Source organism: Vitis vinifera, chromosome 16, assembly GCF_030704535.1.
Source record: "Vitis vinifera cultivar Pinot Noir 40024 chromosome 16, ASM3070453v1".
In the NCBI taxonomy this organism is placed as follows: domain Eukaryota; kingdom Viridiplantae; phylum Streptophyta; class Magnoliopsida; order Vitales; family Vitaceae; genus Vitis; species Vitis vinifera.
The window spans coordinates 17,770,428-17,842,516 of NC_081820.1; the positions used below are offsets into that span (position 1 = coordinate 17,770,428).

The following is a 72,089-nucleotide window of genomic DNA, read 5'->3' on the forward strand; positions in this document are numbered from 1 at the left end:
AAGAATCCAACGCTTCAAACCGTGTACGATTTGGAGTTGAAATGAGGAAGATATGGCCTTCAGAAGCCAACTGCTCCAGGTTATGCGAAAATTTCGCATAACACCTTCAAAATTCGCATAACCCATGCGTGTTGCGAATTTTGCTCTGTTTTTGCCGACTCCAATTTAGATATTTTCCTTTGTATTTTGTGATGTAATTTCCTTTCTTATCCTTGTAACTAACCAATCACAAGCTTTTGCTTTTTTAAAGACTATATAAGGGGTGGAAATCACCTCTTGAAGAATATAGAATATAGAAGATATATTACGTTTTACATTGAGAATATATACAGAGCTCTCTCGTTTCTCTTTTCTCTTTACTATTTTATTTTCTTGGAAGCCAAACAGCCTCTGAGGGCTTTTCCTCAGAGGATGATTGGCTAAAACTTTTAGTTTCTCAAAGTATGGATGTTATGTGATGGCTTGGATGCAATCCCATGGAAATTTCTTGCACCCGGAAGGTAAGGTAGATGTTTTTCATTAAAGGTTCATTAATGCAAAGTTTGGTTTTTATTTCCTTTGGACAACTTCCAACGGCCAATACTTGATAAGCTTTTGGATTTCTATCCATTAGTTATCTCCTACGAGCTATTGGAAGGTGAGGTTTTCAATTCCAAGTTTTGTATTAATCCATTAGAACCAATTTCAATGGTCATTGAAAGGTGAGTTTATCACCTAGAATGACTTTGAGTTGCCAATATTTGGTAAGCTTTTGGCTTTAGACCATTAGTTATCTCTTACCAGCCATTCAAAGGAAGTCTAAGGTGAATAACCATTGATGAAATTCACTACCATCTGTTTTGCCATTTTAAAGGATTAAAACTTGATTTGCTAAATCCATACCGGTTCGGGAAGCAAGCATCACCATAGTTGCAACCCCAACGCGAGGAGCCTATCCTAAGATTTCCAATTTGCATAAGAGCCAGAGCATAGCTATCCTATCTTTGAGAAACTTGTTTTTACACCCTTTCATTTTAGTCTTTAATGTTACCTTAGATTAGTTTAATTCTTTCTAAAACATTTACATCTTCTTTTAAAGCCAACATCCATAAGAAAATCACCTATTTTCCTAATTTTAATATCACTAGTGGTTGCGAAAACCCTTCCCAGTGAACGATCCTAGAACCACTATGCTATAGTAGCTTAGCTACTTTAGTAATAGTATTTAAGGTATAAATTTTGTTGATACGCCTTTAAAGCTAAGCTACCATGAGTCGAATCAGTAAGGTAGGTGAAACTGAGAGGGTTAGAAAGACAATGTTTATTGCTGTTAGGGGCCTCCTTTAGGCTAAAATCGAGCCTGTTATGCGCCCCTTAATAGGCAAACCCTCCATAAGTGATCTCCTACCCCACAACCATAACATACTTTAGTAGTAGCCGCCATTTAAGCACCTTACTCACCTTCTGCATAGAATGAAAAATGCCCCTCAAATTGCTAACCTCTTTATCTCTGTTGTTGGCTTTGAGATCTCTTCTAAGAACTTTTTCCCCACTTTTTGTTTCATTTTTCTATTCCCCCCTTTGTTCTCGAATTTGATTGGCATCCTCTATGTCTTGTTTCACCAATAAAGTTGTCTTAACCGACTCAGAATAGTCTCTTATAGCCAATGAGACCAATCTATCCTAGTCTCCTAGCCCCTACTGTAATCTCCTAGCCTTCTCTCATTCCTCACTAATCATCCCCATGGCAAATCTAGACAAATCTAAAAAACGAGATTCATATTCCAATACTAACATAGTTCCTTGGATGAGGTGCTTAAATTCCATTCTCTTGGCATGCTTAGTCACCTCTCCAAAATATTTGCCTAGGAAGATTCTTTCAAATTCCTCCCAAGTTATCACCTCAGTGTTGTATACCCTCTTCATGGTCTCCCATCGAATATCTGCCTTATCTACTAGCACGTACGTCGACAAACTTACCCTCCTTTTCTCAAGTATGTCCAATCCCACTAGAATTCTCTTCATTCTTCTCAACCAATGATCTATTGCTTCAACATTAGGCTCATCATTAAAAAATGGAGGTTGCATTACCATAAACCTCTTCATTACCTCCATCTGGCTCATTACTGGCCTAACAGAGTGGCTCATCCTCTAGGAGTGGTTTGAATCCTCCTAGCTTGGGTACTCCTAACCTCTTGGAACCCTGGCCTCTCATTAATTAAGTGGTCTCTCGTAAGTTCCTTATAACTTCCCGAAGCTATTTCCTTATTAACTCTAGCTCCTCATCTCTTTCAGTTCTTCCTCTTTTTGGCCTTCCCGCCATTTCAATCCCAACAAGCCCTAATCCAACCACACTTCCAAGATGAGCAAAATGAATTCACATATAACAATTTAGCAACTTCAATAACTATTAAAAACTTTCACTTTCATACAATCATAATACATAATTCAACATAATTAATACCATAACACTTCTTACTATTATCAACAAGCATCATAACAAGATTTTTGAAACATCAAGAATAAGAAATTATATAAATTAATTAATAATAAGCTCATTAACTAATTACATACAACAAATCATAAACATAACAATACACACGAACACACACAAACACTAACCCCGAGGTATTATTGCAACCTTGGCTCTGATACCACATTGTCACGACCCAAATTTTGGGCAACCCAAAATCTGACCCATGACCCTAGGTCAAAGGTTTGACCCTAAAGGTTCCTCTTAATCCAAACTGGTGGTAAACTAAAATGCCCTGAATTTTTTTTTTCTAAACATCAATTAATGCAAAACTTCCTCCAACTAACATTCCAACTTATCAAAATATAATAACTACTCAAGAGCAATAAGATCTCTAACTAGAGTCTAACAAGGGTGTCCACAATATAGCAAATTTAATTCAAAATACAGTCTATAAATGATTACATAATTTAAAAAAAAAAAACTATTAGAACATGTTCCAATAACCCAACACAACCAATACTAACAAAATCCTCTAAGCTACTCCAATATCTCTTAGGGCATCCTCAAGCCCTCTCTGTCCCATCTACTGACCATCAGGAGCTACATCTGTATCTAAAAAGATTTAAAAAATAAGTGAGCATTCCATATTGCTCAATAAGGTGTCTTACACCCAAAGGGTTAATTGGGATTACTAAGGTTCAAGTGAACGCAAAATAAACATTCCACCATAATTGATCAACCCAAACATTTTAATTTCTATAATTATAACTATTCAACAATTTTCAACAATTAAATAAAATGCACGTGGATATGTGACACACAGTCATACAATTCATTATCGTTCTCGGGTTTTCACTGAATGATACGTGTCTGTACCCAAATACACATCCCATTCAGAGTCTTCCCGGGGTAGATTTTTGGGTCTTTCACCCTAGAGATCTCACTCCCTTCTTAATTCACCTTTCACGGGCCTTTACCTTTTCTTACTATTTTTTTTTTCTTTTTCCATTTCATGCACCTTTCATAGTTTTTATTTTTCCTTCACATAACCATGATGCATATGAAATGCAATGCGATTAATTATCCTCATTCACAAATATCAAATAAAATTCCCACTAATGCAAATATAAATAAAATTACAATATATACCATGATTTCATTGTTTCTCAATAATCCAAATGAATTCCAATAATAAAATAAAAATTATTTCTCCATAATTAAATTACCAAAAACAACCAAATAAATTATTAATAATTCAAATAACAATTAAACATAATTTCTACCAAAATTCCATTATTTATCAACAATCCCAATAATTCCAACAATCAAACACAATTATTTCTCCACAATTAAATTACCAAAAACAATCAAATAAATTCTCAATAATTCAAATATCAATTAAACATAATTTCCACCAACATTCCATTATTTCTCAACAATCCCAATAGTTCCAACAACTAAACACAATTATTTTCCATAATTAAACACTTCCATTATCACACAAAAATCCCAAGGAAAATTCCTAAATCACCCAATAAACTTTCTCGTATCATAAATATTACCTATTTAACTTCCAACAATGAGATTTATAATTTTTTTTAAAGAAAAATGCATTAAATAAAAGTTTTAGGGTTAAGTCTCCCTACTATAGATCTAACAATCCAACATTTGAAAACGAAATCCGCCACTGTATGAATGTTCCTGGCATCAAGTAGAACTTTCTCAAAATTTCACGTGAAATGGAGCATGTTTGGCCATTGGAACGACCAACCAAAGGCGGACTGCAGCACCTTGCCCACAGTCAACCAAGAGCCCCATGTTTCCTTTTTTTTCCTTTTCTCTTTCTTTATTTTTTTTATTTTCTTTTTAAATGAGCCATTAAAGGTGATAACAACCCAACCCAACAACAACAATATATATATATATATATATATTAATTTAGTTTTTTTTTTCAATTCAATTCATTTTTTTCTTAATTCATTTTTTTTACAACACACAAAATAAATTATCAAACACCATTCCAAAAATTTTAATTTTCTCAAATTTATTATTAAGAAATTTAATTTATTTATTTTTACTTAATTAGTTCTAAGAAATTTTAATTATTTCATTTTTCATTTTTCAGTTTTCGCTTTTGTATTTTTTTTCACTTTTTGTTTTAAAAAAATTCAATTTCTACGATTCTAAGAAATTTTCTACCATAAAGCTGACGTGGCACAAAAAATTCAACTCGTTTAATTGACCAATAAAATATTTCGAATCTTGCCAATCCAAATTTGACACTTGTTCTCCAATTATTTTTATTTTTTATTTTTTTTCACTTTTCAACCACCGTCCAATAGAAGACTTTTCAAACTTGAAATTCTAACGAGGCCTAAAATACCCAGCCATTACAATACTACTAGTTTTTTCAGGCTTCAGATCTTTTCTTCGCACAAAACCAAAAATGTCTAAAACTAGGTTAATCAAGATGAACCTGAAACAATAATCAAGAAATAAAAAAACTCAGAAAAAAGTTCAAAACTAGATATGTATAAAGATTCATTCAAGAAACGGACGGGAAAAAACAGATAGTACACCAATTGACCCATTAAGAATGACATTACCATAATTTAAGCTAACTTTAACCTCATTTTCAAATTAGACAACTTTTATTCAGATGCTATTTTATCATTATTTTTATATTATATTTATTTCATGGTTGTACCAATTAAGAATGACAATCCTATAATTTTAGTCACTTCAACCATCTTTCCTATTTTGATACTTTTTTGTTGTTATTTTATTTTATCTTATTTTTATATTATATTTACCAAATTGTCATTCCTTTTGTTTACCATTAAGAATGACATTCGTATAATTTCAGCAAGCTCCAAACCCTTTTTCCTATTTAGAAACTACCACTTATGCCTAGTGTCATATCACTTGCACCCCTTTTGCACGTAGTAAAATGATTTAAAAAAAATGAAAATCCTTATTTTTATATAATATTTACCAAATTGTCATTCCTTTTGTTCAGTATTAAGAATGACATTCGTGTAATTTCAACAAACTCCAAACCCACTTTTCCTACTTAGAAACTACCACCTATGCCTAGTGCCCCATCATTTGCACCCCTTTTGCATGCAGTAAAATGATTAAAAAAAATGAAACAAATTTTATATGAAGGGATATTTGGTCACCTTTGGAAGTGGAAAAAAAACAAGGAAAAAAAACACGATCTCTTGGAAAGTCCTCCACAACACACATTGAGGGGTTGCCCTAATTGATTCATACATACACGATGTCATTGAAGGAAAAAAAGATAATACACATTTGAAAGAGATTACACTCCTTAAGGGGTTGATCATAGGAGATTTTTCCTTCTTTCCAAGAAGAAAAGTAAGTTTCTTCTACTTTATTTTGATTTTTATGATCATGGATTTTATTTTTCATTCTCTTTTCATTCATTCTTGTTTTTTATTTATTTATTATTATTTGAAAGAAATTCTGAACATTTTCAATATGACAATAATTGAAGGATTTTTAGTTAACATTTGATAAGTAATGAGAGCATGATTGAGATCTTTTTTAAAGGGAGATTTTTCTTGTTTGGTTCTTCATTGATGATAGTTGCATGATTGTGATCTTGAAAAAGAGAACTTTAGGTTTATTCTTAATTGATAATAATTGCATTCTTGTGATTTCTTGAAAGAGAAGTTCTTTAGTTTTTCTTTCTTTCATTATGGTTGTTTGATATCTTCCTTTTTCATGATTTATTATGAAATTTTGATATTTTTTAATATTTTAGTGGAGGAAAGATATTTGGTTAATTCTTGATGTTAGGATAGAGCCCTTAAAAATATGACATGATGTAATAAATTCAAATTCATTATTTATTTAATGATAGTCCACTTTTACTTTTATCTATCTTTTTAAAAGTTTTATACTTTATAAGCATTTTTGTTTGCATTCTTTCCATTATACATGACTTGGGTGCATTAGGAGTTACATGGAAGGTTCAAGTTGAGGTTTCCTTGCAATTAGATGACTTACTCACAATTGGTTCATGGGTCTAGACAACCCATTAGAGATTGTAGTGTACCACCTCCTAATTGGAGGGAGGGTATTTATTAAAGTTTGTTGGGTTATTTGCTTACAAGGGTCATTAAAAACCCAATTTTGATAAATATAACCCTTTATCATTTTTTTTATCACATTTTGACTAAAATACCCTCATTTTTTTATTGCAATATATATATATAACCTATATCTAAATACTTGAAATAATTAAGGACATTTATGTCAAAAGTTGATTGTTTTTTCAAGAAAATACATAAAAAAAGGTTAAAATCACAAATATAATTTCATCATTTTTAACCTATTATAACCTATTAATCAAGTTGTTTAGTTATCAATATAAATACATCAAAGCACCCACACATCTTTGTCAATCCTCCACTTCGATTACCTTTTCCACTCTTTATGGCTGAAATACAACACAACAACAATGTGATGCAACTGGAACAGCCTCCTCTAGTGCAGGGTGAGGAGGTTACATGACTTGAGAGCATTGGGAGTTACATAAAATATTCAAATCATGGGTTCCTTACAAGGTGATAAGTTGTTAATGTCTATTTCATGGTCTTTTGAAATCCTTAATCATCATTATTTATCAAGCTCCACATATTAGTTTTATCATGAATTTTTTTTTATTTACTTTTAATTCATTTGTCAATCATTTATGCTACAAATTTTCATCACTTTGAATCAATATGTTGAATCTTAGATGACTAATCCTTGCGAAAACGGTCAAACACTATACTATAGGCATTCATTCACAATCAAATGAATAAATATACTTTCAAAAACTATTGCAAAAACTATTTATTATCAATCAAATTGCCAAAAATCATTGCACAAGGAACAATAATTAAAAAAACAATCTAGATACAATTAAATTAACATACCCATATACATTTTTTCTACAACCATCTCATTTACGCACTCTTTATAGTGAAAGTGTTAGACTCAAAAGGAGCCAAGCCAATATAGATGATGAAGACATGCAAGCAAACACATGCTTTTTCTTGATCATCATCTTTTATCAAGGTCCGCATATTAATTTTATCATGAATTTTTTTATCTACTTTTAATTCATTTGTCAATCATTTATACTACAAATTTCATCACTTTGAATCAATATTTTGAATCTTAGATGACTAATCCTTGTGAAAATGCTCAAACACTATACTATAGATATTCATTCTCAATCAAATCAATAAAAATACTTTCAAAAACTATTGCTATAATCGTTTATTATCAATTAAATTACTAGAAGTCATTGCACAAGCAACCATAATTAAAATAACAGGATGGAAACAATTAAATTAATTAACATAGCTATTTTTGTAGAAATCACATTTACCCACTCGTTTTAGTTAAAGTGTTAGACTCAAAAAGAGCTAAACCAATATAGATGATGAAGAAATGCAAGCAAACACATCCTTCATCTTAATCATCATTATTTATCAAGCTCCATGTATTAATTTTATCATGATTTTTTTTATCTACTTTTAATTCATTTGTCAATCATTTATGCTAAAAAATTTCATCACTTTGAATCAATATTTTCAATCTTAGATGACTAACTCTTGCGAAAACGGTCAAACACTATACTATGGGCATTCATTCTCAATCAAATGGATAAAGATACTTTCAAAATCTATTGCCAAAACTATTTATTATCAATCAAATTGCCAAAATTCATTGCACAAGGAACAATAATTAAAAAAAAAAATCTAGATACAATTAAATTAACATACCCATATACATTTTTTCTACAACCATCTCATTTACCCACTCGTTTTAGTTAGAGTGTTAGACTCAAAAGAAGCCAAGCCAATATAGATGATGAAGACATGCAAGCAAACACATGCTTCTTCTTGATCATCATCTTTTATCAAGGTCCACGTATTAATTTTATCATGAATTTTTTTATCTACTTTTAATTCATTTGATAATCATTTATGCTACAAATTTTTATCACTTTTAATCAATATTTTGAATCTTAGATGACTAATTCTTGCGAAAACGGTCGAACACTATACAATAGATATTCATTCTCAATCAAATGGATAAAGATACTTTCAAAAACTATTGCTATAATCATTTATTATCAATTAAATTACCAAAAGTCATTGCACAAGCAACCATAATTAAAATAACAATCTAGAAACAATTAAATCAATTAACATAACTATACACTTTTTTTTTTCTTTTTGCAAATATCTCATTTACCCACTCATTTTAGTTAAAGTGTTAGACTCAAAAAGAGTTAAATCAATATAGATAATGAAGAAATGTAAGCAAACACATGCTTCATCTTAATCACCATCATTTATCAAGCTTCATGTATTTATTTTATTATGAATGATTTTATCTACTTTTAATTCATTTGTCAATCATTTATACTACAAATTTTTATCACTTTGAGCCAATACTTTAATGTTAGATGACTAATCCTTGTGAAGATGGTCAAACACTATATTGTAGGTGTTCATTCACAATCAAATGGATAAAGATACTTGCAAAAACTATAGGTATAAATGTTTATTATCAATCAAATTGCCCAGTCATTGCACAAGTAACGATAATTAAAACAACAATCTAGATACAATTAAATCAACATAACTATATATACATTTTTCTTGCAATCATCTCATTTTAGTTAAAGTTTTAGACTCAAAAGTAGCTAAGCCAATATAGATGATGAAAACGTGCAAGAAAATGCATGCTTCATCTTAATTATCATTGTTTATCAAGCTCCATGTATTAATTTTATCATGATTTTTTTTATCTACTTTTAATTCATTTGTCAATCATTTATGCTACAAATTTTCATCACTTTGAATCAATATTTTGAATCTTAGATGACTAATCCTTGCGAAAATGGTCAAACATTTTATCACTTTTAATCAATATTTTGAATCTTAGATGACTAATTCTTGCGAAAACGGTCGAACACTATACAATAGATATTCATTCTCAATCAAATGGATAAAGATACTTTCAAAAACTATTGCTATAATCATTTATTATCAATTAAATTACCAAAAGTCATTGCACAAGCAACCATAATTAAAATAACAATCTAGAAACAATTAAATCAATTAACATAACTATACACTTTTTTTTTTCTTTTTGCAAATATCTCATTTACCCACTCATTTTAGTTAAAGTGTTAGACTCAAAAAGAGTTAAATCAATATAGATAATGAAGAAATGTAAGCAAACACATGCTTCATCTTAATCACCATCATTTATCAAGCTTCATGTATTTATTTTATTATGAATGATTTTATCTACTTTTAATTCATTTGTCAATCATTTATACTACAAATTTTTATCACTTTGAGCCAATACTTTAATGTTAGATGACTAATCCTTGTGAAGATGGTCAAACACTATATTGTAGGTGTTCATTCACAATCAAATGGATAAAGATACTTGCAAAAACTATAGGTATAAATGTTTATTATCAATCAAATTGCCCAGTCATTGCACAAGTAACGATAATTAAAACAACAATCTAGATACAATTAAATCAACATAACTATATATACATTTTTCTTGCAATCATCTCATTTTAGTTAAAGTTTTAGACTCAAAAGTAGCTAAGCCAATATAGATGATGAAAACGTGCAAGAAAATGCATGCTTCATCTTAATTATCATTGTTTATCAAGCTCCATGTATTAATTTTATCATGATTTTTTTTATCTACTTTTAATTCATTTGTCAATCATTTATGCTACAAATTTTCATCACTTTGAATCAATATTTTGAATCTTAGATGACTAATCCTTGCGAAAATGGTCAAACATTTTATCACTTTTAATCAATATTTTGAATCTTAGATGACTAATTCTTGCGAAAACGGTCGAACACTATACAATAGATATTCATTCTCAATCAAATGGATAAAGATACTTTCAAAAACTATTGCTATAATCATTTATTATCAATTAAATTACCAAAAGTCATTGCACAAGCAACCATAATTAAAATAACAATCTAGAAACAATTAAATCAATTAACATAACTATACACTTTTTTTTTTCTTTTTGCAAATATCTCATTTACCCACTCATTTTAGTTAAAGTGTTAGACTCAAAAAGAGTTAAATCAATATAGATAATGAAGAAATGTAAGCAAACACATGCTTCATCTTAATCACCATCATTTATCAAGCTTCATGTATTTATTTTATTATGAATGATTTTATCTACTTTTAATTCATTTGTCAATCATTTATACTACAAATTTTTATCACTTTGAGCCAATACTTTAATGTTAGATGACTAATCCTTGTGAAGATGGTCAAACACTATATTGTAGGTGTTCATTCACAATCAAATGGATAAAGATACTTGCAAAAACTATAGGTATAAATGTTTATTATCAATCAAATTGCCCAGTCATTGCACAAGTAACGATAATTAAAACAACAATCTAGATACAATTAAATCAACATAACTATATATACATTTTTCTTGCAATCATCTCATTTTAGTTAAAGTTTTAGACTCAAAAGTAGCTAAGCCAATATAGATGATGAAAACGTGCAAGAAAATGCATGCTTCATCTTAATTATCATTGTTTATCAAGCTCCATGTATTAATTTTATCATGATTTTTTTTATCTACTTTTAATTCATTTGTCAATCATTTATGCTACAAATTTTCATCACTTTGAATCAATATTTTGAATCTTAGATGACTAATCCTTGCGAAAATGGTCAAACATTTTATCACTTTTAATCAATATTTTGAATCTTAGATGACTAATTCTTGCGAAAACGGTCGAACACTATACAATAGATATTCATTCTCAATCAAATGGATAAAGATACTTTCAAAAACTATTGCTATAATCATTTATTATCAATTAAATTACCAAAAGTCATTGCACAAGCAACCATAATTAAAATAACAATCTAGAAACAATTAAATCAATTAACATAACTATACACTTTTTTTTTTCTTTTTGCAAATATCTCATTTACCCACTCATTTTAGTTAAAGTGTTAGACTCAAAAAGAGTTAAATCAATATAGATAATGAAGAAATGTAAGCAAACACATGCTTCATCTTAATCACCATCATTTATCAAGCTTCATGTATTTATTTTATTATGAATGATTTTATCTACTTTTAATTCATTTGTCAATCATTTATACTACAAATTTTTATCACTTTGAGCCAATACTTTAATGTTAGATGACTAATCCTTGTGAAGATGGTCAAACACTATATTGTAGGTGTTCATTCACAATCAAATGGATAAAGATACTTGCAAAAACTATAGGTATAAATGTTTATTATCAATCAAATTGCCCAGTCATTGCACAAGTAACGATAATTAAAACAACAATCTAGATACAATTAAATCAACATAACTATATATACATTTTTCTTGCAATCATCTCATTTTAGTTAAAGTTTTAGACTCAAAAGTAGCTAAGCCAATATAGATGATGAAAACGTGCAAGAAAATGCATGCTTCATCTTAATTATCATTGTTTATCAAGCTCCATGTATTAATTTTATCATGATTTTTTTTATCTACTTTTAATTCATTTGTCAATCATTTATGCTACAAATTTTCATCACTTTGAATCAATATTTTGAATCTTAGATGACTAATCCTTGCGAAAATGGTCAAACATTTTATCACTTTTAATCAATATTTTGAATCTTAGATGACTAATTCTTGCGAAAACGGTCGAACACTATACAATAGATATTCATTCTCAATCAAATGGATAAAGATACTTTCAAAAACTATTGCTATAATCATTTATTATCAATTAAATTACCAAAAGTCATTGCACAAGCAACCATAATTAAAATAACAATCTAGAAACAATTAAATCAATTAACATAACTATACACTTTTTTTTTTCTTTTTGCAAATATCTCATTTACCCACTCATTTTAGTTAAAGTGTTAGACTCAAAAAGAGTTAAATCAATATAGATAATGAAGAAATGTAAGCAAACACATGCTTCATCTTAATCACCATCATTTATCAAGCTTCATGTATTTATTTTATTATGAATGATTTTATCTACTTTTAATTCATTTGTCAATCATTTATACTACAAATTTTTATCACTTTGAGCCAATACTTTAATGTTAGATGACTAATCCTTGTGAAGATGGTCAAACACTATATTGTAGGTGTTCATTCACAATCAAATGGATAAAGATACTTGCAAAAACTATAGGTATAAATGTTTATTATCAATCAAATTGCCCAGTCATTGCACAAGTAACGATAATTAAAACAACAATCTAGATACAATTAAATCAACATAACTATATATACATTTTTCTTGCAATCATCTCATTTTAGTTAAAGTTTTAGACTCAAAAGTAGCTAAGCCAATATAGATGATGAAAACGTGCAAGAAAATGCATGCTTCATCTTAATTATCATTGTTTATCAAGCTCCATGTATTAATTTTATCATGATTTTTTTTATCTACTTTTAATTCATTTGTCAATCATTTATGCTACAAATTTTCATCACTTTGAATCAATATTTTGAATCTTAGATGACTAATCCTTGCGAAAATGGTCAAACACATGCTTCATCTTAATCATTATCATTTATCAAGCTCCACGTATAAATTTTATCATGAATTTTTTTTTTATTTACTTTTAATCCATTTGTCAATCATTTATGCTACAAATTTCATCACTTTGAATAAATATTTTGAATCTTAGATGACTAATCCTTGCAAAAAGGGTCAAACATAATACTATAGGTATTCATTCTCAATCAAATGGATAAAGATATTTGCAAAAACAATGTCTATAACTGTTTATTATCAATCAAATTGCCAAAAGTCATTGCACAGGCAACGATAATTAAAACAACAATCTAAATACAATTACATCAACATACCTTTATACAGTTTTCCTACAACCATCTCAAATACCCACTCATTCTAGTTAAAGTGTTAGACTCAAAAGCAACTAAGCCAATAAAGATGATGAAGACATGCAAGCAAACACATGCTTCATCTTAATAATCATCATTTATCAAGCTTCATGTATTAATTTTATCATGATTTTTTTATCTATTTTTTATTCATTTGTCAATCATTTATGCTACAAATTTTCATCGCTTTGAGTTAGTATTTTGAATCTTAAATGACTAATCCTTGTGAAAATGGTCAAACTCTACTCTATAGGTATTCATTCTAAATCAAATGGCTAAAGATACTTGCAAAAACTATTTATTATCAATCAAATTGCCAAAAGTCATTGCATAAGGAATAATAATAAAATAACAATTAAATTAACATACCTATATATATTTTTTCTACAACCATCTCATTTACCCACTAGTTTTAATTAAAGTGTTAGGACTCAAAAGGAGCCAAGCCAATACGACGAAGACATGCAAGCAAACACATGCTTTTTCTTAATCATCATCATTTATCAAGCTCCACGTTTTCATTTTATCATGAATGATTTTATCTACTTTTAATTCATTTGTCAATCATTTATGCTACAAAATTTCATCAATTTGAATCGATATTTTGAATGTTAGATGACTAATCCATGTGAAGATGGTCGAACACTATACTATGTGTTCATTTTCAATCAAATAAATAAAGAGACTTTAAAAAACTATTGCTATAATTGTTTGTTATCATTCATATTGCCAAAAGTCATTGCACAAATAATAGTAATTAAAACACTAATCTAGATACAACTAAATTAGCATACCAATATACATTTTTTCTGTAGCCATCTCAACTACCCACCTCAAAAGGTACCAAGCCAATATAGAGGATGTGGACATGCAAGCAAACACAACTACATGCATTGATAATATTCAATGTGTTAGTTTAGCATGATTGCTCAATTAATTTTGTTAGGAGTGAGGCTTTCTCTAATATGTGTCATACCACATTTGTTTCATAAACAACGTATGTGGCAGTATGTAGCACAACATCAATGGATAGTGGCCAGTAGACCAACCTTAACATCATAATCTAGCCATCAAGGGTAGATTGATCAATGCCATAGAGGCTAATCCTTAGAGTTGTTGTGTAGTTGTATCAATGGGTGAATGTAGTTATAGTGCTAGAAAATAGTATCCAACACATTGCCTTTGAGTGACTTCCCTTTCCGTGAAGCGTAATGGTATGGTTTGATTAATGTTATGTTGTGGGCTCCGCTAGTGCCCACCATATATTCTATAAATTCTTTTCCCTTGATTTGAACCTTCCTCCAGTACCTCTATTTCCTTTCGTTTTACAGCTTAGTTTCATAAGCAGTACTGATCCATGGCCTCAGTGGAGGAAATTAGAAGACATGCCCAGCGGCCCGCGGCCCGCGGCCCGGCCACCATTCTAGCCATTGGCACAGCACTCCCGGATAACTGCTTTCCCCAGGCTGAGTTTCCTGATTTTTTCTTTCGGGCCACCAAGAGCGAGCACTTGACTCAATTGAAAGAAAAGTTCAAGCTGATTTGTAACTCTCTAATATTATAGTAATATGATGCTCACTGAATGCATATGTGTGCAATGAGACAAAATGAGGCAATTTATATATACGAAGCAATTGAGAGTCTTGAAGACTTTTTTTATTTATTTATTTTTTCATTTTTTTATTATGTATGAAATGATAAAATAAAATCAGCATTTTAAGCATTAGAAAGTATGAAGAAAATAGCAAGGATAAATCAATAATTGTTTTTTTTTTTTCAAGTTAAATTAATTTATAAGTTGTTTAATTTTAGTTTTGATATGAGCATCATTTCAGGTGTTTAAGAATAGTTCTGCAATTGGAAGCTATTAAGTTTAGACCATTGCTAGATTTCTTTACCAAGTTAGTGGAAGTGTTGCTCTATTGAAACATAATGCCCATTAAACACTATTTTCAGGTGAGAGAACAATGATTAAGAAACGTTACATGCATCTGAATGAAAAAATGATTAAAGAGAATCCAAATATAGGCGCCTCCTTGGATGCTCGTCAAGATATTGCCAACGTTGAGGTACCAAAACTGGGTAAAATTGCAGCAGTAAACGCCATCGGAGAGTGGGGACAGCCCAAATCTAGGATCACACATCTTGTATTCTGTACAACCACGAGCTTACAGATGCCTGGTGCCGACTATCAACTTGCTAAGATCCTAGGTCTCGAACCAAAGGTTAAACGGGTGATGTTGTACCTTCAAGGTTGCTTTGGTGGTGGGACTGCCCTCAGATTGGCTAAAGATCTAGCAGAGAACAACGTAGGTGCCCGTGTTCTTGTAGTATGTTCTGAAATCATAACATCGACTTTCCGTAAGCCTTCTGAGATCGAAGTAGAAAATTTAGTAGGCCAAGCTCTTTTTGGTGATGGAGCCGCAGCTCTAATTGTGGGATCAGATCCAGATACCTTAATTGAACGACCATTATTCCAGCTCATCTCCGCAGATCAAATGTTTATCCCTGATTCAGAGAATGCAGTTGAAGGGCATGTTTGTGAAATGGGCCTTGTTATTAATTTGGCAAAAAATGTGCCAAACCTAATTTTTGAGTACATAGACAAATGCATGGTTGAAGCTTTCGGTCCCCTTGGTATTACTGATTGGAACTCATTATTTTTCATCGTTCACCCAGGTGGTCGGGCAATTCTTGATCAAATTGAAGCAAAACTCAGCTTAAAAAAGGAAAAACTTGAAGTTAGTAGGCATGTGCTAAGGGAGTATGGAAATATTGTGAGTCCATGCGTGTTCTTTGTCATGGATGAGATGAGAAAAAAGTCTTTCAATGAAGAAAAGGCTACTACAGGGGAGGGATTGGAGTGGGGTGTTTTGTTGGGGTTTGGACCAGGCTTGACAGTGGAGACGGTTGTGCTACGCAGTCAGTGACCATCAATCATGACTGATTTACCAATGAATAAGGGTAGAACCAAATAAGAACAACAGAGATTGTTATGAATTGTAATATGATTAAGGTTCGAGAGTGCCATAAATTATCTTCTTCCATGTTATCTTCAAATAAATGAACAAATATGTTTTCGAGTTTGGTCAAGTTAGATAGGTTAAAAGGGTTAGGTAGGTCAAAGTAATTGAATTTTTATCTATTAAATAAACAATTAATTCTAAAATTAAAATCCAATTTTATCAACTTAATATTCACTTAATCTAAATGTTACACTAATATGCACTAAAAATGCATCAAAACCAGTCTACAAAACTAGTATTAATAATTATAAATTTACCGACCTATAATGAAGGGGTAAAATAAGGTTATCCACTCATTGATTATAGAGATATGTCAATAACAAGATTTTTCTGAAATATAGAATTTAGTCATGTGTGAACTATATCCTCAAATAAATGAACTTACCCACTCATTGATTAGTGCATGTCAATAACATGGTACTTAAGTGAAATATTAAATTTTGTAATGGGTAAACTATCCTTCAAATAAAGTAAGGACTTGTATCATTGAGGCCCATAAAAAGAAGATTTTTCTTTCATATCAAATATAAATAAATCAATCAACTTTAATAATTTAAAATATAATTATTAATTAATTAATTTTGGATAATTATCATAATACCAATAATTATTCCTACAAAAATTAAGGGGTTAATATTGAATGAAATATCCTAATCATATAAATGAGCGAGTGTCCTTACTTTTAAAGCACATTTGCACACTTCCAGACTGCCACACTTTAGAAGGCTACAAAATGCACACCCTAAAACTTAAAAGAAGCTCTTTAAGAAGGTTTGATGATTTGAAAAATGAGTTTGAAGATTCAAAAATTTTGAAGAACAACTTTTAAGCCTCTTCAAAGTCAAGTCGCAAGCTTCTTCAAATCGAAGACTAAGCATTCATGACCACAATTGGTAATGTTGTTCAACTCAATCCAAATCCCAGGTCAAACATTCATGTCATCTATTAATGTTGTTCAAGTCACAAAGGTGCAAGTCTGTCAATTCAACATTAGGCTTCTTCACGCCCTTAATTAGCAATTTTGAAGAAATAAATCATAAAATAGCATAGAGATTGTACTCCTATTTTTTAAAATTAATAAAGATTTTAATTCGCTTAAATTTATAGCTTTCGGAAAATTGAATGCTTACAAATTTCTTAAACATATGGTAGGGCAATCCTTCCCTCTCTTATTTTCCTTCCCAGCATAAACAATCTACACTGCATAGAATCTCAAAAAACCTCATCCAATAAAAGAGTTAAATTTGTTTGGTCCACTCTTATTAAAGTACCACCTCTAAGGTAAGTCTAGTCTCATGATTTCAAGTAAAGTGAAGACTACTTCTCAACCTCAAATACAAGCTAGCTCTTTTTAGATTCAATTGTCAAATTTGAAGCAACTCCACCTAAGAACCATTTTATTTACTTCAACTCCTTAGGGGTAAAGAAGAATGATAAACTCTCACCACTCCTTTCCATCTCTCAAGAAACATCTTCAAAACACAAGTCCTCACTAAAGTAAAAAATGAAACAACTCTACATGACAATGAATCTATGCTTGCATTTGCATGTGGATCTCCACAAGAGGCTCTTGCAACACCAAATAGTGTTATCATGTTAATCATGGTTGTTGAAGCATATTCTACTAAAGAGCAAGTTCAGGAAGGGTTACAATTATCTTATAAAAAACAATCAAAAGAAAAATTTTGAAATTAATATACTCTTCCACAAGCTTAAACTCATAGCAAGAAAGACAAGTAATGGCACACATCTAAATCAAAATGCATCTTAAGACAACCTTAAAACCTGTTATAAATGAAAATATTCCACAAAAGGCATCAAGTGTCTTCATATTGGTTTATTTCAATAAATCAACTTAAAGGCCTAATCACACAAACAGTAACCAAAGTATTTAATAATGGATCTTATGCTCTTTTGGCATATGCAAGACCACATATATAAAGAATTGGGTTACTACAAATGTTAGTAAGCTTCTGATCACTAAAATTTCAATATTTTGATAGGAAAGAAAAACCTAATGTAGCAGATTACTCACTTTGTGAGAAATTCTAGAATAAAAGGAACCTTTAGTTAAGAAATTTGTTTGCTAGCTTATTAAAATCATGTTATGCTTTCAATTGGTATGGTTGACTCTATAGATAGTAATTAAAAGCAAACTTTCTAGAGCACCATGCATAATAATTGTTGGATAGAAAAGATAGAAAAATTGGTTAGTCCGGTTCAATCATTAGGCTGGAGTCGTGTTGAGCCGGTCGATACAGTCCATTGGTTCAATGGATGGCAATTAAGCCCAACCCCACTTTCCCTTTTACTCTAAAACCTGATTGGGGATTTGAAACAGGCAAAATGCTTTATGGGTATTTGAACCTGAGTTCATGTATGCAACAATCAATAAAAATATCGAAAATCATCGATATATCGGTACTTCGATTTTACGAATATATCGAATATATCGAAGATATATCGACAGATATTTTGGAAAAAAAATTTGTAGCCTAAAATAGATTAAAAAAAATTATGAAAATATTGAGAAAAACTCTAAAAATAATATAATAAATAATAATAGATATTTTAAATTTTTTTATAATATATATATATATATATATATATATATATATATATATATATATATATATATATATAATTAATCATATTTGATAATAATATCGTATGCGTCCATAAAAAAATATAAATTTATTAAATTACATCAAATGTTATTCAACAATAATATTGTGATATTTGATTATAATATATCTTATTTTAAAATTATAATTCATTTAATTTTAATTGTATTAAATGATATATATATATATATATATATATATATATAAATTTTTGAACATTTACACTTTTTATATTTAATTAATATATAAATGATATAAAAAAATTGTTAATAAAATTATAAGGATAGGTTTTATATTTTTAGTGATTAATTAAATGAAATTTAAAAATAAAATAATTAGAATTAATTTGTTTATTAAAATTATTTTTTAATATTTTGTTTTGTTATAATTTTACTATACATTTATTTGGTGCCTAATATTTAACAAATTGGCAAGTCAGTCTACTGGTTGACCAAGATAAGGACATGTTTGTTTTGGGTTTGGGTGGGTTCGAGTTTGTACGCACAATTTCATACTTTTGAGGCTTTGATCGCACATAGATTGCATAGAAATTGCCAATAGATCGATAAAAATATGATTTTTCGATGAAAACTTGCCAAAATTTTCCAAACAATCACCTCGCCGAAATTTCACCTACCTATTTCATATCGCCAATCATTGATACACAAAAATTTCACAAGTAAAACACAAAAATAGAGAGAATGGAAAAATTTTTTAAAATGGAACAAGTAAAACACAAAAATAGATAAAAATGAAAAAAAAATTGAAAAGAAAGAGCTTACCTGTTTAAATTCTAGTACGATCATTATGATCTCGAAGGAGATGCAAACGATATTTGGTCTTATCTGGGAATGCTCGTCTACACTTGTCATGATGGCAAAACAAGAATGTTCTATGATAGTTTCTATTATGAGCCAATCGGGCTTTCTTAGTTCTTTTCATGGTCATATCGCAATTGGGGGCCTTATCTAGGAATGCTCATCCACACTTTCCATGATGGAAAAACAAGAATGTTCTGTGATAGTTTCTATTATGAGCCAATCGGGTTTCTCAGTTCTTTGAATGGTCATATCGCAATTGGGACAATCCTCCTCTTCCGCTTCTGCTGGAGGTGGAGGATGGGGTAGTGGATTCTATTGCATCATTGGTGGAAGGACAACAACAGTAAGAAGAAAGAGAGAGAGCTGAAAATTGCAAGAATAAGAAAGCAAATGGAAGAGGATGATGTGGGTAAAGATCTTTATAGGGTATAAAGCGACCTTGGGTTTGTTAAAACTTTTGAAACCGATGGTCCGGTTCAATCATTAGGTTGGAGTCATGTTGAGCCGGTTGAGACAATCCATTGGTTCAACGGCTGGCAATTAGGCGACAACCCATTTTCTCTTTTACTCCAAAACCTAACTGGGGATTTGAAACAGGCAAAATGCTTCATGGGTATTATAACCTGGGTTCCTATATGCAACCATCGATAAAAATATCGGTATTCACGGATATATCGGTACTTTGATTTTATGAATATATCGGATATATCGAAGATATATCGACAGATATTTTGGAAAAAAAATTGGTAGCTTAAAATAGATAAAAAAAAATTATGAAAATATTGAGAAAAACTCTAAAAATAATATAATAAACAATAATAGAGATTTTAAAATTTTTTTATAATGTATATATAATTAATCATATTTGATAATAATATCATATGCGTCCATAACAAAAATATAAATTTATTAAATTACATAAAATGTTATTCGAGAATAAAATTGTGATATTTGATTATAATATATCTTATTTTAAAATTATAATTCATTTAATTTTAACTGTATTAAATGATATAGAATAAATGATGATATATATACAAATTTTTTAATATTTCCATTTTTTATATTTAATTAATATATAAATGATATAAAAAACTGTTAAGAAAATTATAATGATAGGTTTTATATTTTTAGTGATTAATTAAATGAAAATTTTAAAATAAAATAATTAGAATTAATTTGTTTATTAAAATTATTTTTTAATATTTTTTTTGTGATAATTTTACTATAGATTTATTCAGTGCCTAATATTTAACAAATTGGCAAGTCAGTCTAGTGGTTGACCAAGATAAGCATATGTCTGTTTTGGGTTTGGGTGGGGTTTGAGTCCGCACGCACAATTTCATATTTTTGAGGCTTTGATCGCACGTATATTGTACAAAAATTGCCAATAAATCGGTAAAAATCAGATTTTTGGATGAAAACTTGCCAAAATTTTCCAAAAAATCACCTCGCCAAAATTTCACCTGCCTATTTCATATCTCCAATCGTCAATACACAAAATTTTCACAAGTAAAACACAAAAATAGATAAAAATGAAAATAAAAAAAAATTGAAAAGAAAGAGTTTACCTATTTAAATTCTAGTACGATCATTATGATCTCGAAGGAGATGCAAACGATATTTGGTCTTATCTAGGAACGCTCGTCTACACTTGCCATGATGGCAAAACAAGAATGTTCTATGATAGTTTCTATTATGAGCCAATCGGGCTTTCTTAGTTCTTTTCATGGTCATATCGCAATTGGGGGCCTTATTTAGGAATGCTCGTCCACACTTGCCATGATGGAAAAACAAGAATGTTTTGTGATAGTTTCTATTATGAGCCAATCGGGCTTTCTCAGTTCTTTGAATGGTCATATCGCAATTGGGACAATCCTCCTTTTCTGCTTCTGCAGGAGGTGGAGGATGGGGTGGTGGATTCTATTGCATCATTAGTGGAAGGACAACAACAGTAAGAAGAAAGAGAGAGATCTGAAAATTGCAAGAAGAAAGAAAATGGAGGATGATGTGGGTGAGGATCTTTATAGGGTATAAAGCGACTTTGGGTTTGTTAAAACTTTTGAAATCGTCAGTCCGGTTCAATCATTAGGCTGGAGTCATGTTGAGCCGGTCGAGACAGTCCATTGGTTCAATGGATGGCAATTAAGCCCAACCCCACTTTCCCTTTTACTCTAAAACCTGATTGGGGATTTGAAACAGGCAAAATGCTTTATGGGTATTTGAACCTGAGTTCATGTATGCAACAATCAATAAAAATATCAAAAATCATCGATATATCGGTACTTCGATTTTACAAATATATCGAATATATCGAAGATATATCGACAGATATTTTGGAAAAAAAATTGGTAGCCTAAAATAGATTAAAAAAATTATGAAAATATTGAGAAAAACTCTAAAAATAATATAATAAATAATAATAGATATTTTAAATTTTTTTATAATATATATATATATATATATATATATATAATTAATCATATTTGATAATAATATCATATGCGTCCATAAAAAAATATAAATTTATTAAATTACATCAAATGTTATTCAACAATAATATTGTGATATTTGATTATAATATATCTTATTTTAAAATTATAATTCATTTAATTTTAATTGTATTAAATGATATAAAATAAATGATATATATATATATATATATAAATTTTTGAACATTTACACTTTTTATATTTAATTAATATATAAATGATATAAAAAAATTGTTAATAAAATTATAAGGATAGGTTTTATATTTTTAGTGATTAATTAAATGAAATTTAAAAATAAAATAATTAGAATTAATTTGTTTATTAAAATTATTTTTTAATATTTTGTTTTGTTATAATTTTACTATACATTTATTTGGTGCCTAATATTTAACAAATTGGCAAGTCAGTCTAGTGGTTGACCAAGATAAGGACATGTTTGTTTTGGGTCTGGGTGGGTTCGAGTCTGTACGCACAATTTCATACTTTTGAGGCTTTGATCGCACATAGATTGCATAGAAATTGCCAATAGATCGATAAAAATATGATTTTTCGATGAAAACTTGCCAAAATTTTCCAAACAATCACCTCGCCGAAATTTCACCTACCTGTTTCATATCGCCAATCATTGATACACAAAATTTTCACAAGTAAAACACAAAAATAGAGAGAATGGAAATTTTTTTTAAAATGGAACAAGTAAAACACAAAAATAGATAAAAATGAAAAAAAAAATTGAAAAGAAAGAGCTTACCTGTTTAAATTCTAGTACGATCATTATGATCTCGAAGGAGATGCAAACGATATTTGGTCTTATCTAGAAACGCTCGTCTACACTTGTCATGATGGCAAAACAAGAATGTTCTATGATAGTTTCTATTATGAGCCAATCGGGCTTTCTTAGTTCTTTTCATGGTCATATCGCAATTGGGGGCCTTATCTAGGAATGCTCATCCACACTTTCCATGATGGAAAAACAAGAATGTTCTGTGGTAGTTTCTATTATGAGCCAATCGGGTTTCTCAGTTCTTTGAATGGTCATATCGCAATTGGGACAATCCTCCTCTTCCGCTTCTGCTGGAGGTGGAGGATGGGGTAGTGGATTCTATTGCATCATTGGTGGAAGGACAACAACAGTAAGAAGAAAGAGAGAGAGCTGAAATTACAAGAATAAGAAAGCAAATGGAAGAGGATGATGTGGGGAAGGATCTTTATAGGTTATAAAGCGACCTTGGGTTTGTTAAAACTTTTGAAACCGATGGTCCGGTTCAATCATTAGGTTGGAGTCATGTTGAGCCGGTTGAGGCAGTCCATTGGTTCAACGGCTGGCAATTAGGCGACAACCCATTTTCTCTTTTACTCCAAAACCTAACTGGGGATTTGAAACAGGCAAAATGCTTCATGGGTATTATAACCTGGGTTCCTGTATGCAACCATCGATAAAAATATCGGTATTCACGGATATATCGGTACTTTGATTTTATGAATATATCGGATATATCGAAGATATATCAACAGATATTTTGGAAAAAAAATTGGTAGCTTAAAATAGATAAAAAAAAATTATGAAAATATTGAGAAAAACTCTAAAAATAATATAATAAACAATAATAGAGATTTTAAAATTTTTTTATAATGTATATATAATTAATCTTATTTGATAATAATATCATATGCGTCCATAACACAAATATAAATTTATTAAATTACATAAAATGTTATTCGAGAATAAAATTGTGATATTTGATTATAATATATCTTATTTTAAAAGTATAATTCATTTAATTTTAACTGTATTAAATGATATAGAATAAATGATGATATATATACAAATTTTTTAATATTTGCATTTTTTATATTTAATTAATATATAAATAATATAAAAAACTGTTAAGAAAATTATAATGATAGGTTTTATATTTTTAGTGATTAATTAAATGAAAATTTTAAAATAAAATAATTAGAATTAATTTGTTTATTAAAATTATTTTTTAATATTTTTTTTTGTGATAATTTTACTATAGATTTATTCAATGCCTAATATTTAACAAATTGGCAAGTCAGTCTAGTGGTTGACCAAGATAAGCATATGTCTGTTTTGGGTTTGGGTGGGGTTTGAGTCCGCACGCACAATTTCATATTTTTGAGGCTTTGATCGCACGTATATTGTACAAAAATTGCCAATAAATCGGTAAAAATCAGATTTTTGGATGAAAACTTGCCAAAATTTTCCAAAAAATCACCTCGCCAAAATTTCACCTGCCTATTTCATATCTCCAATCGTCAATACACAAAATTTTCACAAGTAAAACACAAAAATAGATAAAAATGAAAATAAAAAAAAATTGAAAAGAAAGAGTTTACCTGTTTAAATTCTAGTACGATCATTATGATCTCGAAGGAGATGCAAACGATATTTGGTCTTATCTAGGAACGCTCGTCTACACTTGCCATGATGGCAAAACAAGAATGTTCTATGATAGTTTCTATTATGAGCCAATCGGGCTTTCTTAGTTCTTTTCATGGTCATATCGCAATTGGGGGCCTTATTTAGGAATGCTCGTCCACACTTGCCATGACGGAAAAACAAGAATGTTTTGTGATAGTTTCTATTATGAGCCAATCGGGCTTTCTCAGTTCTTTGAATGGTCATATCGCAATTGGGACAATCCTCCTTTTCTGCTTCTGCAGGAGGTGGAGGATGGGGTGGTGGATTCTATTGCATCATTGGTGGAAGGACAACAACAGTAAGAAGAAAGAGAGAGATCTGAAAATTGCAAGAAGAAAGAAAATGGAGGATGATGTGGGTGAGGATCTTTATAGGGTATAAAGCGACTTTGGGTTTGTTAAAACTTTTGAAACCGTCAGTCCGGTTCAATCATTAGGCTGGAGTCATGTTGAGCCGATCGAGACAGTTCATTGGTTCAACGGCTGGCAATTAGGCCACAACCTACTTTCCCTTTTACCCCAAAACCTGACTAGGGATTTGAAACAAGCAAAATGTTTCATGGGTATTATAACCTGGGTTCCTGTACGCAACCATCAATATTCACGAATATATCGGTACTTCGATTTTACGAATATATCGGATATATCGAAGATATATTGACAGATATTTTGGAAAAAAAATTGGTAGCCTAAAATAGATAAACACAATTATGAAAATATTGAGAAAAACTCTAAAAATAATATAATAAATAATAATAGATATTTTAAATTTTTTATTATATATATATATATATATAATTAATCATATTTGATAATAATATCGTATGCATCCATAAAAAAATATAAATTTATTAAATTACATCAAATGTTATTCAACAATAATATTGTGATATTTGATTATAATATATCTTATTTTAAAATTATAATTCATTTCATTTTAATCGTATTAACTGATATAAAATAAATAATGATTTATGTATAATTTTTTTAATATTTACAGTTTTTATATTTAATTAATATATAAATGATATAACAAAATTGTTAAGAAAATTATAATGATAGGTTGTGTATTTTTAGTGATTAATTAAATGAAATTTAAAAATAAGATAATTAGAATTAATTTGTTTATTAAAATTATTTTTTAATATTTTGTTTTGTGATAATTTTACTATATATTTATTTAGTGCCTAATATTTAACAAATTGGCAAGTCAGTCTAGTGGTTGACCAAGATAAGGACATGTTTGTTTTGGGTTTGGGTGGGGTTCGAGTCCGTACACACAATTTCATATTTTTGAGGCTTTGATTGCACATAAATTGCACAGAAATTGCCGATAAATTGGTAAAAATCCGATTTTTCAATGATAACTCTCCAAAATTTTTTGAAAAATCACCTCGCCGAAATTTCACCTGCTTGTTTCCGATCGCCAATCGTCGATACACGAAATTTTCATCCATATATGCAACTATATGAGATAATGGGCCACGTAGCTTGATTTGCAACTTTTTCAAAACGAGCATTTAAAAAATATATCACTACAAAAAAAGAAGCCTTCGTTGACAGTTTTTCACTGCCAATGTAAGGCATATCTGTGAAGGTAGGTTATTGTTCATATATGTTATCTATGCCAGTGACAAGAAAAGTTTAAAGGTAACTTAACATATACATATGTTAAGATTTCTCTATTTTTACAAATGATGAAATCTTATTAGTATATGATATGTCAATGTTTCTTTCATATATGTTAAGGTTGGATTCAACTTATATCAAGATTACTTAATCTTATGTCAATGTTAATTCACTCTTTTGTTAAGATTAGTCCAACAAATGTCAAGGTTAGGTATCATATATGTCATGATTAACCCCACATATATCAAGGCTTTTAGATACATATGTCAATGTTAGATTTTATATATATCATAATTGGGTTATATATGTCAATGTAGGGAACAAGTACAACTGTCAAGGTTCCCCTTGAAAAATTTTAAAATTATTTTTTAATATGAAAAATTGAACCTGTTGCCATGTATAATCAATTTGATATTATTTAAGAATGATAATGACAATCAAATTATCATGATTTTATATATAATCAAAACATATTTAATATACATTTAATTATTAATTAAAGCACAAATCAATGAACTTGTTTAAAGTTATCCCCAACTTCTCTATATAGAAGAAACTCATATAATATACAATGAAGTTAAAAACACACTATAAGACAATATACATAAACTTAAATTAAGTTGCTCATGTATATATCTACAACCAAGTCTCTTGCCTCCATCTTGAAGCATTACTTTATAGGAAAGCCTTAAATTTCCAACACCCAAACTTTGAATCTATAGCAAAAAATATAGAGCATATTAACAAATTAAAAAGAAAAATGTATAATGAGAAGAAATCAAATATCAAGCTTTATGAAGAATTTTAATAGCAAGCTAGCCACTACACCTTTATTAGACAATAATAGTGAATCTAAAAAGCCATAGGCAGTATAAGTTTTGATTCATCTAAATCTAGAGAGAAACTGTGGCCCCTTGTTGGGGCTGAACCGGCGACCAAGAATTTGCATCGATCCAATTGAAAGCAATTGGGCTCAAAAATGCGTCAAGGATGCCAAAGGAGCTGACCAAGGCAAGGGCATGTGGTCGCAATTCACTGTAGAGTATTGTTACTTTTTGGCTAATTCCAGCAGCATTGTCGGGTGACAAGTAACCATATCGGAGGAAGGAAGCATCTTCTTCCAAGATAATCAAGACATGCATGGATCTTAACAGACTTAACATGCTCTACATAGGGAAAAAAATGCAAAAACAATCAGCAATTGGGTTTGCATCACTTCATCATTGTTCTACAAATGCTTGAGCTGGAAATAAGGATAGTTGTATATGTTACATAGTAGAAAAAATAGGGAAATTGTCACTTAAAATGCCATTACACAAAAATCCCATATTATATCTAATTCTGATAAGCATATCAGGGTTTTTAGCATGTTGAAGGTTTAAAGGCTAAGAAAGCAACAAGACTATTGCATCTGTATAGTGATATGTATAAAACAAAAGCAGAAGCTACTACTTACACTCATAACTTAAGTTTCCTTAATCAACACTTTTTTGGAATGTATAAATCCTATAATCTCTTCTAGTCTTCATCCCATTTTTCCCCAAACCCAGATATGGATGGACCGTGCAATACTTATTCACATCCAGCATTTTGTACCTTCCTTAGACTGATATTTTTTGATTGGTAGAGTTACTTATATTTATGACAAAAAGATATCGATATTTACCTTAAGTGGACCAGAAGACACAGCTGCCTCAGCATCTAAAAAGATCTGCAAAATTGCTCGATCCTAGAAAGATCTCCCTAAGTCTTCTGCAAGTTGATAACTCTGGTGCAGGAAAGGAAAAAAATTGTGAGAGTGATATATAGAGAGAAAGAGAGGAAACTCAAGTTAATGCGAAGATCCTAACCTGAAGAAGTGCATACTCTCTGCTTAGGCCATGTGCTTGAAGCTGTGATATCTCAGCAGCAAAATGGATCAATAGATCTCGCTCCCTCAGGCAGAATATATTAGTCTGATAGCCAAATCAAGGGAGTAAGAAATTTCTCTCTACTTCATTGACTAACCAAATTGTTGCTAATGAAGCTACAATTACATTACCTGGAATTGGCTACTTCTGAGGGTAGAACTTGTGAGCTGAGATGGAACGACAGGGCAAGATTTGTTCATGTGTTCTAACCCCAATCCTTTAAATGGTCTATTCCTCTTCTACACTACGATATATTCTGCAAGAAGAGCCTTGCTAACCTGATTTCACACATTTAATCCATAAATTCCACCTCCACAAGCCCAAATCTTACATAAGAAGAAATTTAGTGAAGTAATAGTTTCTCAACATCTTTCAAGTTTATTAAAAACTGGCAAGTTTATTAAAAACTGGCAAGTTGTATCCCCACCGGTCAATTGCTTCATTCCCATGGTAGGTAGAGTGTTGGTTCAATAATTAGAACCAACCAATGTAATTCATAGGCTGTAGTCTGATCATGATTTGCAGGCAAAGGTTGTGTTTTTTAGCCTGGCTCAAAAATCGTGGATTTAGGGTTCATGAAATTTAAATCCAATGGCACAAAAGCAAAGAGACCCCTAGAACAGATCCAGAAAACACTGGGAGCAAAAAAAAAAAAGCATTTTTTTTGTTTTCCTTGGGGGTTTTGCATGGATTTTCTCGGAAATCAAACAAGGATGGATTTTCCTGGAAATCGAATGGGAGATGGACTTTCTTGGGAATAAACAGGGGTTTTGCAAAGAGAAAACACAGGGAGCAAAAAAAAAAAAAAAAAGCAATTTTTTTTTGTTTTTCTTAGGGGTTTTACACGGATTTTCTCAAAAATCAAACGAGGATGAATTTTCCCAGAAATCGAATGGGGGATGAATTTTCTTGGGAATCAAATGGGGGTTTTGCAAACAGAAAACACAAGGAGCCAAAAAAAAAAGCAATTTTTTTTTTTCCTTGAGGGTTTTGCATGGATTTTCTCGAAAATCAAACGAGGATGAATTTTCCCGGAAATCGAATGGGGCATGGATTTTCTTGGGAATCAAACGGGGGTTGCAAAACAAAAAAAAAAAAACAATAATAACATGATTAGATTAGTACCTGCTATGATTGAGAGTAGCAGAGAAGGGCGGATTCTCTCGTCTGGAGAGCAACTTCAGAAAAGGCCTTCTTGATGCCCGATGGCCCAAGTGAGAGAAGTGGTGGCCCTTTTGATTTTTATAGTTAGTAGGGATAAAAAAATAAAAAAATAATAAAAAATGAAACAAATCATGAGAACAATTTTCCTCTCTCTATATAAATAATTATTAATTACCCATCTTTATTTTGATTAAATCACATTGAAATTTCCGTTTTTATGGACGATATTTTATGAATTACAATTAATTTGATAAAATAAATTATTAATAATCTTAATTATTTAAATAAATTAATATTAATAGAAAAAGTTGTTACCACATATTTTTAATAAAATTTTAGAAATTAAATCTCAAATAAAATATTTTATATAAATTAATTTAATTTTTCATTTAAAATATAATAACACGTGTTTTAATAAAAATATTTTAAAAATTTTAAAATAAATATTATCTTCAACAAGATGGGCTCCCTTCATCTAACAATATGGTGGAACTACATCAATCTTCATTTTGATACTAAGACTATTGCAATGTCATATGTATTATATTTATGTATAAATTATTTTTATTCAATGAAATCAAATATTTCTTAACTCAATTCTAACTTTATATACTTCCAAAATTCATATTTATTATTCTTAAAATTAAAATATCAAATTTATTGATATATCTTTGTCTACCGATGTTTTTTTTTTTTGTCATATTTATATCAATTATATTTACAAAATAACTTTAAAATATGAATTCTTACTTATTTTATCATTTTTTGGAATTTTTCCAAGCATTCATGTAAATTTTAAATAATTTTCGCTCCACCGATATTTGTGAAAAAATATCCACCAATAGTTTTTCGATATTTCTGATATATCCGTAAAATCGAAGTACTGATATATTTGTAATTATCGATATTTTCATTCTTGGTTTAGAGCAAAAAGTTTGAGACCCTAAGCTCTCAAAATGAATATCGGGTTTTGAGAAAATGAGGAATGTTCTTTGTAAATACCACAGGGAACCTTGACAGGTAATTATCTTGACTTAGAATCCATAGGTCATTTAAGATCATTTTACTTGAATTAAAATGGCATATATGTTTAAAATCATACCTTGACTTTTGATTTTATGTCAAGCTAGCCACATTATATAAGTACCTTGACATATGAACATACTAATTATACATTGACTTATAAATTATCTGTCAAGATTCTATTATATTAGTCATGAAAGAATTTAAAAAAAATTTATATATGTCATTATTGGTTTAAACAAGTTGTAAATGTCATAGTTGTTAATTTAAATAGGCAATATTGACACATATCACCTTAAGTTAAGATAATATATGTCAACAATGACTTTTTTTCTTGTAGTGTATATATCAAAATAATATAAATAATAAATAATTTTCTAGTTATTAAAATATATAACTATTGAAATCCAAAATAAATAAAAAAATCTTATTTTACCTTAATAATTAACGATTACATATTTAATAAAATTAATGAAACTTTATGTTCTTCTTATCATAGGTTAAACTATCAATATTAACGATGATAAAACAAGGAAATGTGCTTAAAATTTTGAATCATTTATATATTTTATGATTTTTTATAATTTTTATTTTTATTTTAATCATATATATAAATTATATATTTATGACGTAGTCAGTTCAACCACTAGTATGAGACCATTAAATCGTAAATCGGTAACTTTTCGGGTTCAATGACCAGTCTCGTTCTAAAAATATTACACCAATTGACCCATTAAGAATGACATTACCATAATTTAAGCTAACTTTAACCTCCTTATCAAATTAGACAACTTTTATTCAGATGCTATTTTATCATTATTTTTATATTATATTTATTTTGTTTAGTGGTTGTACCAATTAAGAATGACAATCCTATAATTTTAGCCACTTCAACCATCTTTCCTATTTTGATACTTTTTTGTTGTTATTTTATTTTATCCTTATTTTTATATTATATTTACCAAATTGTCATTCTTTTTGTTCACCATTAAGAATGACATTCGTATAATTTCAACAAACTCCAAACCCTTTTTCCTATTTAGAAACTACCACTTATGCCTAGTGTCGTATCACTTGCACCCCTTTTGCACGTAGTAAAATATTTACTAAATTGCCATTCCTTTTGTTCACTATTAAGAATAACATTCATGTAATTTCAACAAACTCCAAACCCACTTTTCCTACTTAGAACTACCACTTATGCCTAGTGCCCCATCATTTGCACCCTTTTTGCACGCAGTAAAATGATTAAAAAAAATGAAACAAATTTTACATGAAGGGATATTTGGTCACCTTTGAAAGTGGAAAAAAAATAAGGAAAAAAAAACACGATCTCTTGGAAAGTCCTCCACAACACACATTGAGGGGTTGCCCTAATTGATTCATACATACACGATGTCATTGAAAGAAAAATTACACTCCTTAAGGGGTTGATCATAGGAGATTTTTCCTTCTTTCCAAAAAGAAAAGTAAGTTTCTTCTACTTTGTTTTGATTTTTATGATCATGGATATTATTTTTCATTCTCTTTTCATTCATTCTTGTTTTTTTTTTTTTTTAAAGAAATTCTAAACACTTTCAATATGACAATAATTGAAGGATTTTTAGTTAACATTTGATAAGTAATGAGAGCATGATTGAGATCTTTTTTAAAGGGAGATTTTTCTTGTTTGGTTCTTCATTGATGATAGTTGCATGATTGTGATCTTGAAAAAGAGAACTTTAGGTTTATTCTTGATTGATGATAATTTCATTCTTGTGATTTCTTGAAAGAGAAGTTCTTTAGTTTTTTTTTTTCATTATGGTGTTTTGATATCTTCCTTTTTCATGATTTATTATGAAATTTTGATATTTTTTAATATTTTAGTGGATGAAAGATATTTGGTTAATTCTTGATGATAGGATAAAGCCCTTAAAAACATGACATGATGTAATAAATTCAAATTCATTATTTATTTAATGATATTCCACTTTTACTTTTATCTATCTTTTTAAAAGTTTTATACTTTATAAGCATTCTTGTTTGCATTCTTTCCATTATACATGACTTGGGTGCATTAGGAGTTACATGGAAGGTTCAAGTTAAGGTTTCCTTGCAATTAGATGACTTACTCACAATTGGTTCATGGGTCTAGACAACCCATTAGAGATTGTAGTGTACCACCTCCTAATTGGATGGAGGGTATTTATTAAAGTTTGTTGGGTTATTTGCTTACAAGGGTCATTAAAAACCCAATTTTGATAAATATAACCCTTTATCATTTTTTTTATCACATTTTGACTAAAATACCCTCATTTTTTTATTGTAAATAAATATATATATATATAACCTATATCTAAATACTTGAAATAATTAAGGGCATTTATGTCAAAAGTTGATTGTTTTTTCAAGAAAATACATAAAAAAGGTTAAAATCACAAATACAAGTTCATCATTTTTAACCTATTATAACCTATTAATCAAGTTGTTTAGTTATCAATATAAATACATCAAAGCACCCACACATCTTTGTCAATCCTCCACTTCGATTACCTTTTCCACTTGCTTTATGGCTGAAATACAACACAACAACAATGTGATGCAACTAGAACAGCCTCCTTTAGTGCAGGGTGAGGAGAGATGCGCTTATTCCAAAAGAAAATGAAGAGCAAAGAATCAACAAGACTAGAACACTTCAATTATTGCCACATAAACTATATCTTTTGTCGCCATGAGAAATGTGGACTGCCATTTCCTGATAAAGTAGATTATAGAGGCCATCTATTGAAGAAACACGGTGACAGATGCAGAATTTGATGTAGTAAAATTTCTTTGTTTCAATGGTTTTTCTTTTTGTACATTCTAGTTTTTTGGTTTTTTTTTTTTTTTTTTTGCCTTTGATTATTCTTGTATTATAATCTATTTCTTGTTTGTCTTGTCAGGTATGATTGGTGAAGCACTTTTAGGTTTTGTTTAATGTCGCTTTAAAGGAAGGGAGAAATCTATAGATTCTTGGCATGTTCTTGTGTTTAGGCATTGTAAATTCTATTTTAATATTGTATCTGAATATCTTGAGTGGATTATGCTTCTTGCTTTTCCTGGTTTCAACTCCATTAAAGCATATTACTGTACCATTCTTTCAAGAATCATGGAAGTAGAATTTGATGAAGGTGCGTAGTTTTAATTTTTGTTTAATGTAGTTTTCAAGAAAGAGAGAAATCCTTGGAGATGTTCTTGTGTATAGGCATTGTTTGTAGCTTTTCGGTTTTCATATTGCATCTGAACATCTGATAAAGTTTCTTTTGTTTCAATGCGATCATGCTTCTTGCTTTTCTGGGTTTGTCTATTTTCTGCTTTCTCTCTGACTCTCTTTTAGAAATTTTAATTATAATATATCTTATTTTAAAATTATAATTCATTTAATTTTAATTGTATTAAATGATATAAAATAAATGATGATGTATGTATAAATTTTTTAATATTTACATTTTTAAATTTAATTAATATATAAATGATATAAAAAAACTATGAAGAAAATTATAATGACAGGTTTTATATTTTTAGTGATTAATTAAATGAAATTTAAAAATAAAATAATTAGACTTAATTTGTTTATTAAAATTATTTTTTAATATTTTGTTTTGTGATAATTTTACTATATATTTATTTGGTGCCTAATATTTAACAAATTGGCAAGTCAGTCTAGTGGTTGACCAAGATAAGGACATGTTTGTTTTGGGTTTGGGTGGGCTTCGAGTCAGCACACACAATTTCATATTTCTGAGGCTTTGATCGCACGTAGATTGCACAGAAATTGCCGATAAATCGGTAAAAATCCAATTTTTCGATGAAAACTCCCCCAAAAAATTAAAATAGAACAAGTAAAACACAAAAATAGATAAAAATGAAAATAAAAACAAATTGAAAAGAAAGAACTTACCTGTTTAAATTCTAATACGATCATTATGATCTCGAAGGAGATGCAAACGATATTTGGCCTTATCTGGGAACGCTCATCTACATTTGCCATGATGGTAAAACAAGAATGTTCTGTGATAGTTGCTATTATGAGCCAATCGGGCTTTCTTAGTTTTTTTTCATGGTCATATCGCAATTGGGGGCCTTATCTAGGAATCCTCGTCCACACTTGCCATGATAGAAAAACAAGAATGTTCTATGATAGTTTCTATTATGAGCCAATTGGGCTTTCTAAATTCTTTTCATGGTCATATCGCAATTGGGACAATCCTCCTTTTCCGCCTCTACTGGAGATGGAGGATGGAAAGGTGGATTATGCTGCATCAGTAGTGGAAGGACAACAGTAGCAAAAAGAAAGAGAGATCTGAAAATTGCAAGAATAAGAAAGAAAATGGAGGAGGATGATGTGGGTGAGGATCTTTATAGGGTATAAAGCAACTTTGGGTTTGTTAAAACTTTTTTAACTGTCAGTTCGGTTCAATCATTAGACTGGAGTCGTGTTGAGCCGGTCGAGACAGTCTATTGGTTAACGGCTGGCAATTAGGCCCAACCCCACTTTCCCTTTTACTCTAAAACCTTGTTGGGGATTTGAACCAGGCAAAATGCTTCATAGGTATTTGAACCTGGGTTCATGTATGTAACCATCAATAAAAATATTGGTAATCACGAATATATCAGTACTTCGATTTTACGGATATATCGGAATATATTTTGGAAAAAAATTGGTAGCCTAAAATAGATAAAAAAAATGAAAATATTGGGAAAAAAAAATATAAAAATGATATAATAAATAATAATAGATATTTGAAATTTGTTTTTATATATCTTATTTTAAAACTATAATTCGTTTAATTTTAATTTTATTAAATGATATAAAATAAATGATGATATATGTATAAATTTTTTAATATTTACATTTTTTATATTTAATTAATATATAAATGATTTAAAAAAACTGTTAAGAAAATTATAATGATAGGTTTTATATTTTTAGTGATTAATTAAATGAAGTTTAAAAATAAAATAATTAGAATTAATTTGTTTATTAAAATTTATTTTTAATATTTTGTTTCGTGATAATTTTACTATATGTTTATTTGGTGCCTAATATTTAACAAATTGGCAAGTCAGTCTAGTGGTTTACTAAGATAAGGACATGTTTGTTTTGGGTTTGGATGGGGTTCGAGTTCGCATGCACAATTTCATATTTTTTAGGCTTTGATCGCACATAGATTGCATAGAAATTGCTGATAAATCGGTAAAAATTATTTTTTTTCGATAAAAACTCGCCAAGATTTTCCAAAAAATCACCTCGCCAAATTTCAGTTGCCTCTTTCATATCGCCAATGGTCGATACACAAAATTTTCATCCATATATGCAACTATATGAGATAATGGGCCACCTAGCTCGATTTGCAACTTTTTCAAATCAAACATTTAAAAGATATATATCAAAATAATATAAATAATAAATAAATAAATAATTTTTAGTTTATTAAAATATATAACTATTGAAATCCAAATCAATTTCAATAACAAAATCTTATTTTACCTTAATAATTAATGATTAAATATTTAATAAAATTAATAAATCTCTCATTATCATAGGTTAAACTATCTATATTAACGATGATAAAACAATGAAATGTGTTTAAAATTTTTAATCATTTATATATTTTATGATTTTTTATAATTATTAATTTTATTTTAATCATATATATAAATTATATATTTATGACGTAGTCGGTTCAACCACTAGTATGAGACCATTGAATCGTGAATCAGTAACTTTTTCGGTTCAATGACTAGTCCCGTTCTAAAAACATTACACCAATTGACTCATTAAGAATGACATTACCATAATTTAAGCTAACTTTAACTCCCTTTTCAATTTAGACAACTTTTATTGAGATGATATTTTATCATTATTTTTATATTATATTTACCAAATTGTCATTCATTCCGTTTAGTGGTTGTACCAATTAAGAATAACAACCTTATAATTTAAGCCACTTAAATCATCTTTCCTATTTAGATACTTTTTTGTTGTGATTTTATTTTATCCTTATTTTTATAGTATATTTACCAAATTGCCATTCCTTTTGTTCACCATTAAGAATGACATTCGTATAATTTCAACAAACTCCAAACCCTCTTTTCATATGTAGAAACTACCACTTATGCCCAGTGCCCCATCACTTGCACCCCTTTTGCACGCAGTAAAATGATTAAAAAAAAATGAAAATCTTTTTTTTTTTTTATATTATATTTACCAAATTGTATCTTACCTATATATATATATATATATATATATATAAGAGATCAAACCAAACAACAAAATATAGATGAGTATCTTGAACATCCATGGATAATAGTAATTTCACAAACAATTACAAGGTTTAAAAGTCACAAGAATTTCTATCGTGGACACAAAAGCCTAGGAAAAAAGACATGGAGTTCAAAGAAACTTGGAAACTAATCATGGCAAGAACACGAAATGAAATGAAACAAAACTGTTCAAGAAAATAGAAAAGAACTAGTCATGCAAAACAAATTATGTCGTCTTTTCCACTACTTGACTGAAAAATTTGTTGTTCCTTTTTCCAATCCATTCTCTTGATACCTTTTAAAAACTTGAAATCTGTTTGATAGCTAGAGGTGTCCATTAGGTAAGGCCACCCATTTTGGCTCGTGGCCCGGCACGACCCAACACTGTAGCAAGCTCGACTGGCACGACCCAAAGAAGCGGGTCGTGCTAGGCCTAAAGAAACAGCCCGCTGACCCACCATGTCGGTCCACTTGGCCCTTTTAAATTTCACTTTTTACTTTTACTTTTTATTACATGTCAAATGTCTATAATACCCTTCTCAGCAAATATATAACGACTAGTTTGAGGGGTAAAAAAGTAATTCAATAGCTATTTTTACTTTTTTCATGTCAAGTGTCTATATTACCCCTCCCAACAACTATGTAACATCTAGTTTAAAGGATAAATAAGTAAATCACTCACTAATAATATTTTTATGTCAAATATCTATAATACCCCTCTCAACAACCATATAAGAGCTAGTTTTAGGGGTAAATAAGTAAATAACTCACCAATACTCCTCTATAAATACCCTTCATTTTAATTCTTTCTCTATTCTCTCTCTTTATATTGTTTACAATTCTCTTTAATTTCTCTTTTCACAATTCTCTAAATTGAAATTCTCTCAAGTGATAAAGATATCTACTAACTCTACAAGTGCTAAAGACATCTACTAACTCCACAAGTGGTCATCATTCACAAGGTTGAGGTATTTATATTTAGTTATTTCATTTATTTATTTTAATTCTATATATTTAATTTAATTGTTCTCTTTCTTTTACCTTATTGTTTTTTTCCTCTAAAATTAAAAATAGATCTTCATCACCTAGATGTTGAAAACCTTAACTTTGGTATTGATGCATGTAATGAATTTAATCATTTTGCAGATGACGAGACTCCTACCTTCTCTAGTGTCCCTCCTTCTAACCTTCCCCAACCCAATCCCACAGGCAAAAGACCTAGGGTTAGTAGACACACATCTATAGTATGGAATCACTTCACTATAATAAATAGACAAAATACAAGAGGTGAGGTAGAAAATCTAGCAGAATGTAAGTAGTGTAAAAAAAAAAAAAAAAACATATAGTTGCAAAGCTAGTGGTGGCACAGGTCACCTTAAAAGACATGTCAAACAATATACCAAAAAACATGGTGCATTAGACCCTAAACAATCCCAAATAACTCAAAACGAAGTAAGATCTAGTACATCTTCAATGACCCCCTTTATATACAATCAACAATTCTTAAGAAAAGGGTTAACTAGAATGGTAGCTAGTATGGGGCTTCCATTGACATTTGGAGAAGATCCTAGATTTACACAAGTATGCCTCACCAACTTATCATAGAATTTAGGACTACTTCTCGTAATGATGTAATTAAATGTTAGCTAAATGAAAAAAAAATTAATAATTGAAGAATTTAAAAATCATAGTGGTATTGTATCTATGACATAAGATATATGGATTAATCAAAGTAATGAACCTTTTACATGTGTGACATCACATTATACAAATTCAAATATGAAATTACAAAAGAAAATATTAGGTTTTCATAAAATATTACATCCACATTATGGGTCTTCCATATATGATTCTTTGACAAGTGTTTTTAGAGAATATGATATGCAAAGCAAAATTTTTAGTATTACCTTTGATAATGCTTCAAATAATAAAGTGCCATAAATTTATTTGTAGGAACAATTAGATAAGGTCCACTAAGTGAAATATTTCATGTGAGATGTATTTGTCATATATTTAATTTAATAGTACAAAATGGTTTAAAATTAATATCACCCTCATTATAGGTTATCCGATCTACTATACTATTTCTTGATTCATTCAACAAATTACAAGAATTTTATACTTTATGTCAACCAGTAGGTTTGAAGAAGAGAAAATTTCATCGTGATATTGGTCATCGTTGGAATTCTACCTACCTAATGTTAAAATCTTGTGTAGGGGATCATAACATACTATCAGATTATGTCAATAGTAAGATAGGTGAAATTATAATAACCTCTAATGATTGGGAGAAAGGTTTTGCTTTTTTAAAATTTCTTGAAGGTTTTTTATGATACTACTAACATGTGTTCTGTTGTATATACTCCTACATCTTGTATAACACTTAGATGTATTTGCAACAAGAGTGATGTGTTTCAACAATATAGGAAACATTCTTTTTTGAGTGAAATATGTGTACAAATGGGAATTTGTTTTTTGAAATATTGGAAGACTATTCCATCGCTTTATTGTTTAGCTGCTTATATGGATTCAAGGGTTAAGGTTGAAGGTGTAGAAAATATTTTAAACTTCATAGCTATTTGTATGAACCAACCATCTGAACCAGAAGGTAGGATATATGAACAATTAAACAAATTAGATAAATATTATGAGAATAAATATGGTCATACCTCTTCAAGTACTATAACTTCATCTACATTTGGAAATGATCCATTCTTTATACAAGTAGCTAAGGGAAAGCGACAAGTTGGTCCTTCAAGTAGGTGTGATCTTTCAAAATATTTAGATACTAATTATTGTTCATACCTATCCCCTAATGAAGTATAAAATTTTGATATTATAAAGTGGTGGAAATCTCATGAATCCACTTTTCCTATACTATCTAAAATGGCACATGATCTACTAACCTCACCGGTGTCTACTGTAGCATCAGAATCTTCTTTTTTCTATAGCTGCTAATATAATAGGAAACAGGAGGACAACTTTTACAACAAAGATGCTAGAAGTTTTGGCATGTTTGGAGGATTGGGAAGATGGACACATGAGACTTCAAACTTTAGAGGATGAACTTAAACAAGTCTTCGAGAAATTGCATCTCAATGTAGACAATGATGTTTAAGAGTTTGATGATGATTGAAGATGAAAAAAGAAGAATGAAGATTGAATAAGAAGACAAAAGTGAATATGATAATTGAAGAATTACATGTTGTTCGTTTCTTTTAAATCTATTACATGTAGCTAATTTTTAATTGTTGATTAATGCATATGATGCTTATTTTTTTTCATGTAATTTTTTGAAATATTGAATAAAAGAATTATTTTTTATATTTCATTTCCTTTTATATTCCATTATTTTAAATTTATTATTATTTTGATAAAAAAAATAAACAAATTCAAATATAATTTTTTTTTACTATTTTAAAAAGCAAAAAACTAATATTTCTATAAATTTTACAATTACAAACTCGATAAATATAAATGCAAAAAATAAAAAGTATAATTATTAGAGGTTTCTAAAGTAACAAAAAAGAAATTTTATTTAATAACGAAAAAAAAACTTTAAAAAAATGACTTAAAAAAATTAAATTAAATTTTTTAACAAATTGAGTAGCCCATGGGCCAAGGCCCATCGACTTATGGGTCGTGTCGGGCCACCTATTTGGCTTGCATGGGTTGGCCCGACCCAACATGACTTTTAAGTGGTTCGTGCTGGCTTGACATGTTAGCCTGATCAATATTGGGTCGTATAGGCCCGACATGACCCATTGGACACCTCTACTGACAGTTCTCCATTTTTTTTTTATGAACAAGATACTTGTTACAACCTAAATTTTGGGCAACCTAGAATCTAACCCATAACCCTAGGTCAAAGGTTGGACCCTAAGAGTCCCTCCTAATCCAAACTGGCAGTAAACTAAAGTGCCCTGAAATTTTTTTTTTTTCTAAACATCAATTACCGCAAAGCTTCCTCCAACTAACATTCTAACTCATCAAAATACAACAACTACTTAAGAGCAACAAGCAATTTAATGTCAATAAGATCTCCAACCCAAGTCTAACAAGAGTGTCCACAATAAAACAAGTTTAATTCAAAATACAGTCCATAAACGATTACATAATTTATTTATTTATTTATTTTTTTAAAAACTATTAGAACATGTTCCAATAACCCAACATAACCAAGGGTAACAAAATCCTCTAAGCTACTCCAAAATCTCCTAGGGCATCCTCAAGCCCTTCCTGTCTCATATGTTGATCATTAAGAGCTACATCTGCATCTAAAAACATTTAAAAAGGAAGGAATGAACATTCCACATTGCTCAGTAGGGTGCCTTACACCCAAGGGGTTAATTGGGATTACTAAGGTTCAAGTGAACGCAAAATAAACATTCCACCATAATTGATCAACCCAAACATTTTAATTTCTATAATTATAACAATTCAACTATTGTCAACAATTAAATAAAATGCATGTGGGTATGTGACACACAGTCATACAATTCATTGTCATTCTCGGGCTTTCATCGAAGGATACACGTCCGTACCCAAATACACTTCCCATTTAGAGTCTTCCCGGGGTAGATTTTTGGGTCTTTCACCCTAGGGATCTCACTCCCTTCTTAATTCACCTTTCACGGGCCTTTACCTTTTCTTACTATTTTATTTATTTATTTATTTTTTCCATTTCATGCACCTTTCACAGTTTTTATTTTTCCTTCACATAACCATGATGCATATGAAATGCAATGAGATTAATTATCCTCATTCACAAATATCACAAATATTAGATAAAATTCCCACAAATTCAAATATAAATAAAATTACAATTTATACCATGATTTCATTGTTTTTCAATAATCCAAATAAATTCCAATAATAAAATAAAATTTATTTCTCCATAATTAAATTTCCAAAAACAACCAAATAAATTCTCAATCAAACATAATTTCTACCAAAATTCCATTATTTATCAACAATCTCAATAATTCCAACAATCAAACACAATTATTTCTCCACAATTAAATTACCAAAAACAATCAAATAAATTCTCAATAATTCAAATATCAATTAAACATAATTTCCACCAACATTCCGTTATTTCTCAACAATCCCAATAATTCCAACAATCAAACACAATTATTTTTCACAATTAAACACTTCCATTATCACATAAAAATCCCAAGTAAAATTCCTAAATCACCCAATAAACTTTATCCTATCATAAATATTACCTATTTAACTTCCAACAACTAGATTTATAATTTTTTAAAAGAAAAATGCATTAAATAAAAAGTTTTAGGGTTAAGACTCCCTACCATAGATCTAACAATCCAATCGTTGAAAATGAAATCCACCATCGTAGGAATATTTCTCATTTCAAGTTGAACTTTTCCTCAAAATTTTACACGAAATGGAGCACGTTTGGCTATCGGAATGGCCAACCAAAGGTGAACTACAACACCCTACCCATAGTTGACCGAGAGTCCTCTGTTTCCTCATTTTCTTTTTCTTCTTCCTTTTTCTTTCCTTTTTAAACAAGCCACTGAAGGTACCGGCAACCCAACCCACAACAATTGAAATTCCAACGTGGCCTGAAATACTTGGTCATTACATCCTACCACCCTAAAATAAATTTTGTCCAGAAATTTAAATGAACTTACCTAAAAAATTATAGAAGAATTGCAGATAGTGTGGCCTCATTTCTTTCTCGAGTTCCTAAGTGGCTTTTTCCATCCCATGGTGTTGCCACCACACTTTGACTACGAGAATCACCTTGTTTCTGAACATATACTCTCCAACCTCCAGAATTTGCAAAGGTTCCTCCACATAAGAAGTACCTTCACTAATCTGAACATCTTGCAAGTCAACTACCCAAGTTGGATCTAGAGTACACTTCCTTAGTATCAACACATGGAAGACATCATTTACGTGGGACAACTATTGAGGCAATATTAACTTGTATGTCACTGGGCCCACTCTCTTATCGATTTGAAATTGTCTCACAAATCTAGGAGATAACTTCTCATTTTTCCTAAATCAAAATATGCCTCTTTGAGGGGACACTTTAATAAAAACCCAATCCCCTTCTTAAAACTCCAAAGCCCTTCTCGTTTAGTCTGCATAGCTTTTCTGTCTATCTTGAACAGTCTTAAGCTTTTCCTTGATGAGTTGTATATTTTCTGTAGTCTCTTGGACAATCTCATGTCCTAAAAAATGACTCTCACCCAACTCTGTCAACCATAAGGGTGATCTATAAGGTCTTCCATAGAGTGCTTCATAAGGTGTCATGCGAATGCTAGATTGGTAACTATTGTTATAAGCAAACTTTGCCAAAGGTAAGTAATCTGCCCAATTCCCTCCAAAGTCCAAAACACAAGCCCTTAACATGTCTTCTAAAATCTGGATTACTCTTTTTGATTGACCATCTGTCTAAGGGTGAAAAACGGTGCTAAAATTCAATTGGGTGCCCATAGCCCTTTATAAACTCTACCAAAACTAAGAAGTAAACTTAAGGTCCTTGTCAAACACTATAGACAAAGGTATCCCATACAACCTCACAATTTCCTATATATACAACTTAGCCAGAGAGATCATGGAGTTAGTAGTCTTCATGGCTAGAAAATGAGATGACTTAGTAAGAGGTCCATAATCACCCAAACTCAATTTTTCTTTCTTCTAGTTCTTGGAAACCCTACCACAAAGTCCATAGTGATATGATCCCACTTCCACTCATATATAAGTAAAGGTTGCAACAACCCTGCAGGCTTTTGGTGTTCAACTTTCACTTGTTGATAGATTTAGCAGTTGGCTACATACTGAACAATGTCTTTCTTCATCCCACTTCACCAGAATTGTTTCTTTAAGTCTTGATACATTTTGGTACTCCTAGGGTGGATGGTATACTTTGCCCCATGAGCATCTGCTAATAGTTCATTCTTCAACTCCATATCCCTTAGCACACACAATCTCCCTCTAAATCTCACACTCCCATATACTGCATAGACCAATTTTCATCTACTTCATCTTCTACCAACTAGGCTTTAAATTTTTCTAAAAACTCATCATGAACTTAAGCCTCCACTATTCTTTGGATAATCATTAGTCTAGCCGATATACTATACAAGCATGGACCCTATCTTTCCCAACCAAGACATAGCTCAAAATCCTCAATAACTGCATGCATCTCAAACTCTCTCAACCACAAGCTAGACAACTAATCATAGCTCTTCCTACTCAAGGCATCAGCTACAATATTCGCCTTTCAAGGATGGTAATGAAGAGCAAAATCTTCCAATGTCTCCATCCATCTCCTCTACTTAGAGTTTAGATAATTTTTTAGTGAAGATGTATTTCAAACTCTTATGATTAGAGTATACCTCAAACTTCTCTACATGCAAATAGTGTCTCCAAGTCTTAAGGGAAAACACCACTACTGCAAACTCCAAATCATGTGTTGGATAGTTATGCTCATGTGGCTTTAATTGCCTTGAGGTATAAGCTATCACCTTGTCTTGTTACATTAGCACGCACTCTAGCCCCACTGTAGAAACATCACAACAAACCGTAAACAACTCTTCACTGATAGGAGTAGTTAACATTGGAGCAATGGTCAATTTCCGCTTCAAGTCCTAGAAAACATTCTCACACTTCTCATTTCATTCGAACTTCACTCATTTTCTAGTCAACCAAGTCATCGGTGTTGCAATTCTAAAGAAGTATTCCATAAACCTCTTATAATATCCAACCAACCCTAAGAAACTCCTGACCTCAAATACATTAGTAAGTCTTTTCCACTCCTGCACAACTTCCACCTTGGAATGGTCCACTGCTATTCCTACCTCAAAAACCACATGGCCTAAGAAATTCACTTTAGTAAGCCAAAACTCACTTTTGTCCTACTTTCCATACAACCGGTGTCTTCTTAAAGTTCTAAGGGTGGCCACCAAATGCTGTTTATGCTCTTCCACACTCCTTGAGTAAGTCAAGATGTCATCCATAAAGACAATCACAAACTGATCCAAGTAAGCACGAAATAGTTTTTTCATTAAATCCATGAAAGTAGCGGGGACATTAGTTAACCCAAAAGGCATGACTAAGAATTCATAATGCCCATATCTCCTTTTAAAAATGGTTTTAAGGACATTTTCTTCTCTAACCCTCAATTGATGATACCCAGTTCTCAAGTCAATCTTACTAAAATACTTCACACCCTTTAACTGATCAAACAAGTCATCTATCATTGGAAGATGATACTTATTCTTCACATTAACTCTATTCAACTCCCTATAGTCAATACACAACCTTAACATGCCATCTTTCTTCTTCACAAACAACATTGGGGCTCCCCATGACGATGTACTTGGACGAATAAAACCCTTACTCAACAATTCCTCCAACTGAGTTTTCAATGCCTTCAACTCAAGAGGGGTCATCCTATAGGGGGATACTGAAATAGGATTCATTCATGGCTATATTTTAATAAAGAAATCAAACTCTCTATGTAGTGGTAAACCTAGTAGCTCACCTAGAAATACGTGCTAAAACTTCTTCACTATTGGAATTTCTGTAATGTCCTTCTAGGCTTTCTCCTTACTACGAAGGCAAACTAGGAAATTTATTGATCCCTTCCTCAACACATACTGATAGCACAGATCATACTGTGAAAAAGGCAAACTAACATGCTTCCCCCCAACAAAGCAAACCTCAAATCCATCTAGCAAACAAAAATATTATACTGCAGCGATGACAATTGATTCGTGCCCACTTGGTGTATCAGCTGATTCATGTCCAGTTAGTGCTCTTTGATTGAGGGAGTAATCAACAAAATTTATAACCTATTACACCATGAACTAGGGTAGCAAAGACAAAGCTACTATAGCATAGTGGCTCTAGGATCATTCACTGGGAAAGGTTTTCAATTCATAAATGATACCAATTCAAAGTGAATTAGTGCTTTTTCATTTCAAGGTTAGCTTAAGAAATAAAACACAAACTTTGATTGAAAAAGGTTTAGGTTTAAGCTAACGGCAAAGGAAGTAATGAAAATTACTTATGAAGAAAAACATTCCTTGGAGGTTTAGGTTCACAGGGAAGGTTCCTTATGCAAAAATAGAGCTTCGGTCATTTGGTTCATTTCCTCGCATTAGAGAATTAACATATAGTCAATTCTCTAACCGGTGTGGTACAGATGCTTCCCTTTAATGGGTTCAAACACTAAATCCCTCTCACTGATGCTCCTTTCAATGGCTCGTGCCTCTCACCTAGCATGTGCCATTCAAGGTGATCTTTAACCTTGGATTACCCGTCAAAAACTCGCAAGAGATAACTAATGGATGTCTCCTTGGAGTCCAAAAGCTTATCAAGTGTTGGCTATTCTAGAAAATCCTACCTTCAAACCACCTCCCAAAAGCTCGCAAGAGCTAAACTAGTGCATCTCAATGGATGGAGATCACTTGCCTTACCAAGTGTTGGCCCAGGTGATTTAAAGGCGTTTTAAGTTAACTAAAAAGATAAAAACCATTAACAGGTCACACTTTCTCTTCATTAACGGCTGAAACCACAAAGCTATAAATTTTTGCACTTGGAACCTTTCCCGGCAACCTTAGCTCCAAGGAACTAAAAGATTAGCCACTCACTCTCTAAGGATACTTCCTTAGAGCTTGTTTGGCTAATAAGAAAAATTAAATGAATATAAACAATCAAAACAAATAGGTAAGGTAGAGCAAAGGCTCTGTATTTTACTTCCTTCCAAAAACTTGTACAAAAAATCAAAGATCATTACAAAACTATATATAAGGGGTTATTCACCCTTTGTTCTTACTTAAAGACTAAGGAATCCTATGATAGGTGGGTTACAAGGAGAGTTTGGGGATTTAGACATCAAATATCTAAAGAAAAATATCTAAAGATAAAGATCTAAAGAAAAATATCTAAAGATGTCGGTCGCACATATCGGGAAGCTTCAGGAGAACACTGCGGCACTGTGCAAAATTGGCTGCGAAATTCTCTGGGTGAACGCTATCAGCACTGTGCAAAATTGCTGCGAAATCCTTCGGGTGAGTGCTGTCGGCGGATCCGAATATGTCTGACCAAGGAAGTTGAAACGCCCTCCTTTCCCATCCAGCGTCAAGCGCCGGATGCAAAATATCCAGATGGAATGTGGCGGCAGCCGGGTGTAATGTGGCGGCAGCTGGGTGGAATGTGCAGGATCCCATACTCCTTGTATTCTGGATTTGATTATGGATTCCAAAGAACTCTCCTCAATCTCAGATTGCTTTGGTGATCAATTTACTAACAAAAACACCAAAACTTAACACAATTTGATTAGAGTTGATTGCAAGGGTCCTTAACATGCCAATTGGGTTAAAAGTTAATAACTACTACTCAAAAGTGTTTAAAAAAGTTAATTACAAGCTATGAAATAGCAATTTTTGAGTAGTAATCACTCCCCCCAACCGACATATTACTAGTCCCTTAGCAATGAAGGAGAGAAAAATAAAAAGTGTTATAATTTACAACATCATGCTTGATCAAAAAACAATTTTCAAGTGGCATGATGATCTAACTCTCACATGGAACATTAAAGAAATAAAACTCAAATTTAAACAAGAGTTATCAAATAAATTGTCTAATCACTATTCTTAAAGAGAAGGCATTATGAAAATTTTAGCTTTAAAATCATTTCCACTTCCATAGGATCAAACTTTACTCTTCCACAAAAGTCTAAGTGTGAGATGATAGTTTCCGAATATAGTATGCTAAACTAATCTCTCCCCCCAACCTAGCTCTTTTCAACACTTAGCAAACTGACCAACTTTAATAGGTTAAGAACGCACCCCTCTTTTTTTCATTTCTCTTTCTTTCTTTTTTTTCATTGCAGAGGTGCAAGGCTTAAAGGTATTCTTTTCTAATTTGTCATGTAACGGGGGTCCATCGATGACTCCCAACCAATTAAGGTTTAGGGCATTAAGCTTCAAGGATCTTTCAACCACTAACTCCTCGGATTTTACCCCGGACTTTTGAGAATGAAATTTTAATACCCAAGCACCTACAGTATGTTAAACTCCACCTATTCACCCTTGTAATGAGCATTGAGGTCGGTGACTCCCAACCAATGAAGGCTTAGGGCACCAGGTTTTAAAGATTTTCACCATATACCCCTCAGACCTTGCTCGGGTTTCAAGGCAAGCAAACATTTTTCTTTATTTTCAAAGGCTCATTGGCCTTTTATAAGGTGTCCCAACACTATTAAATGAGGTCAAAGGTACCAAGTCTAAATTTTCCTAAGTCAAGAGGGAAATAGTTTTTCATCTTATAATCGGAACCTAGTGTGCACAGTGTGTAAATAGCTTAAAGTGGAAGAACTAAGCTTGAATCCAATAGAAGTTTCAACAATTCATCAACTTTAGTAAGCATAATACAAACTCTAAGTCAAGTGAAAAAGACAAAAATTCAATTTCTCCCATTTCATTTTGAAAATTTTTCCTTAATAACCATGGAGAGTAAAAAAAAAAACTTAAAAAAATTTAAAATTAAGCAAAAAGCAACTAAATTACCAAAATAACTTAGCATTATTAACAAAAACTTCCTTCCTCAACTCTCCTCCCAACCAAGTTGAACATTGTCCTCAATGTGACAAAAGCGATTGAAAAATAGGGAGGAAGTGGTACCTCCTGAGTGACATAGAGTGATGCTATGGAAATGATGGCTCAGCTGCCTCTCCTGTAGGAGGCTCCTGATGAGGCATAGGCTGATCAACAAAAGAAGGGGCCTGTGATGGCTCTAATGAGCTGGGAATGGCATGCTCAGGAGCTGATGTAATGCCGAGATGATGCTGGATCTGCCTTAGGATGGCAGTGTGCTGGGCCTGAGTGCTAAGAATCTGCTCCTGATTTTAAGTTAGTTACAATTAACATAATTTAAGACCAAATTTACAATCTAATAATTTACAAAACTTAAAAATTAACATATTTAACAAAATTATGGACTTTGGTGAAACCAAGTCCATCTAACCCTTCTCTGATCAGGCTTTTTGTGGCTCAAGGAGGTTGATTTCATCCTTTTCTGGCTTGAACGGCTCAATGAATGGCTTGAGGCGATGACCATTGACTCTAAAGGTGTCTATGCCATTGGAATTTAGTAATTCCACCACTCCATTGAGATGTACTTGGTGAATAATGAAAGGACCTATCCACCTTGACTTGAGCTTCCCTGGAAAGATATGGAGCCTTGAGTCATAGAGTAGGACTCTTTATCCGTTCCGCAATTCTTTGTTGGAGATTAGTTGATCATGCCACTTCTTCATCCTCTATTTTGCAACTTTGGAATTGATGTAAGCATCATTTCTTAATTCCTCCATCTCATTAAGGTCTAAGCACCTCTTTGCCCCAGCTCTGATCAAGTCCATGTTCAACCTCTTGATTGCCCACCAAGCCTTATATTCAACTTCCACAGGGAGGTGGCATGCTTTGCCATAGACGAGACGATAGGGGGACATGCCAAGAATAGTCTTATAAGCTGTTCTATATGCCCATAATGAATCATGTAGCTTAATAGACCAATCTTTTCTGCTTGTAATCACCACTTTCATCAGTATGTTTTTTATTTCCCTGTTTGCTAGCTCCACTTGCCCGGAAGTTTGAGGATGATAAGGTATAGCTACCTTATGCTTCACTCCATACTTGGCTAATAGGGTTTCAAAAGGTTTATTGCAAAAATGAGTACCTCCATCACTGATTATGGCCTTGGGCACCCCAAATCTTGAGAAGATGTTCTCTTTGAGAAATTTGAGAACCACCCTGTGATCATTATGTTTACAGGGGATTGCCTCCACCCATTTGGAAACATAGTCCACCCCCACCAATATATAAGAGTTACTAAAAGACATTGGGAAAGGTCTCATGAAGTCAATACCCCAAACATCAAAAATATCAACTATAAGGATGGGGTTCATGGGCATTTGGTTTCTTTTTGTAAGCTTCCCGAGTCTTTGGCATCTATCACAACTCCTACACATGATGTGGGAATCTTTAAAAAGCGATGGCCAAGTAAACCCTGATTGCAAGACCTTCATGGCTGTTTTCTGAGAGGCAAAGTGGCCTCCACATGCATTTTCATGGCAATGGCTGAGGATCCCTTGTTGCTCTTCTTCAGGGACACACTTTCTTATGATCTGATCTGCACAATACTTGAAAAGGAAGGGCTCTTCCCAATAATAAGCATGAATCTTTGCAAAGAAGTGCTTCCTGTCTTACACTTTCCACTCACTTGGAACTTCACCAGTAACCAAATAGTTAGCAATATGAGCATACCAAGGAGCTTTCTCTAGCAACATAAGTGATTCCTCAGGAAAGTCATCATTAATAGGTAATACATGGGAATTATGTGCTATAGCCAACCTTAAAAGGTGGTCAGCTACCACATTCTCCATCTCTTTCTTGTCTCTGATCTGGAGATCGAACTCTTGTAACAAAAGAATCCATTTAATCAACCTTGCTTTTGCATCTTGCTTCGTCAATAAATACTTCAAGGCTGAATGGTCAGTGAAAACAATGATGAAAGACCCTACCAAATAAGCACGAAACTTGTCTAAAGCAAACACCACAGCTAACAATTCTTTCTCTATAGTTGTGTAGTTTCTTTGAGCCTCGTTCAATGTTTTGCTTGCATAGTAGATCACGTAGGGCTTCCCATCTTCTCTTTGGCCAAGTACAGCTCCTATAGCAAAGTCACTGGCATCACACATTAGTTCAAAGGGTAATTTCCAGTTAGGAGCCCTTAATATTGGAGCGGTTGTCAAAAATTGCTTCAATTGATCAAAACTCTTTTGACATTTCTCATCCCAGACAAACTTAGCATCCTTAGTTAAAAGTTCACAAAGAGGCCTTGAAAGCTTAGAGAAGTCTTGTATAAATCTCCTGTAGAACCCTGCATGGCCAAGAAATTGCCTTACTCCTTTCACAGTGGTTGGAGATGGCAATTTGGCAATAACTTCCACCTTTGCTTTATCAACTTCAATACCTTTCTTGGAGATGATATGGCCAAGGACAATTCCTTGATGTACCATAAAATGGCATTTCTCCCAGTTGAGCACCAAGTCTTTTTCAATGCATCTTTCAAGAACCGTTTCCAAATTTACTAAGTATTCTTCAAATGTACCTCCATATATGGTGATATCATCCATGAAGACCTCCATAATTCGCTCCACCATATCACTGAAGATACTAAGCATACATCTTTGGAATGTTGTAGGTGCATTGCATAAACCAAAAGGCATTCTTCTGTAGGCGTATGTTCCAAACGGACATGTGAAAGTGGTCTTCTCCTGATCTTCAACATCAATTTCAATTTGGAAATACCTTGAGTACCCGTCCAAGAAACAATAAAAAGGATGGCCAGAGACTCTCTCCAGCACCTGATCAATAAACGGGAGTGGAAAATGATCTTTCTTTGTCACAACATTCAATTTCCTCTAGTCAATACACACCCTCCAACCTGAAGTGAGGTGTGTAGCAATTTCTTCTCATTTTTCATTCTGAACCACAGTAGTCCCTGACTTCTTTGGTACCACTTGAGTAGGACTCACCCAAGGACTGTCAGATATGGGATAAATAATACCTGCTTAGAGTAGCTTCAGTACCTCAGTTCGCACCACTTCTTGTAAATGAGGATTCAATCTTCTTTGAGGTTGACGAATTGGTTTAGCTTCTTCCTCCATATATATGTGATGTGTACAAACCAAAGGACTGATCCCTTTCAAGTCAAATATTTGTCATCCTATTGCTTTCTTGCACCTCTTAAGAACTTCAAAAAGAGAAATCTCTTGATGACTGGTAAGAGATGAAGATATAACAACAGGGCATTGATTATTTTCTTCAAGGTATGTATATTTCAGCTCCACGGGCAGAGGCTTCAAATTGAGCTTTGGGGTCTCTTCTTCAGCAGTTTCTCCTTCCTCTTTATTGAACAAGGGTAGAATCTCCTCTCTCCTCCTCCAACCTTGTAGAGTAGCAAGCACATCAGGGGGTTTAGACAACCCTTCTTCAAGATCCCCAAGACTTTCATTCAACTTGTCTTGTATATTCTGATTACAGTGCTTCTCCACTAGAGTATTGATAATGCATACCTCTTCTGGACCTTCTTCTTCCGGAGTGATTTGATTTTTAGACATATGAAAAATGTTGAGCTCAAGTGTCATGTTGCCAAAAGTGAGTTGCATAAGTCCATTCCTACAATTGATGATTGCATTTGAGGTAGCAAGGAATGGCCTTCCAAGGATGATAGGAACTGAATTAGCTTCCTTTACAGTAGGATCCGTATCAAGAACAACAAAATCTACCGGATAGTAGAAATTATCAACTTGAACTAAGACATCCTCAATTACCCCCCTTGGAATTTTTACTGATCTATCTGCTAGAGATAGGGTGATTGATGTTGGCTTCAACTCACCAAGTCCCAATTGCTTGTAGACAGAGTATGGCAACAAATTCACACTTGCTCCCAAGTCTAACAAAGCTTTCTCCACTACCTTTCCTCCAATCATGACTGAAATGGTAGGACATCCCGGATCTTTGTACTTCAAAGGAGACTTGCATTGTATGATTGCACTACTTGCTCAGTCAAAAAGGCTTTCTTGTTTACATTCAACCCTCTTTTGATAGTACACAGGTCCTTTAGGAATTTTGCATACGTTGGAACTTGCTTAATCATATCTAGCAGTGGGATATTGACTTTCACTTGCCTCAATACTTCAAGAATTTCAGATGCATTTCTATCCCCTTTTTCCCATGCAAAGCTTGAGGAAAAGGTGGAGAAGTTGGTTTCTTCAACATTTCTTCCTTAATAAGCTCTTTCTCCGGATTTGCATTCACTGTTGAACCATGGTCCTCCTCCCCTTCACTGATATCTTTCTTCTTTCCTTTCATTTCCTCCCTCTTCTTTATCTCTTCATCTTTCTTCTCTTCAACACATGGATGGAGTGTTGGTGGCTCAACCTTTTTACCACTCCTTAGAGTGATCAAGGCTTTAACATCTCTCACCTGTGAAGATTCTCCCTCATGAGTTTCCACTTCGTGGATACCCTTGGGGTTTTGGTGAGGTTGAGAAGGAAATCTACCCTTCTCTTGCACTGTGTTCAAGTTAGTGAGCCTTGAGATTGAGTATTGGAGATTATCTATCTTTTGAGATAGATCATTTTGTATTCCATCCATCTTTTTGTTCTGAATCAACTCTTTGACTGAGTTGAGAGTTGATGGATTTTTGGTCTCCAACAAAATCTCCCACAACCTTGCTGAGATGAGCATTGATGGATTTTTAGTCTCCAACAAAATCTCCCACAACCTTGCTGAGATGAGCATTGATGGATTTTTAGTCTCCAACAAAATCTCCCACAACCTTGCTGAGATTCACTATTGCTTGTTCAAGACTTGAAGATTGTTGAGATGGTTGAGCCGGTTGTTGGTACTGAGGTGCTCCTGCCTTCCATGAGAAATTTGGATGATTCCTCCAACTTGATTAGTAAGTATTTCCATACGGAGCATTGTTATTGGGCCTGAATTGTCCAATGACATTTGCTTGATCTCCAAACATTTCCTTTACAGTTGGAATTGTAGGGCACTCCTCCATCAAGTGTTCATAAGAGTGACAAACAGGACACGGCTGTCCTTGCACTGGTGTTTCAGCAACAGCTTGTACTTCATGCATCTTTTTCAGTTCTAGCTCCTCCAATCTTCTTATCATGACCGCAAACTTTGCTTTCATATCATCATCTTCATTCAAGGTATACATCCCAGCCTTAGCATTGAAAGCACTCGGTTGAGACTTCATCTTTCCCACTTCTCCTCTGTGCGGTTCATCCCATCCCCTTGAGACTTCAACTACATAACTCAAGAAATCCATAGCTTCCTCAGGATTCTTACTCATGAAATCCCCTCCACACATTGTTTCGAGGAGTTGCTTCATTGAGGAAGACATCCCATCATAGAAATAACTCACCAACAGCCATGTATCAAAGCCATGGTGAGGACAAGCATTAATGGCTTCCATGTATCTTTCCCAACACTCATAGAATTTCTCATTCTCTTTAGCTGAGAAGTTTGAAATTTGCCTTTTCAAGCCATTTGTTCTATGAGTAGGGAAGAACTTCTTGAGGAATTCAGCTTGTAAATCAGTCCAAGTACGGATACTCTTTGGCCTTAAAGAATTAAGCCAAATCTTGGCCTTATCCTGTAAAGTAAAAGGAAATAGTTTAAGCCTCATCAGGTCGATAGAAGCTCCTCCCTCTCAGAATGTATTATAAACATCTTCAAATTCCTTGATATGTGCATAGGGATTCTCACTTTCCATCCCATGGAAAGTTGGTAGAAGTGGCACAATATGGGGTCTAATCACTAGCTGCTCTGTAGGGGGCACTATACATGATGGTGCACTCATACGAGGTGGATGCATGCGGTCCCTCATTGATATGAATTCATTGGGATTGTCCTGATGACCATGGTGACTATGCTGATCTTCAAGTGTAGCTTCCATGATATTCAAGGTCAATTCCAATTCCTTGTTATGAGGTATTTCAAGTTTAACAAGCCTACCTCCACTATCTCGTATCCAATTTGGCATACACAACTAGTATCAACTGTAACTAAAATGAAAATAAAAGAAAACAAAAGAAAACAGGGCTACCAAAAAAAAACTAAAATGAACTAAACTGAATTTAAAAGATATATTAGATTATGAACAAGTAAAGATACAATAAAAAAAGTAAGAATTAGTAAAATGAAAGAAAAATTACCAAACTTGTGATGAAAATCACAAGTACTCTGAAATAGTATCACTATGAAGTTGGCACCTTCCCCGGCAGCGGCGCAATTTGATTCGTGCCCACTTGGTGTATCAGCTGATTCATGTCCAACTAGTGCTCCTTGATTGAGGGAGTAATCAACAAAATTTATAACCTATTATACCATGAACTAGGGTAGCAAAGACAAAGCTACTATAGCATAGTGGCTTTAGGATCGTTCACTGGGAAGGGTTTTCAATTCATAAATGATACCAATTCAAAGTGAATTGGTGCTTTTTCATTTCAAGGTTAGCTTAAGAAATAAAACACAAACTTTGATTGAAAAAGGTTTAGGTTTAAGCTAACGGCAAAGGAAGTAATGGAAATTACTTATGAAGAAAAACATTCCTTGGAGGTTTAGGTTCACAGGGAAGGTTCCTTATGCAAAAACAGAGTTCCGGTCATTTGGTTCATTTCCTCGCATTAGAGAATTAACATATAGTCAATTCTCTAACCGGTGTGGTACAAATGATTCCCTTTAATGGGTTCAAACACTAAATCCCTCTCACTGATGCACCTTGCAATGGCTCGTGCCTCTCACCTAGCATTTGCCATTCAAGGTGATCTTTAACCTTGGATTACCCGTCAAAAGCTCGCAAGAGATAACTAATGGATGTCTCCTTGGAGTCCAAAAGCTTATCAAGTGTTGGCTATTCTAGAAAATCCTACCTTCAAACCACCTCCCAAAGGCTCGCAAGAGATAAACTAGTGCATCTCAATGGATGGAGATCACTTGCCTTACCAAGTGTTAGCCCAGGTGATTTAAAGGCGTTTTAAGTTAACTAAAAAGATAAAAACCATTAACGGGTCACAATTTCTCTTCATTAACGGCTGAAACCACAAAGCTATAAATTTTTGCACTTGGAACCTTTCCCAGCAACCTTAGCTCCAAGGAACTAAAAGATTAGTCACTCATTCTCTAAGGATACTTCCTCAGAGCTTGTTTGGCTAATAAGAAAAATTAAATGAATATAAACAATCAAAACAAATAGGTAAGGTAGAGCAAAGGCTCTGTATTTTACTTCCTTCCAAAAACTTGTACAAAAAATCAAAGATCATTACAAAACTATATATAAGGGGTTATTCACCCTTTGTTCTTACTTAAAGACTAAGGAATCCTATGATAGGTGGGTTACAAGGAGAGTTTGGGGATTTAGACATCAAATATCTAAAGAAAAATATCAAAAGATAAAAATCTAAAGAAAAATATCTAAAGATGTCGGTCGCACATATCGGGAAGCTTTAGGAGAACACCGCGGCACTGTGCAAAATTGGTTGCGAAATTCTCCGGGTGAACGCTATCAGCACTGTGCAAAATTGCTGTGAAATCCTCCGGGTGAGTGCTGTCGGCGGATTCGGATATGTTTGACCAGGGAAGTTGAAACGCCCTCCTTTCCCATCCGACGTCAAGCGCCGGATGCAAAATATCCGGATGGAATGTGGCGGCAGCCGGGTGTAATGTGGCGGCAGCCAGGTGGAATGTGCAAGATCCTATACTCCTTGTATTCTGGATTTGATTATGGATTCCAAAGAACTCTCCTCAATCTCAGATTGCTTTGGTGATCAATTTACTAACAAAAACACCAAAACTTAACACAATTTGATTAGAATTGATTGCAAGGGTCCTTAACATGCCAATTGGGTTAAAAGGTAATAACTACTACTCAAAAGTGTTTAAAAAAGTTAATTACAAGCTATGAAATAACACTTTTTGAGTAGTAGTCGACAATCAATAAATGTTCTACACACTATCAACCAATCCATTCCCAAGATAACATTATACCCAATCATATCCAAAATCCTCAAATCCACCTTAAGTGCTCTATCTGCCAAAGTAATAATCCATCCCTTGCATATTCTATCAACTCTAGAATTCGTACCCATAGGGGACTTGATAAGTAACAAATTTTCTATCTTTTCCATTTTCAACCCCAATACATTAGCACAAGATGCAAAAATAAAAGAATGAGTTGCACTAGTATCAAACAAAACACGCACCCAAGTGCTAAAGACCAAAATCATAACTTCCACCAAAAGATCGTCAACTTTTGGCTCTGTTGGGGTCAAGGTAAAAACTTTACCTATCGTCTGTTCCTGTCTCTAACACTCGACCCTTGAGAAGATCGAGCTTGATTACTCATAGTGGTTGTCCAGGTTCCCTGCACTATTGGGGGTAACTGCAACATCTAGTAGTAAGGTAGGTGAAACTGAGAGGGTTAGAAAGACAATGTTTATTGCTGTTAGGGGCCTCCTTTAGGCTAAAATCGAGCCTGTTATGCGCCCCTTAATAGGCAAACCCTCCATAAGTGATCTCCTACCCCACAACCATAACATACTTTAGTAGTAGCCGCCATTTAAGCACCTTACTCACCTTCTGCATAGAATGAAAAATGCCCCTCAAATTGCTAACCTCTTTATCTCTGTTGTTGGCTTTGAGATCTCTTCTAAGAACTTTTTCCCCACTTTTTGTTTCATTTTTCTATTCCCCCCTTTGTTCTCGAATTTGATTGGCATCCTCTATGTCTTGTTTCACCAATAAAGTTGTCTTAACCGACTCAGAATAGTCTCTTATAGCCAATGAGACCAATCTATCCTAGTCTCCTGGCCCCTACTGTAATCTCCTAGCCTTCTCTCATTCCTCACTAATCATCCCCATGGCAAATCTAGACAAATCTAAAAAACGAGATTCATATTCCAATACTAACATAGTTCCTTGGATGAGGTGCTTAAATTCCATTCTCTTGGCATGCTTAGTCACCTCTCCAAAATATTTGCCTAGGAAGATTCTTTCAAATTCCTCCCAAGTTATCACCTCAGTGTTGTATACCCTCTTCATGGTCTCCCATCGAATATCTGCCTTATCTACTAGCACGTACGTCGACAGACTTACCCTCCTTTTCTCAAGTATGTCCAATCCCACTAGAATTCTCTTCATTCTTCTCAACCAATGATCTATTGCTTCAACATTAGGCTCATCATTAAAAGATGGAGGTTGCATTGCCATAAACCTCTTCATTACCTCCATCTGGCTCATTACTGGCCTAACAGAGTGGCTCATCCTCTAGGAGTGGTTTGAATCCTCCTAGCTTGGGTACTCCTAACCTCTTGGAACCCTGGCCTCTCATTAATTAAGTGGTCTCTCGTAAGTTCCTTATAACTTCCCGGAGCTATTTCCTTATTAACTCTAGCTCCTCATCTCTTTCAGTTCTTCCTCTTTTTGGCCTTCCCGCCATTTCAATCCCAACAAGCCCTAATCCAACCACACTTCCAAGATGAGCAAAATGAATTCACATATAACAATTTAGCAACTTCAATAACTATTAAAAACTTTCACTTTCATACAATCATAATACATAATTCAACATAATTAATACCATAACACTTCTTACTATTATCAACAAGCATCATAACAAGATTTTTGAAACATCAAGAATAAGAAATTATATAAATTAATTAATAATAAGCTCATTAACTAATTACATACAACAAATCATAAACATAACAATACACACGAACACACACAAACACTAACCCCGAGGTATTATTGCAACCTTGGCTCTGATACCACGTTGTCACGACCCAAATTTTGGGCAACCCAAAATCTGACCCATGACCCTAGGTCAAAGGTTTGACCCTAAAGGTTCCTCTTAATCCAAACTAGTGGTAAACTAAAATGCCCTGAATTTTTTTTTTCTAAACATCAATTAACGCAAAACTTCCTCCAACTAACATTCCAACTTATCAAAATATAATAACTACTCAAGAGCAACAAGCAATTTAATATCAATAAGATCTCTAACTAGAGTCTAACAAGGGTGTCCACAATATAGCAAATTTAATTCAAAATACAGTCTATAAATGATTACATAATTTAAAAAAAAAAAAAACTATTAGAACATGTTCCAATAACCCAACACAACCAATACTAACAAAATCCTCTAAGCTACTCCAATATCTCCTAGGGCATCCTCAAGCCCTCTCTGTCCCATCTACTGACCATCAGGAGCTACATCTGTATCTAAAAAGATTTAAAAAATAAGTGAGCATTCCATATTGCTCAATAAGGTGTCTTACACCCAAAGGGTTAATTGGGATTACTAAGGTTCAAGTGAACGCAAAATAAACATTCCACCATAATTGATCAACCCAAACATTTTAATTTCTATAATTATAACTATTCAACAATTTTCAACAATTAAATAAAATGCACGTGGATATGTGACACACAGTCATACAATTCATTATCGTTCTCGGGTTTTCACTGAATGATACGTGTCCGTACCCAAATACACATCCCATTCAGAGTCTTCCCGGGGTAGATTTTTGGGTCTTTCACCCTAGAGATCTCACTCCCTTCTTAATTCACCTTTCACGGGACTTTACCTTTTCTTACTATTTTTTTTTCTTTTTCCATTTCATGCACCTTTCATAGTTTTTATTTTTCCTTCACATAACCATGATGCATATGAAATGCAATGAGATTAATTATCCTCATTCACAAATATCAAATAAAATTCCCACTAATGCAAATATAAATAAAATTACAATATATACCATGATTTCATTGTTTCTCAATAATCCAAATGAATTCCAATAATAAAATAAAAATTATTTCTCCATAATTAAATTACCAAAAACAACCAAATAAATTCTTAATAATTCAAATAACAATTAAACATAATTTCTACCAAAATTCCATTATTTATCAACAATCCCAATAATTCCAACAATCAAACACAATTATTTCTCCACAATTAAATTACCAAAAACAATCAAATAAATTCTCAATAATTCAAATATCAATTAAACATAATTTCCATCAACATTCCATTATTTCTCAACAATCCCAATAGTTCCAACAACTAAACACAATTATTTTCCATAATTAAACACTTCCATTATCACACAAAAATCCCAAGGAAAATTCCTAAATCACCCAATAAACTTTCTCGTATCATAAATATTACCTATTTAACTTCCAACAATGAAATTTATAATTTTTTTAAAGAAAAATGCATTAAATAAAAGTTTTAGGGTTAAGTCTCCCTACTATAGATCAACAATCCAACATTTGAAAACGAAATCCACCACTGTATGAATGTTCCTGGCATCAAGTAGAACTTTCTCAAAATTTCACGTGAAATGGAGCATGTTTGGCCATTGGAACGACCAACCAAAGACGGACTGCAGCACCTTGCCCACAGTCAACCAAGAGCCCCATGTTTCCTTTTTTTTCCTTTTCTCTTTCTTTATTTTTTTTTATTTTCTTTTTAAACGAGCCATTAAAGGCGATAACAACCCAACCCAACAACAACAATATATATATATATTAATTTAGTTTTTTTTTTCAATTCAATTCATTTTTTTCTTAATTCATTTTTTTTACAACACACAAAATAAATTATCAAACACCATTCCAAAAATTTTAATTTTCTCAAATTTATTATTAAGAAATTTAATTTATTTATTTTTACTTAATTAGTTCTAAGAAATTTTAATTATTTCATTTTTCATTTTTCATTTTTCGCTTTTGTATTTTTTTTCACTTTTTGTTTTAAAAAAAAATTCAATTTCTACGATTCTAAGAAATTTTCTACCATAAAGCTGACGTGGCACAAAAAATTCAACTCGTTTAATTGACCAATAAAATATTTCGAATCTTGCCAATCCAAATTTGACACTTGTTCTCCAATCATTTTTATTTTTTATTTTTTTTTCACTTTTCAACCACCGTCCAATAGAAGACTTTTCAAACTTGAAATTCTAACGAGGCCTAAAATACCCGACCATTACAATACTACTAGTTTTTTCAGGCTTCAAATCTTTTCTTCGCACAAAACCAAAAATGTCTAAAACTAGGTTAATCAAGATGAACCTGAAACAATAATCAAGAAATAAAAAAACTCAGAAAAAAGTTCAAAACTAGATATGTATAAAGATTCATTCAAGAAACGGACGGGAAAAAACAGATAGATAGAATGGAAAAAAATTAAAATAGAACAAGTAAAACACAAAAATATATAAAAATGAAAATAAAAAAAAATTGAAAAGAAAGAGCTAACCTGTTTAAATTCTAGTACCTCATTATGATCTTAAAGGAGATGCAAACGATATTTGACCTTATTTGGGAACATTCGTCTACACTTGCCATGATGGCAAAACAAGAATGTTCTGTGATAGTTTCTATTATGAGCCAATCGGGCTTTCTTAGTTCTTTTCATAGTCACATCGCAATTGGGAGCCTTATCTAGGAATGCTCGTCCATACTAGCCATGACAAAAAAACAAGAATGTTCTGTGATAGTTTCTATTATGAGCCAATCAGGCTTTCTCAATTCTTTTCATGGTCATATCGCAATTGGGACAATCCTCCTCTTTCGCCTCTGCTAGAGGTGGAGGATGGGGAGGTGGATTCTGCTACATCAGTGGTGGAAGGACAAGAAGAAGAAGAAGAAAGAGAGAGATCTTTATAGGAAATAAAATGACTTTAGATTTGTTAAAACTTTTTTAACCATTAGTCTGGTTCAATCATTAGGTTGGAGTCATGTTGAGCCGGTCGAGACAATCCATTGGTTCAACAGCTGACAATTAGGCCCAAGCCCACTTTCTATTTTACTCCAAAACCTGACTGGGGATTTGAAATAGGCAAAATGCTTCATGGGTATTTGAACCTGAGTTCATGTATGCAACAATCGATAAAAATATCGAAAATCATAGATATATCGGTACTTCAATTTTACAGATATATCGGATATATCGAAGTTATATCGAGAGATATATTGGAAAAAAAAAATTGGTAGCCTAAAATAGATTAAAAAAAATATGAAAATATTAATAAAAACTCTAAAAATAGTATAATAAATAATAATAGATATTTTAAATTTTTTATAATATATATATATATATATATATATATAATCATATTTGATAATAATATCGTATGCATCCATAAAAAAATGTAAATTTATGAAATCACCTCAAATGTTATTAGACAATAATATTGTGATATTTGATTATAATATATCTTATTTTGAAATTATAATTCATTTAATTTTAATTGTATTAAATGATATAAAATAAATTATGAAATATATATAATTTTTTTAACATTTACATTTTTATATTTAATTAATATATAAATGATATAAAAAAATTGTTAGTAAAATTATAATGATAGGTTTTATATTTTTAGTGATTAATTAAATGAAATTTAAAAATAAAATAATTAGAATTAATTTGTTTATTAAAATTATTTTTTAATATTTTGTTTTGTGATAATTTTACTATATATTTATTTGGTGCCTAGTATTTAACAAATTGGCAAGTCAGTCTAGTGGTTGACCAAGATAAGGACATGTTTGTTTTGGGGTTAGGTGGGGTTTGCAAAGCACGCACAATTTCATATTTTTAAGGCTTTGATCGCACGTAGCTTGCACAAAAATTGTCGATAAATGGGTAAAAATCCGATTTTTTGATGAAAACTTGCCAAAATTTTCCAAAAAATCATCTCTTCGAAATTTCACTTGCCTGTTTCATATCACCAATTGTCGATACACAAAATTTTCATAAGTAAAACACAAAAATAGAGAGAATGGAAAAAAAATTAAAATAGAACAAGTAAAACACAAAAATAGATAAAAATGAAAATAAAAACAAATTGAAAAGAAAGCTTACATGTTTAAATTCTAGTATGATCGTTATGATCTCGAAGGAGGTGAAAACGATATTTGGTCTTATCTGGGAACGCTCGTCTACACTTGCCATGATGGCAAAACAAGAATGTTCTATGATAGTTTCTATTATGAGCCAATCGGGCTTTCTTAGTTCTTTTCATGATCATATCGCAATTGGGGGCCTTATCTAGGAATGCTCGTCCACACTTGCCATGATGGAAAAACAAGAATGTTCTGTGATAGTTTCTATTATGAGCCAATCAGGCTTTCTCAGTTCTTTGAATAGTCATATCGCAATTGGGACAATCCTCCTCTTCCGCTTCTACTAGAGGTGGAGAATGGGGTGGTGGATTCTATTGCATCATTGGTGGGAGGACAACAACAGTAAGAAGAAAGAGAGATATCAGAAAAAGTCAAGAATAAGAAAGAAAATGGAGGATGATGTGGGTGAGGATCTTTATAGGGTATAAAGCGACTTTGGGTTTGTTAGAACTTTTGAAACCGTCGGTCCAGTTCAATCATTAGGCTGGAGTCATGTTGAGCCGGTCGAGATAGTCCATTGGTTCAACGGCTGGCAATTAGGCCACAACCCACTTTCCCTTTTACTCCAAAACCTGACTGGGGATTTGAAACAGGCAAAATGCTTCATGGGTATTATAACCTGGGTTCTTGTATGCAACCATCGATAAAAATATTGGTATTCACGGATATATCGGTACTTTGATTTTACGAATATATCAGATATATCGACAGATATTTTGAAAAAAAAATTGGTACCCTAAAATAGATTAAAAAAATTGAAAATATTGAGAAAAACTCTAAAAATAATATAATAAATAATAATAGATATTTTAATTTTTTTTATAATATATATATATATAATTTATCATATTTGATAATAATATCGTATGCATCCATAAGAAAAATATAAATTTATTAAATTACATCAAATGTTATTTGATAATAATATTGTGATATTTGATTATAATACATCTTATTTTAAAATTACAATTCATTTAATTTAAATTGTATTAAATGATATAAAATAAATGATGATATATGTTTAAATTTTTTAACATTTATATTTTTTTATATTTAATTAAAATATAAATGATATAAAAAAACTGTTAAGAAAATTATAATGATAGGTTTTGTATTTTTAGTGATTAATTAAATGAAAATTAAAAATAAAATAGTTAGAATTAATTTGTTTATTAAAATTATTTTTTAATATTTTGTTTTGTGATAATTTTACTATATATTTATTTAGTGTCTAATATTTAACAAATTGGCAAGCCAGTCTAGTGGTTAACCAAGATAAGGACATGTTTGTTTTGGGTTTGGGTGGGGTTCGAGTCCATACACACAATTTCATATTTTTTAGGCTTTGATCGCACATAGATTGCACAGAAATTGCTGATAAATGGGTAAAAATCCGATTTTTCGATGAAAACTCGCCAAATTTTTTTGAAAAATCACCTCGCCAAAATTTCACTTGCCTATTTCTGATCGCCAATCGCCGATACATGAAATTTTCATCCATGTATGCAACTATATGAGATAATGGGCCACCTAGCTCGATTTGCAACTTTTTCAAAATGAGCATTTAAAAAATATATATATCAAAATAATATAAATAATAAATAAATAAATAAATAATTTTTTAGTTATTAAAATATATAACTATTGAAATCCAAAATAACAAAATTTTATTTTACCTTAATAATTAACGATTACATATTTAATAAAATTAATGAATCTTTATGTTCTTATTATCATAGGTTAAACTATCAATATTAACGAAGATAAAACAAGGAAATGTGCTTAAATTTTTTAATCATTTATATATTTTATGATTTTTATAATTATTATTTTTATTTTAATCATATATATAAATTATATATTTATGATGTAGTCGGTTCAACCACTAGTATGAGACCATTGAATCGTAAATCGGTAACTTTTCGGGTTCAATGACCGGTCTCATTCTAAAAACATTACACCAATTGACCCATTAAGAATGACATTACCATAATTTAAGCTAACTTTAACCTCATTTTCAAATTAGACAACTTTTATTCAGATGCTATTTTATCATTATTTTTATATTATATTTATTTCATGGTTGTACCAATTAAGAATGACAATCCTATAATTTTAGTCACTTCAACCATCTTTCCTATTTTGATACTTTTTTGTTGTTATTTTATTTTATCTTATTTTTATATTATATTTACCAAATTGTCATTCCTTTTGTTTACCATTAAGAATGACATTCGTATAATTTCAGCAAGCTCCAAACCCTTTTTCCTATTTAGAAACTACCACTTATGCCCAGTGTCATATCACTTGCACCCCTTTTGCACGCAGTAAAATGATTTTAAAAAAATGAAAATCCTTATTTTTATATAATATTTACCAAATTGTCATTCCTTTTGTTCACTATTAAGAATGACATTCGTGTAATTTCAACAAACTCCAAACCCACTTTTCCTACTTAGAAACTACCACCTATGCCTAGTGCCCCATCATTTGCACCCCTTTTGCATGCAGTAAAATGATTAAAAAAATGAAACAAATTTTATATGAAGGGATATTTGGTCACCTTTGGAAGTGGAAAAAAAATAAGGAAAAAAAACACGATCTCTTGGAAAGTCCTCCACAACACACATTGAGGGGTTGCCCTAATTGATTCATACATACACGATGTCATTGAAGGAAAAAAAGATAATACACATTTGAAAGAGATTACACTCCTTAAGGGGTTGATCATAGGAGATTTTTCCTTCTTTCCAAGAAGAAAAGTAAGTTTCTTCTACTTTATTTTGATTTTTATGATCATGGATTTTATTTTTCATTCTCTTTTCATTCATTCTTGTTTTTTATTTATTTATTTATTATTTGAAAGAAATTCTGAACATTTTCAATATGAAAATAATTGAAGGATTTTTAGTTAACATTTGATAAGTAATGAGAGCATGATTGAGATCTTTTTTAAAGGGAGATTTTTCTTGTTTGGTTCTTCATTGATGATAGTTGCATGATTGTGATCTTGAAAAAGAGAACTTTAGGTTTATTCTTGATTGATAATAATTGCATTCTTGTGATTTCTTGAAAGAGAAGTTCTATAGTTTTTCTTTCTTTCATTATGGTTGTTTGATATCTTCCTTTTTCATGATTTATTATGAAATTTTGATATTTTTTAATATTTTAGTGGAGGAAAGATATTTGGTTAATTCTTGATGTTAGGATAGAGCCCTTAAAAATATGACATGATGTAATAAATTCAAATTCATTATTTATTTAATGATAGTCCACTTTTACTTTTATCTATCTTTTAAAAAGTTTTATACTTTATAAGCATTTTTGTTTGCATTCTTTCCATTATACATGACTTGGGTGCATTAGGAGTTACATGGAAGGTTCAAGTTAAGGTTTCCTTGCAATTAGATGACTTACTCACAATTGGTTCATGGGTCTAGACAACCCATTAGAGATTGTAGTGTACCACCTCCTAATTGGAGGGAGGGTATTTATTAAAGTTTGTTGGGTTATTTGCTTACAAGGGTCATTAAAAACCCAATTTTGATAAATATAACCCTTTATCATTTTTTTTATCACATTTTGACTAAAATACCCTCATTTTTTTATTGCAATATATATATATATAACCTATATCTAAATACTTGAAATAATTAAGGACATTTATGTCAAAAGTTGATTGTTTTTTCAAGAAAATACATAAAAAAAGGTTAAAATCACAAATATAATTTCATCATTTTTAACCTATTATAACCTATTAATCAAGTTGTTTAGTTATCAATATAAATACATCAAAGCACCCACACATCTTTGTCAATCCTCCACTTCGATTACCTTTTCCACTCTTTATGGCTAAAATACAACACAACAACAATGTGATGCAACTGGAACAGCCTCCTCTAGTGCAAGGTGAGGAGAGATGCGCTTATCCTCGAAGAAAATGAAGAGCAAAGAATCAACAAGACTAGAGCACTTCAATTACTGCCACAAGAACTATATCTTTTGTCACCATGGGAAATGTGGACTGCCATTTCTTGATAAAGTAGATTACAGAGACCATCTATTGAAGAAACACGGTGACAGATGCAGAATTTGATGCAATAAGCTTTCTCTCTTTCAATGGTTTTTCTTTCTATACATTCTATTTTTTTGGTTTTTTTTTTTTTTTTTGCCTTTGATTATTCTTGTATTATAATCCGTTTCTTATTTTTCTTGTCAGGTATGATTGATGAAGCACTTTTAGGTTTCGTTTAATGTCGCTTTAAAGGAAGGGAGAAATCTATAGATTCTTGGCATGTTCTTGTGTTTATGCATTATAAATTCTAGTTCTGCATTTTAATATTATATCTGAATATCTGGAGGGGATTATGCTTCTTGCTTTTCTTGGTTTCAACTCCATTAAAGCAGATTATTGTACCATTCTTTCAAGAATCACAGAAGTAGAATTTGATGAAGGTGCGTAGTTTTAGGTTTCGTTTAATGTAGTTTTCAAGAAAGTGAGAAATCCTTGGAGATGTTCTTGTGTATAGGCATTGTTTGTAGCTTTTCGGTTTTCATATGCATCTGAACATCTGATAAAGTTTATTTTGTTTCAATGCTATCATGCTTCTTGTTTTTCTTGGTTTGTCTATTTTCTGCTTTCTCTCTGTTTTTTTTTTCGAAATTTTGCTCAGTTGTGGAGTTTTAGTTAAGAAGAAACAAGAAACCTATGGTTCATTGTCATATGGGCATTACAGGAGAATTACAGAAATGATATCAGAATGCAAGACGAGGTCGATAAATTCCCATGCACAAGATTTTCTTCATTTTCTTTAATTTTTCGGTTTTGCAAATGATGTCATGATTTTTCCCTTTTCTCTTTCATAATGCAAAAAACTGCTTTTGCTATGGATATGATTAGCTTCTTTTAGCTTTAGTCAATAACACATTAACTTAAACTATACTTAATAAGACATATCTAAGACTTTAGTACGGGTTGAATGCTTAAAATCATATGGGTATGTATGAAGTGTCAAGTTTCACGTGTAAGGGTCATTTTGAAAATAAACTTACAGTGTGTTTGACAGATGAATTTAATTTAATTTAATTTATTAACTATATTAAGTATGTTTAGTATTAGGTTTAATATGTATTTTTTGTTTTATTTGATTTAATTTTTACCATTTTTTTTAAATATAGATGAATAATGAAAAGCATATTTGTTATCCCACTTCAGACTATTCATTTTTGTGTTTTACCTAATATAATCTAAATTGGTTTTTTTTTTTTTATAATTTGTGGAAATGAAAATAATAAAAATAAACAATGCATTTAATAATTCTTTGAACTTCATTTTTTATAATAATAGTACATACATTATTACTTTTTCCATTTTCTTTTATGATGAAAATAGTTTAACTTATTAAATATATGTATTTTTGTAAACCCCCATTTGGGCATGGGTCACCTTTTCTCTATTTTTGCAGATCACATTTTTAGCCAGGCGTCACTATCCCAGCGGGCCACGTGTCACATCCTTAGTGGCCGTAAGGAATCAACCTCACTTTTTGAAGCTACAGTAGGACTTTGACACGTGGAGGAACTTCCTGGAAGGGGGTCCCGCAGGCCGTCAAGAGGGGACAGATTAGAGAGGAAAAGGTGGCTACAACAAAGATCGTGGGGAGGACAAAGAAAAGGGAGAACAGATACGAAAACGAGGAGGATATTTGTTTCTCTAAAAAAGATATTTGTTTTTCTAAAAAAAAAATTTTTTTTCGGAGAAAAAGATATTTTTTCTGAGGGTGACAAAAAGAAAAGGAGAGTTGTTCCATTAGGAGGGGAGGAGGCCTTTTGAAAAAGGGTGAAGAAAAAGAGTTTTTCGGTGGGGAGAAAAAAAGGAGCTTTTCCATTACCTGAGGAGTCTTTAGAGAGGGAAACTCATTGAGAGAGTTGAGACTTGATTTCTTCTTGCTTGAGGAACCAAGTATGTACGCAGTTTACTCCTCGTCTCTCATTATTCATTGATTTTCCATAACTTAATGTTGTTTTGGATGGATGTTGAAGGCCACTGATCTATTTGTTGATATGCATGCCTTACAAATTTTGATGGTAGAACTTTTAGAGAATTTTTTTTTTCATAATCAAGACTTAAATTTTCTTTATCTATTGATGTCTCGAATCATCAATTCATTCGTTTAATATTAAGTACTAGTAAGTTTAAACATGCAACCATTATTAGGATAAACCCCCTTAAACTAGTAACATGATATCACAATTTGATTCATTATATATGATATCTACTAAGTTCTATCCTGCTAGAATTATTCATTTGATTTATTTGAGCATGCATGTCTATATCACTTGTATCATTTTACATGACTTGAGAGCATTGGGAGTTACATAAAATATTCAAATCATGGGTTCCTTACAAGGTGATAAGTTGTTAATGTCTATTTCATGGTCTTTTGAAATCCTTAATCATCATTATTTATCAAGCTCCACATATTAGTTTTATCATGAATTTTTTTTATTTACTTTTAATTCATTTGTCAATCATTTATGCTACAAATTTTCATCACTTTGAATCAATATGTTGAATCTTAGATGACTAATCCTTGCGAAAACGGTCAAACACTATACTATAGGCATTCATTCACAATCAAATGAATAAATATACTTTCAAAAACTATTGCAAAAACTATTTATTATCAATCAAATTGCCAAAAATCATTGCACAAGGAACAATAATTAAAAAAACAATCTAGATACAATTAAATTAACATACCCATATACATTTTTTCTACAACCATCTCATTTACGCACTCTTTATAGTTAAAGTGTTAGACTCAAAAGGAGCCAAGCCAATATAGATGATGAAGACATGCAAGCAAACACATGCTTTTTCTTGATCATCATCTTTTATCAAGGTCCACGTATTAATTTTATCATGAATTTTTTTATCTACTTTTAATTCATTTGTCAATCATTTATACTATAAATTTCATCACTTTGAATCAATATTTTGAATCTTAGATGACTAATCCTTGTGAAAATGCTCAAACACTATACTATAGATATTCATTCTCTATCAAATCGATAAAAATACTTTCAAAAACTATTGCTATAATCGTTTATTATCAATTAAATTACTAGAAGTCATTGCACAAGCAACCATAATTAAAATAACAGGATGGAAACAATTAAATTAATTAACATAGCTATTTTTGTAGAAATCACATTTACCCACTCGTTTTAGTTAAAGTGTTAGACTCAAAAAGAGCTAAACCAATATAGATGATGAAGAAATGCAAGCAAACACATCCTTCATCTTAATCATCATTATTTATCAAGCTCCATGTATTAATTTTATCATGATTTTTTTTATCTACTTTTAATTCATTTGTCAATCATTTATGCTAAAAAATTTCATCACTTTGAATCAATATTTTCAATCTTAGATGACTAACTCTTGCGAAAACGGTCAAACACTATACTATGGGCATTCATTCTCAATCAAATGGATAAAGATACTTTCAAAAACTATTGCCAAAACTATTTATTATCAATCAAATTGCCAAAATTCATTGCACAAGGAACAATAATTAAAAAAAAAAATCTAGATACAATTAAATTAACATACCCATATACATTTTTTCTACAACCATCTCATTTACCCACTCGTTTTAGTTAGAGTGTTAGACTCAAAAGAAGCCAAGCCAATATAGATGATGAAGACATGCAAGCAAACACATGCTTCTTCTTGATCATCATCTTTTATCAAGGTCCACGTATTAATTTTATCATGAATTTTTTTATCTACTTTTAATTCATTTGTTAATCATTTATGCTACAAATTTTTATCACTTTTAATCAATATTTTGAATCTTAGATGACTAATTCTTGCGAAAACGGTCGAACACTATACAATAGATATTCATTCTCAATCAAATGGATAAAGATACTTTCAAAAACTATTGCTATAATCATTTATTATCAATTAAATTACCAAAAGTCATTGCACAAGCAACCATAATTAAAATAACAATCTAGAAACAATTAAATCAATTAACATAACTATACACTTTTTTTTTTCTTTTTGCAAATATCTCATTTACCCACTCATTTTAGTTAAAGTGTTAGACTCAAAAAGAGTTAAATCAATATAGATAATGAAGAAATGTAAGCAAACACATGCTTCATCTTAATCACCATCATTTATCAAGCTTCATGTATTTATTTTATTATGAATGATTTTATCTACTTTTAATTCATTTGTCAATCATTTATACTACAAATTTTTATCACTTTGAGCCAATATTTTAATGTTAGATGACTAATCCTTGTGAAGATGGCCAAACACTATATTGTAGGTGTTCATTCACAATCAAATGGATAAAGATACTTGCAAAAACTATAGGTATAAATGTTTATTATCAATCAAATTGCCCAGTCATTGCACAAGTAACGATAATTAAAACAACAATCTAGATACAATTAAATCAACATAACTATATATACATTTTTCTTGCAATCATCTCATTTTAGTTAAAATTTTAGACTCAAAAGTAGCTAAGCCAATATAGATGATGAAAACGTGCAAGAAAACACATGCTTCATCTTAATTATCATTGTTTATCAAGCTCCATGTATTAATTTTATCATGATTTTTTTTATCTACTTTTAATTCATTTGTCAATCATTTATGCTACAAATTTTCATCACTTTGAATCAATATTTTGAATCTTAGATGACTAATCCTTGCGAAAATGGTCAAACACATGCTTCATCTTAATCATTATCATTTATCAAGCTCCACGTATAAATTTTATCATGAATTTTTTTTATTTACTTTTAATCCATTTGTCAATCATTTATGCTACAAATTTCATCACTTTGAATAAATATTTTGAATCTTAGATGACTAATCCTTGCAAAAAGGGTCAAACATAATACTATAGGTATTCATTCTCAATCAAATGGATAAAGATATTTGCAAAAACAATGTCTATAACTGTTTATTATCAATCAAATTGCCAAAAGTCATTGCACAGGCAACGATAATTAAAACAACAATCTAAATACAATTACATCAAGATACCTTTATACAGTTTTCCTACAACCATCTCAAATACCCACTCATTCTAGTTAAAGTGTTAGACTCAAAAGCAACTAAGCCAATAAAGATGATGAAGACATGCAAGCAAACACATGCTTCATCTTAATAATCATCATTTATCAAGCTTCATGTATTAATTTTATCATGATTTTTTTATCTATTTTTTATTCATTTGTCAATCATTTATGCTACAAATTTTCATCGCTTTGAGTTAGTATTTTGAATCTTAAATGACTAATCCTTGTGAAAATGGTCAAACTCTACTCTATAGGTATTCATTCTAAATCAAATGGCTAAAGATACTTGCAAAAACTATTTATTATCAATCAAATTGCCAAAAGTCATTGCATAAGGAATAATAATAAAATAACAATTAAATTAACATACCTATATATATTTTTTCTACAACCATCTCATTTACCCACTAGTTTTAATTAAAGTGTTAGACTCAAAAGGAGCCAAGCCAATACGACGAAGACATGCAAGCAAACACATGCTTTTTCTTAATCATCATCATTTATCAAGCTCCACGTTTTCATTTTATCATGAATGATTTTATCTACTTTTAATTCATTTGTCAATCATT

The 72,089-nt window shown here is 31.4% G+C and overlaps 1 protein-coding gene and 1 pseudogene across 1 annotated transcript; one reads left to right on the plus strand and one right to left on the minus strand.

The window, feature by feature from the left end:
* The first annotated feature begins 14,694 nt into the window (after positions 1 to 14,694).
* On the plus strand, positions 14,695 to 16,526 carry LOC100248612 (chalcone synthase). Its single transcript, XM_002269415.5, has 2 exons — positions 14,695 to 14,987; positions 15,400 to 16,526. The coding sequence occupies exons 1-2, from the start codon at positions 14,801 to 14,803 to the stop codon at positions 16,371 to 16,373; spliced, it is 1,161 nt and encodes a 386-aa protein (XP_002269451.1). The 5' UTR covers positions 14,695 to 14,800; the 3' UTR covers positions 16,374 to 16,526.
* Positions 16,527 to 27,220: 10,694 nt separating this feature from the next.
* On the minus strand, positions 27,221 to 29,604 carry LOC100256068 (putative acyl-coenzyme A oxidase At3g06690; annotated as a pseudogene).
* Positions 29,605 to 72,089: the final 42,485 nt, after the last annotated feature.

Coding starts and splice junctions, on each gene's coding strand:
- LOC100248612 (XM_002269415.5), top strand. CDS start 14,801: ATGGCCTCAGTGGAGGAAATTAGAAGACATGCCCAGCGGCCCGCGGCC. Junction 14,988..15,399: donor AGAAAAGTTCAAGCTGATTT/GTAACTCTCTAA, acceptor CACTATTTTCAG/GTGAGAGAACAATGATTAAG.